Source organism: Culex pipiens, chromosome 1, assembly GCF_016801865.2.
Source record: "Culex pipiens pallens isolate TS chromosome 1, TS_CPP_V2, whole genome shotgun sequence".
Taxonomy (NCBI): Eukaryota; Metazoa; Arthropoda; class Insecta; order Diptera; family Culicidae; genus Culex; species Culex pipiens.
The window spans coordinates 28306397-28378485 of NC_068937.1; the positions used below are offsets into that span (position 1 = coordinate 28306397).

Consider the following 72089-nt stretch of genomic DNA (forward strand, 5'->3'; position numbering starts at 1 on the left):
AAAATCAAAATCAACAAATCAAAATCAAAATCAAAATCAAAATCAAAATCAAAATCAAAATCAAAATCAAAATCAAAATCAAAATCAAAATCAAAATCAAAATCAAAATCAAAATCAAAATCAAAATCAAAATCAAAATCAAAATCAAAATCAAAATCAAAATCAAAATCAAAATCAAAATCAAAATCAAAATCAAAATCAAAATCAAAATCCAAATCCAAATCCAAATCCAAATCCAAATCCAAATCCAAATCCAAATCCAAATCCAAATCCAAATCCAAATCCAAATCCAAATCCAAATCCAAATCCAAATCCAAATCCAAATCCAAATCCAAATCCAAATCCAAATCCAAATCCAAATCCAAATCCAAATCCAAATCCAAATCCAAATCCAAATCCAAATCCAAATCCAAATCCAAATCCAAATCCAAATCCAAATCCAAATCCAAATCCAAATCCAAATCCAAATCCAAATCCAAATCCAAATCCAAATCCAAATCCAAATCCAAATCCAAATCCAAATCCAAATCCAAATCCAAATCCAAATCCAAATCCAAATCCAAATCCAAATCCAAATTCAAACCCTTGGTTAGACCGGGCTCAACATTTACTTCCCCGTCCGACGGAAGGCGTGATCAGACAAGATTTCAATTTCGACAAAGATTTAATCTCGTCTCGAAAAATGCCACCATCTGAAATCGAACCCACTCCAACTGGCATGAGAGACAACCACGTTTACCGCTACACCACCGGTGTTATACCACCATTTTCCCGAAAAATCAGAGGGCCAAAAAATAAACAACGTTAAACATTTGAATTTTCATATTTTCTTGAAATTTTGATAGAATTCTATTTATAACGTTTATTTTAGAAGTTATATTTATTTAGGTGTTTTAAAGCAATTAACAAATTTTGAATTAGGAGACAAAAAATCAAAACAATTGCGTTTGTTTATTATTTAGGAAAATAATCATTTATATATATTCATAGAAAAGTTACAAATTTTAGCCAGAAATATATCAAGCATGTTTAAATTTCTATTAATCCAAAAATTTTAAAATTACGCCTCTTGCTGAAAACGTTTTGCAAATTGTTTCGTGAACAATTTGTTTACTCCTGACTTTATTAAATGGACTAAATGTTAAAAATATTATTTTAAAGAGTCAAATGATTTTTCGCTCAAGGAGTAAACAATCCTTACAACAACAAAAAAATAACGGTCACAGAAAAAATAGGTGTGTGGTCAATTTGACTAAAGGGTGAAACCATTAACAAAATCTTTCAAAATCTGAAGAAAAAATATTTGAGAAAAAAGCTATCCAACATTTCTTTTATAAGAGACTCAAAAGTTCAAGCTACAACAAAATTCCTGTATCAAACAGCCACCCTGCCCCAAAGAGTCAACGCCATCGAGCTCGATTCCGACCAGTCTGAGGCCGGAGCCGGGCCGCCCGGTATCCGCGTGGCTTTCCGTTATCAATTTTCCACTCACTCCGTCGGGTTGCATACACAACCATCGAGCGAGGCCTGCCCCTCATTATGCAAATTCAAATCGAGAACTCGACACAATAAAAGCGCCCCGCAGAGAAGATTCCCGGTTCCCTCGTCCCGCCACTCTTCTGGAGAGCCACTTCAGAGATGGATGCGAAAAAACACACCGGGACTTCGATTGCAGACCCAGGGAAAAGTGAGTTTGTTGTTTTTCCTTGCTCGATTCCTGCTGGTTTTGCATCCATTTCTCTAGTTCTCTTTCTCTCTGTTTCTCTCTGTTTCTTCCTCATCCTCCTTCGGCCAAGAGGAAACCCTTTTTGCATAAAATGACAATATAATTTGTGTTCGAAATTACGCTTTCAATTGAATGAGAGCCATGAATATTCCGCCCCGGCGTGTTCTTGCCTGGCCGCGCGGCGTTGCATTCAATGTAGTGAGTGCAGTTTGCCTCTCCGCAGCCACCACCGTCACCGTTGGAGGTTCCTTCGACCGGACCGGATCACGCCCCGATTGGTGTCCACAAGTGGCAGGGCCGTGGGATGGGGCAGAGGCACGGAGGGGTTGGGATTCCTAGGGAAGACGGGAAAGAATTTTTAAATTAATCCTTCATTTTTAACTCTGCGGTTCTTTATAAATTTCCAAATGCATGTCAAATAACTATGAATTATTCCCTAATAAAAGGATTTTTATTGATGAATCAATAAATCCACGAAAATAATTATACTTTGTCAAGTTTATTTTGGATCCTTCGTAAGTGTCTTCCTTGACCTGATCAAAAGTGTTAACTAACAAGTTATCGTACCCAATGCATCAACAAATTACAAATTGCAAATGACTGAAATGCAAACCATAAAAGTTTACTGATATTTTCAAATAGAACAATGCAAAATTAACATTTCAAACAGATTTCAAGGCAATTTGATAACTCATTCAAATATATTTAAATAACCAGTTCAAATAAAACTATACCTAACACAATAAAACTAAATTTAAAAAAAAAGTCAAAAGTTCAAACACTGAAGAAAATAAAATCATTACTTTTTAAATTTTAATCGTACCTTGTCACAATGCAAAAAAATAACACATTTAATTAGTGCGTCCATCCCGGGAATTCCCGGGACAAAATTCCCGGGATTTTTCCAAAACCGGGATTTCCCGAATCCCGGGATTTTTTGTATTTTGTCCCGCGAGTTCCAGAAATTGGAAAAAAATATAAAATTTTTGTCTGTAAATTTAGGTTATGTTGTTGAAATAGAAGAACAACGATAAAAAAATAAAAATAACATTTTAAGCATATATCCAGGGATTTTTTTTTTTTTTTTTTTTTTTTGAATTAAATATACTTTATTGAATCTTTCTTATAATAATTACATTTGGTTTACATAATAAGTGGTCAGCTGTGGCTCTTCAGCTTTAGTTTGCTTTTCGTGATTTAAACACTGTTCATATTCATAACTTTAAAAGTATATGATTTATCATTTTTGTAACACTAGGTACAATGAAGAAAAAAAAAATTAAGAAAACATAACCTAACCTAAAACTAACTTAATCTTACCATAAACTAAACCAATCCTTGAATCAAGGGGTATTCAGATATAGCACATTTTTCCCTGAATTTCAAACATTTTTCTTGAATCTTCTGATCCAACATTTTTACTTCTGCTAATTCATGAACCTCACTTGATCTAGTCCAGCCAGGAACATTCAAAACCATTTTGAGTACCTTGTTTTGGACACGCTGGAGCTTCAATTTATGAGTTCTAGCGCAACACTCCCAAACAGGTACTGCATACTCAATAACGGGGTAAATTATTTGTTTGTAAACTGCTAGCTTATTTTTCAAAGATAACTTTGATTTTCTGTTAATTAAAGGATACAAACACCTGATGAGAATGCTGCACTTGTTCAATATTTTATCTACATGCTGTCGAAACAATAGTTTCGAGTCAAGTATGAGACCTAAATATACAACTTCCTTTGACCAGGGTATTGAAACATCATTCATTTTAATCAAAACATCATCCTTTGGGACAAATCGGGCCGATTTGGAAAGTGGAAAAATGATGGTTTGAGTTTTGGCTGCATTTATGCGAATTTTCCAGTCGCCAAAGTATTCGGAAAGAACGTCAAGACCCTTCTGAAGACGGCCGACTAAATATCTGGTTATTTTACCCTTATAAATAACGGCAGTGTCATCAGCAAAAAGTGACAACATACCATTACCAGGAAGAGTAGGCAAATCAGATGTAAAAATATTGTACAGAAGTGGGCCAAGAATACTTCCTTGGGGAACCCCAGCATCAATGTTGAATAATCCAGAAGCAATCCCATTCAGAAAAACCTTGAACGATCTCTCCGAAAGATAGTGCTGGATAATTTTGATAAGATACATTGGAAAACCGTACAAATACAGTTTATGTATCAAACCATCATGCCAAACATTGTCAAAAGCCTTCTCAACATCCAACAAAGCCATAGCAGTTGATTTAGACTCAAGCTTATTCTGCTTGATGATTTTAGCTACTCTCGTAAGCTGATGAGCAGTATTATGTCCCTTTCGGAAGCCAAACTGCTCGTTCAAAATTATATTATTATCGTTGGTAAAATCCAAAAGCCTTGAATAGATGACCTTCTCAAAGAGTTTGGACAGACTACTCAAAAGACTAATGGGACGATAACTTGTTGGCGATGTTGGATCTTTTTGAGGCTTCAAAATTGGTATGACTTTGCCCAGCTTCCAATTGGCAGGGAAGTAACCAAGTTGCAAACATTTATTGAAAATATTGGCTAGATGTTGAAAGAACTGATCACTCTGTTTTTTCAACACTAGATTAAAAATGTTATCAAAGCCAGGAGCTTTCATATTTTTCATTTGTTTAACTGCAACTTTGACTTCCTCACCAGAAACATGGGAATCTGCAGGAAATTCAAAGGTAGAGTCATTGATTATTGTAATACTATTGGCAACTGATGTTTCTTTACGGCTGGTCATAGAAGCGCCAAGATTATGTGAACTAACAAAATGAAGCCCAAGTGCATTTGCCTTTTCCTCGGATGTAATCAAAGGAGAATCCTCAACAATAAGAGGAGGAATAGGCTTTGGTTTGTTTTTAAGAACTTTTGAAAGTTTCCAAAATGGTTTTGAATAATTCCCAAGCTGGCTTACATGTTTTGAAAATTCTTGATTTCTAATATTGTCAAGTCGGTCTTGTATGATTTTGTTCAAATTGTTAACTGAAATCTTTTTGTCATAGTCCCCAGTCCGTTGATATTGTCTCCTATAAACATTCCTAAGTCTAATCAAGTGTTTAGTATCTACGTCAATATCAGTTACCTTAAAATTAACAGGAACCTCCCGAACGTTGGCAGCCTCTGCTTGGTTGATAGCCTGCTGGATCACCTCCAGCGAACGATCAATATCGGCAGAAGTTTCCGGGTGTTGATCATAGTCGATGTTGCTGTCGACCACTTGCTGAAACTGCTGCCAGTCAACGTTGTGGTAATCTTTCCGGGTTGGTTGCCGCTGCGGAGTAACGGAAGATCCAACCTCCACAACCACCGGATAGTGATCAGAACTCAACTCTTCAAACACCTCAGGATGAGCCACGTTCTCAGCCATATTGGTAATGAAGAAGTCGATGATTGAGTGATTCCCAGACCGAGCCACCCTCGTTGGACGATCTGGACTCACAACGTTGTAGTATCCGTTTTGCAGATCGTTGTGCAGAATCACTCCGTTCCGATTCCTCCTGCTGTTGCCCCAAACTTCATGCTTCGCGTTGAGGTCACCAGCGATGATGTACTTTGCGACATATATCCAGGGTTTTTTTAAAAGGTCCTACAAGCTATTATGTTTTCATATGTTTATAGGACCTATTCAAACATGGTATCATTTTTTTGCATAATATTTTAATTATTTTGATTGATTTCGGTTAAAAAGGAACAGAGCAAAACAATTAGTGCACCGATCTCCAAATGAACAGCTCTAAAATCTCCTGTACCTAATTAGTCTGTAGTCCCGATTTTCCCTAGTTGGCGGTAATGACCTTAAGACAACTTGATTAATATTTTTAATAAATAAATTAATAAATACAACATAAAAGTCTTAACTTATCCAAAATTTAACTGGTACAATTTTATTTTTTGTCTTTTTATTTGTTATTTAAGACATTTAAAAATAGGCTTTTCTAGTCACGACAAATAAAAAATATGTATTTATAAGAGACTTTTTAAGTTTAAATCACATTGGATAAGATACAAGATAAGAAACCAAAGCTCAACAAAGAACATATAAAATCTTTCAAGCTATCTGAAAACTGCTATCCTTGTTTAGGTTGAAGTGTAGATCACCACCAATGAATAGTATTGAGCTAATTCTATGATTTAAGCTTAAAAAACATGGAAATATAATAAGATTTAGATTTAATACTGTTTTAAAAATTTCCCGTAATTACGGGAATTCCCGGGATTTCGAAAATATTTTTCCCGTTTCCCGGGAAATTGAAAACCCGGGAAAATTGGACGCCCTTCATTAAATTGCCAATATTCACTCAAATGTTGAAGTAAAATTACACAAAATAGCACAACATTAAAAAATCTGTAAAAAATATATGTGAAATGTGTCTTCCAGCTAAAGAAAGTTAAACATTCACCGATTTATAAATTTGAAGGAGTAAATTTACCTTTTTAATGTAATTAAACCCAATATAATGTGTATTCATAGAATCACATAGAAAAAGACGAAAACTTTGTCTTACTGATGACACATTTTTTTCATAGAAATTTAATCTATGTTATTTCATTTTTACACGTTTATTTGGGAAAAACTTGCAGTTTGAAACAATGTGTACAACGCTTTTTAAAAAGTATTTTTTCTTGGGTTGATTGTCAAGTCAATTATTTTGCATTAGAAACCCACATCAGACGGCTGAATTTCTTTTCAAATAGACTTAAAAACATTAATTTACTTTTATAGAAGTTTTGTCAAAATGTGCCAATTTTTTTTTAATTCAACCAACATTTAACTTAAACTACATTTTAAAAAAGGTTGCATACTCAACTAGTTTAAATTTTTCACTGTAGATAAATTGCAATGTGGGAAGTTTTAAAATTTTCCCAAAAATGATCAAAGAGAGACAGGTTTTTTGTTGTTTTCAAGCTGTCACTCGCAATTTAAATGTTTGAATTTTCAGTTTGGTGGAAAATGTAACTGGAAAATGCAAACAAACAACTTGTCTGAATTTCCGAATTCTGGACAGTAAAAATTAGTATAATTTTGAAAGGTGAAAAATTTGATGGTTGCTTATAAACTCTTTCCAATTTTAACTTAATTTGTGAAGAAACATTTAAACTACATATTAAAAAGCGCAAATTAAAAAAAAAATCTGGGTAATATTATACATTTTTCTCACAAAAAAATCTATATGCATACCCAAATATAATATTACCATGAGAAAAAGGTCATATAAACGATGGAAATCTGCACTGTAAAAACAAAAATATTTATTTACATTTTTTTATTATTTTCTTATGTCATAAATTCAGAATAACTGCAATGAAAGTTAAATTACACAGTAGTTTAATTAAACTTTTCATGTGATAAATGTAGAACTTTAAAAGAGTTCATCAGCCAGATGTGTTCTGAATGATCCCAACTTTAGCAGTATGCAGTTGAGCAAAGTCACCTCAAAAACATGTACTTCATTTCAAATGTAAATTGATCTAAAAGTTTACAACAAAAATATAATTAGTAGGGGCATCTAATTCCAGCGTGCCTTTAATGTTGCCATATCAGCACTTTGGCATTCGATTACAGCTGATTAAAAGCGTTTTCAACTGAAACTGAGTGATAAATAGCTCAATAAGAAGTGAGCAAGCAAGTTTCTATCAAAAATTGTACAAAATTAGTTGTTTAAATAGTGAAAATCAGCAAAATGGACGGAATTAGGAGCGAGTGCTTAACCTGCCAAACATACGAGAATTTCCCCTATCATTCCATTTTATGCTTGCAATTTTTGTATTTTTTAACAGTGCGCAGTTGGTTTGTTTTGATTCCGTAATAAACAGCTGTTCTTTTGTTCTGGCTTTGTTATGATGCCGTAAATGACAGCTCCCTTTTGTTCTGACTTTGTTTTGGTGCCGTAATTGACAGCTTGTGTTGTTGGCTGCGGTCGAGCTGCCTGTAGTGAGACATAGATGTCGCCCCCCCTATATTTTCCTGATGAAACAATGCTTACTTTTCATATTTCTTCAACTGTGACTTGAAATTAAATAAAAGTTTGAAAAAAGCTTTTTTGCAATTCCGTCTTGAAACTTCCTACTTTTCCTGCCATTCTCGCGTGACGAAACAGCCTACTTTTATCTACTTAAAACAGGCCTGCCCAACGTACGGCCCGCGGGCCGGATCCGGCCCGTGAAGCCGTTTCATCCGGCCCGCGACGGTTTTTCAAAATAGTTCTATGACTGGCCATTAGGGCTGTTCATGAAATATGAAATAAATAAATTGATATAAGCTTGAGATCATATTTTATCATGTTATAACAACATACTTCGTGTTTGAATTTAATTCTGATAAATTCTAAATCGATATTTTTAAACTGAAAATTCGTGCAAGAACACAATGTTATCAATTTCGTAAAATAGTTAAATTTATGAAAAAAAACCTGGATTGTTGTCTAAAAAGGTAAAAAAAGACACTATATTTAAATTTCTTTCAATTTTAACCATGTATATTAAAAATTGCAGTTTTTTTTTTATTTTCTATTTTTTGAAATAAATAAGTAATTAAAAACTAATTTATTTTTCCAGAACAACTTTTCAGTGATCAAGTTTTTTTAAAAGCTTAAAAAGCAAATTATTTATACTGAAAATAGATCGCTGCAAATATTTTTAACAATATTAAAAATTGCCTCGAAATGAGTCAAGAAATTAGGGAACAAAAAATATGTTTTTTCATAAAAAATGTGTTCACTTTTTCAACTTTTATCAAATATTAGTTACGGCCCGCGACTGCTTCAGAAAAATCAGATCTGGCCCGCAGGGCCAAAAAGTTGGGCACCCCTGACTTAAAATAACAGAATCGAATTGAGACACATTTCAAAACAAATGCTAAAAAGTTCAACTTTTCAGCACTGAAATGGATGCTGAAAAGTTGAACTTTTCAGCACTAGTTTTGAAAAGTAATACTTTTCAACATTTTTTTTTATTTAAACGATTTATTGACAAAATACATGAACATTCGACTTATAATTTCACTCAATAGGTGTTTTTCAGAAATGCAAAAAATGTTGTATGGAACTCGTTGCAAACCTCGATTTTTTCAGCACTTGTCGTATTTATCCAACTCGGTGAACCTCGTTGGATAAATGTACGACAGGTGCTGAAAAAATCTTCTTTTTGCAACTTGTTGCATAAACTACTATTTTATTTATTGAACAAGATTTAAAATCAAATTATTCGCTCTACAGCATTGCCTTGGCGTTTTCAATTGCGAGATTCCTACTCGAATCTGATGTTGAGACAATTATTACATGATTATTGCATCCATTAACCCCTCGGTCATTTCGATTTTTTTTAAAAATTGTAAAAATAAATCTGAAACCAAGGTTGTTATGAAAGAAGTCCAAGTTCCAAGTATCGAAAAAAAAAACTAAAAATAAATTACTGGTACTCTATCAGAAAACATTCTGTTTATAAAATAAATTAAGTAAGCAAAATAAATAATTGTCATACCATAAAATTAGTTTTAAAAAAACTTAAATTGATACGAACACAATTATAATAATGATAACGTAAAAAATCCTATCGGTTTGAATCGAATTTTCACCCAATCATTAATTTAATCAACTGATTCCAAATCTTTCCTGACTTTTCCCCGCATAAGGATTTCCACTTCCTCCTATTTGAAGATCCCAAAAACAAACAAACGCGCACACAATCACACACACACACAGTGCCACCACCCCTTCAATCCTCGCAGAAGAGGAGAAAACAAAACAAGAGGCAAAAAACCCTTTCGTCCGTTCGTCGCCGCATCAACAAAACCGACCGTGCAAAAGGGGACCGCACTCTACTTATGCCACATCAGCCATGGCAGAGGGAGGGGGGAGGAGGTGTGTGTTTGTCTACATTTATATTTGTTCGCAGAAAAAAAAGAAATCCCGGGGAGTTAAAACAATGAGAACAACAACAACCATATCAAACAGCGCCCTCCCGCGCCAAACCCTGGAATGAAATCGTTGTTAACCCCTTTTCCACCTTTCTACTTCCCTTTTTCCACCAAACCGAATGACTTCCTGGATTACGAGGGGTGGGAGTTAAGGTGGGGGCGTTCACCAGCTCCAATGCTCCTCATCAAGTGTGTCCGGAAGTGGCGCTGGAACCAGTCTACGAAATAATATTAGATAAAAGTTGATTGATCCACGTAAAATTTTCATTTTTGAGCGAACATTTCAAAGATTAAGTTTGTATGCTAGAAGCATAAACAAATGTTTGAAACAGGATATTGATAAGTATAACAAAAAGATAAAAATCAATATAACGTTATGATTCAAAATCCAAACACTTAGTAGCTAGCAAAAAATCATGTAACAAGTTGGAAAAGTAGAAATATCATCAGGATGTACTATAAACAGTCAGTTTTAAGAGAATGCATGCAAAATATGTCTATTCTAACATATTTGCTTAGGAACCGCCAAAAATTTGGACTGAAATGTTGGTTAATGACAATTTTTAGGTCTCAAATAAGCTGTTGACATCAAAACAGTCGATATTTTATAAACAAAATTTGCTAGAATTTAAGAAAATCAAACCCATACATTTCTGCTCTGCCTTCCCGGTGCATAATTGGTTTGGCATTAACTACAGCATTCAAACAAACTTTAAATGAAAGTTGATATTAGATTTCACCTAGTAACACAGTTTTGACATTCATAATGCAAACTTATATCAAAATAATTGATAATACAAGATGAGGTGTCCGGGTTTCGAAGCGTACGGGAATTCGAATCATGACGTTATTTGAAATGATAAAATGATTTTGCATTGCAAATGTGCAACCACGGCTAATAGTATACATGAACGAATATTTCACAGTTTAATAACTTCTTTCTACTACCATCAATTTTTTTTTATTTTTATTTTATCAATTTTCCTAGAAATCAACTTTTTTTTAATTTTACTTCTTGTTTGTTTTTCGGCTTAAACATTGAAAAGGCTTTCCCTAAAACCAAAGAAGCGATTTTGCGTCCATACAAGTTTCCATACAAATTTGACAGCTGTCTTTACTGGGTGGGTGAGATTGGGTCATAAAAAAATGAAGAAATTTGTATGAACCGATTTCACCCCCCAAACCCAATGGCATCCCTCTTGACAGTAACAATAACGGATAATTTTCAATATGGGTATCAAACTATGCACACTTTTATATTCATTTTAGCTTTATAAAGTTTTTATTATTATTCAAATTAAACAAAATACCATATTTTACTATAAGTATCGTATATTTATTATTATTATAGAGTTTTTGGAGTAAATTATTCAAATATAAGCATCGCTATATTGCGAATATTTGAGTATTTTGTTCCATAAACTCTGATCAAATTTAAACTCATACAAATTTTGCTCCATTTAATATTCATACCGAGAATTTAGAAAATTTGAGTGTTTTCATGAAAAACAATATTTTTATTATCTAAAACATATCTTGATTTTTTAAAAAAAAAAGGTTCATTAAGCTATTGTCTTTCATATATTTATAGGTCCAATTCAAAAAAAAAAACTCTAGGTATCAACTTAGTAAAAGCTTTAAAAGTTTAACAGGATTTGGTTTCAAGAAGATAATTTTAGTAAGATTTTGTAAACGAGTTAACATCGGTTACCGTTAGCGCAATATCCAATAGAAAAATCGTATTTCAATCACGAGAGCAATATGGATAATAATAGCAAATGGACAATAAATGTATCGTTCAACAACAAATTGTTGTTACAGGGATGCACTAACCTACACAAAGTAACCCATTGTTTATGAAAATTAAGATTGTTTATTAAAAAGTCACAGTTTTTGAAATAAATCCACCTGAGGTTGGAATTGTTAGTTTGTTCATTTAATTTTAATAAGAAAATCAGAAAAAAATCATGATTGTTTGAAATTTTAAAATTGTAAATCGGAACATTACACCCAGAACTGGGCATCGGCATACGAGAGGGTACTGTGTGCGGACTGAGAGGATAAATCCCGAAATTACCGAGAGTACTTTACTCATGGGTTCATCTTCAAAAAAAGTTCATCTGAGCAGTTCTCTAGGATTTCGGTCATTCGATTTTTTTTTGTATTTTTTAATCCGACTGAAACTTTTTTGGTGCCTTCGGTATGCCCAAAGAAGCCATTTTGCATCATTAGTTTGTCCATATAATTTTCCATACAAATTCGGCAGCTGTCCATACAAAAATGATGTATGAAAATTCAAAAATCTGTATCTTTTGAAGGAATTTTTTGATCGATTTGGTGTCTTCGGCAAAGTTGTAGGTATGGATACGGACTACACTGGAAAAAAATAATACACGGTAAAAAAAATTTGGTGATTTTTTTATTTAACTTTTTATCACTAAAACTTGATTTACAAAAAAACACTATTTTTAATTTTTTTTATTTTTTGATATGTTTTAGAAGGCATAAAATGCCAACTTTTCAGAAATTTCCAGGTTGTGCAAAAAATCACTGACCGAGTTATGAATTTTTTAATCAATACTGATTTTTTCAAAAAATCGAAATTTTGGTCGTAAAAATTTTTCAACTTCATTTTTCGATGTAAAATCAAATTTGCAATCAAAAAGTACTTTACTAAAATTTTGATAAAGTGCACCGTTTTCAAGTTATAGCCATATTTAAGTGACTTTTTTGAAAATAGTCGCAGTTTTTCATTTTTTTAAATTAGTGCACATGTTTGCCCAGTTTTGAAAAAAATATTTTTGAAAAGCTGAGAAAATTCTCTATATTTTGCTTATTCGGACTATGTTGATACGACCTTTAGTTGCTGAGATATTGCAATGCAAAGGTTTAAAAACAGGAAAATTGATGTTTTCTAAGTTTCACCCAAACAACCCACCATTTTCTATCGTCAATATCTCAGCAACTAATGGTCCGATTTTCAATGTTAATATATGAAACATTTGTGAAATTTTCCGATCTCTTCGAAAAAAATATTTTTGGAATTTTCAAATCAAGACTAACATTTCACAAAGGCCAAACATTCAATATTACGCCCTTTTAAAATACAAAAATTAAAATTGAAGAAAAAAGACCGATTTCGTAGAGAATTGCTCATCTATAAAAAAAGGTACCGGTACCGAGACTCCAACCTAAGACCTTCGGCATATTGAACCGTACCTTTGCTGTATGGGCCACCACGATTCGGTGACCAATTTTCGATCAAATTTTGTCATTTTTGAGTACAATTTTTATTTCCAATTTTTGATAAATTTTATTCAATTTTTGTTAAATTTTTGTCCAATTTCAATTTTTGTCCAACTTTTTCCAATTTTGTCGAACTTTTAAATTTTTTTTCCAACATTTTCTAATTTTTGTTTTATTTTTGACCCATTTTTGTCCAATTGGTATCCAATTTATGTCGAACTTTTTGTCAAATGTTTGTAAAACTTTTGTCAAATCGTTATAATTTTTTTAAATTTTTTCCATTTTTGTTATATTTTTGTTACATTTTTTTTTGTTGAGTGTTGTAAATTTTTTGTCAAATCGTTATTATTTTTTAATTTTTTTTTTCCAATTTTTGTTTTTTTTTTTTTGTTGTATTTTCGTCAATTTTTTGTCAAATTTTGTCGAATTTTTGTGATTTTTTTTCTATTTTTGTTCAATGTTTTACGATTTTTGTAATTATTTTTTCCAATTTTCGATCAAATTTTGTAATTTTTTCTTACAATTTTTTTCCAATTTTTATCGATTTTTTGTTAAATTTTTATCCAATTTTCGTTCAATTTTTGTTCAACTTTTTCCAATTTTGTCCAACTTTTTAAAAAAATTTCCAACATTTTCGAATTTTCGTTTTATTTTTGACCCATTTTTTATCAATTGTTGTCCAATTTTTGTCGAACTTTTTGTCAAATGTTTGTAATTTTTTTCTCAAATCGCTATCATTTTTTTACAATTTTTGTAATATCTTTGTTATGTGTCCATATAAGCCACTCAATAAGATGAACTTTTCCAATGAACGATTGAACAGGCGAGAGGACTATACTCTCGCAAAATAGCACTTTCCTCTCGTTTCTTTTCGTGAGTACTATCCCCTTGTTCTTTAACTTTGGGTGTAGTTGCTGAGATATCGACATTAGATTAGTTGTGGGTTTTTTGGGTGAGACTCAGAAAACTTCAATTTTCCTGTTTTTTAATCTTTGCATGGCAATATCTCAGCAACTTAGGGTCGTATCGACAATGTTCTAAAAAGCAAATTATAGAGAATTTTCTCAGCTTTTTAAAAATATTTTTTCAAAGGTGGGCAAACATGGGCACTTATCATAAAAAATGAAAAACTGCTTCTATTTTCAAAAAAGTTTCTTAAAAATGACTATAACTTGAAAACGGTGCACTTTATCAAAATTTCACTGAAGTACTTTTTGAATGCAAATTCAATTTTATATCAAAAAATGAAGTTGAACAATTTTTGCAACCAAAATTTCGATTTTTTAAAAAAATCTGTACTGATTAAAAATCACCAAATAATTTTGACCGTGTATCATTTTTTTAGAGTAGTCCACATCCATACCTACAACTTTGCTCAAGACACCAAATCGATCAAAACATTCCTTCAAAATATACAGATTTTTGAATTTTCACATGTCATTTTTGTATGGACAGCTGCCAAATTTGTATAGAAATTTTTATGGACAAACTAATGATGCAAAATGTTTTCTTTGGGCATACCGAAGGCACCAACAAAATTTCAACCGGATTTAAAATACAATAATTAAAATATAAAAAAAAACGATTTCGTAGAGAAATGCTCTAGTTGAAAATTGCAGACTATTTAGGTGGCACTTAGAAAAAATCAGGATTTTTTTTAAAAAGATCCAATAAAGCAAATTTTTTTTTGCTTTTTGGGTGTTTTTTAATACCCCCCTGGCTCAAGGCAGTTTCAAAAACACCCAGAAAGCAAAAACTGGAAATTTGGTTTATTGGACCTTTAAAAAAAACTCCAGAAATCATTTTCATCGATTTGAGTTCTTTGTAAGGCTGTATCTCAGAATTTTCTCAGCCCTTCAAACAATTTTTTTCAGGTGTGATTTTGATTTAAGAAGTTACGAAAAGAAATCAAAAATAAATTCCTGCAGGTAGCTACACCCAACTGGCAGTCGCATGATTGTGATGCATGGCGGCATGAAAGTATATCAGAATCTGCATGAAATCTGTCCTCATGCATTTTTTGCGATATAGGAGTATGACATTTTTGCCCGTTACCGACAATTATCGACATTACCGACGGCTTTTTGGTTGTATTTCACAAAAAAAACACTTAGTAGAACGAGGATTGATCCACCAACTTCTTGGTTATTGATCCGACACGCTACCACCGCGCCATGGACGCTTGATGAAAAGTGAGTGAAAGAGCACCAACATATGCTTCTCTTTGGAGTGTTGCTCGGAGACGGGCCAGCATTATATGTGTTGGTGAGAACTGCAGATCGCTGAAATGTTTACACGCGGGCAAAAATGATCTACGGACTTGCTGCAAAAAATGTTATAAAATATGACATTTTCTGCAGCAAATCCAATGTTGCAGATATTGAGATATATTTTTCCTTTGGGTATACAACTTGAAAACGATACATTTTATAAAACAAAATTAAAGTTCTTTTCGATCGAAAATTTGATTTTGCTTCAAAACTGATTTTCAATAAATTGTTTCCCGATTTTCGATATTTCTAAAAAAAACAAGATTTTTTTTTCAAATTTGCTCCATAAGATTTTACACCATCATGCACTATGGCTCAGATGTTGTATTTTTTAGTCCCCTGAAACATATGAAACAAAATTTAAAATTTAAAAAAATACTCGTTTTTGGAATTTAACTCGCTCCCAACTTTATCCAATTTGCTGTTTTTTTACCATTCAAACAACTTATTTTGTAAAACTGTTGCCAAAAACTTGCTTGCCCATTACCTAAACAGCTATTTTCACATGATTTTAGTTTAAAACGTTGAAAACAGTTGATTGTTTTCACGAGCCTATTTTTTTCTGAAAAGTCCTAATCATATCCTACAACATTGCCAAATACACCAAATCTATCAGAAATCCCTTCTCAAGATTCAGAATTTCATACATTTGCTAAGGTACCCAATTTTCATAAAATTTTTGAAAAAAGATTGTGTTATACTAAATGAGACAAATTCCTAAAAATTTCAGGCAAAAAATGTCACTTTTCCAACATTAACATGCTGCCATTGAAAAATTACGACTTCCTGGACCAATATGAATATCAGAACATTATTGGCAGGACTACTAACTATGATTTTAAGTGAACACGGAGCAATTTCAACGCGTTTTTCAAGGTTTTAGAACAAAATATATGTTTTTTAATGAAAAAAAACAAGACCATTTTTCAGTAAATCGCAAATCGCAGGTTCTACACGATTTTTGGGGATTTTTCGTTGTATGAAAACATTGTTCCTGAGATATTGATTTAGGTCAACAATTTTGATCATTTTGTAAAAAAAAGAAATTTCCAAATGTTACACACAAATTTTCTGTTGAAATTGGAGTAATGAATTATCACCTAGATCTTTCTAGAAATATATACAACCTAAATTATATCAAAAATATTGTCATGTTTCAAAAACTCGGCTCCCATTCTCAAGACAAAAAGTCAATGTTTTAAGCCATCTGGCGTCGGAATCAAATTGGCACAGGCAGCGCACAACAGCGCGAGGGAAGAACTCCCCCATGACAGGCAGCGCGGAAAACTCATGTTATTTCCATTTTCCTTGGCCCCCTCTCTTCACCCTTCCCCCAAAGATGGGGCGGGTTCTTGCAAAACAGTTTAAAAAAAAACGACATCAGCCAGAAGCCACGACAGGAACCGTAGATCGGAAAGACGAGGGTTTAGGTCAGCCTGTTTACACGTAGTTAAGAGCCATTAAAAAGTATCATATTACCAATGCATGGCTTCGCCGATAATAGAGCGTGCTTATTTGCATTTGTACATGTGTGGAACAATAAAATGAAGAGAGAGAAAAAAAACCTCGAGCGGAAAGAGGGGCATTTCCATTTGGAGGGGCAAATAATGGACGATTGCGAAGAAAGACAGGTAATTTTTGCACCAGGAGGGCGCCGGTTAAAAAAGGGGGAACCACTCACTTAAGGGAATTGAAAGGGGTAGGGAGATGTGGGGGGCAGGGTAAATTGAGCACTCTGTTTTTTTGTTAGCCTCGTCGGTTTCAAACAAAATGGACACCAGGTGAATCCATGGCAGTCTAAATGCAAATTTTGAAAAACTTGAAATGTGTGAGTGCGACGGATGCGCCCCCCTAACTTCCTTTTCCTGTGTCCGGGTGAGCTGTCAGGAAACAGCAAGAGTCACGGAAACATGTGACGGATGTTTTGGAAGGGGGAGGGGATGTGGGGTTAAACAATACATTTCTATGATTTTTCAAATCGTAATTTTTACATTTTAAAAATTCGTCTTGAAGGAAAGTTACTCTGAAAAAAATAAAAAATATTTTATTTTCTTTTTTTGGATTTTTTAATGACCTTTACTTTAATTTTTGGCCGTTTTTTACTGTTCTTTACTTTTTCTTTATTGATTCTTCACTGTTTCTTTATTGTTTCTTTATTGTTTCTTAACTGTTTCTTCACTGTTTATTTACTGTTACTTTACTATTTCTTTACTGTTGCTTTACTGTTTCTTAACTGTTTCTTTACTGTATATTTCAGGGCTGCGGAGTCGGGTCATATTTCAAACGACTCCGACTCCGACTCCGACTCCGGCTTTCTCAGATTAGCTGACTCCGACTCCGACTCCGGCTCCGGCTTTGAACAAATGGTTGGCTCCGACTCCGACTCCAACTCCGGCCTACCAACTCTAGCCGACTCCGACTCCAGCTTTCAACAAATGCTTGGCTCCGACTCCGACTCCGGCTCCACATGTTTTTAAATGTTTCAAAAGTTAGTTCTCTATTATTAATTAATTATGTTTAAAACATTGGTAAATAGGATTATTTAAATACTCTCTAACACTGTACCTGTTGTACTTCGACCGCGGCACCGTCAAGATTCAAGACCTGCGGCGGACTAAGGCGTTGGACGGTTTTTGGGTAAACTGGCGGTTTTACTCCAAAAACCCGACGGACGCAGCGCAATGTCACCGTTGCCAGAAATTCGGCCACGGCTCGCGGAACTGCAACCTCCAGCCCCGCTGCGTGAAGTGCGGTGAGTCACACCTCTCGGAGGTGTGCGCACTGCCACGAAAGGCGGACTTGGGGGAAAACGCAGAACAAACCAAGCCGCGCGTAAAGTGCGCGAACTGCGGCGGTAACCATACCGGTAATTACCGCGGATGCGTCGCGCGCAAGTCCTACCTCGAGGAGCAGGAAAAGAGGAAGAAGAAAGCAGCAGCGTCCCACCCTCCTCAACGAAGTACGAGTGCAGCCGTTCCTGCAGCTGGCCAGCGTACGGTTCCAGCGGACAACCCAGCGAACCCTCCTGGCTGGGGGCGATCGTTTGCCAGCGTGGTCGCGGCCGGTAGCGGCAATGCGGCCCAGCAAGAAGTCACCGGGGAAGATCTCTTTACCCTGCCGGAATTCTTTGCTCTCGCGGGGGAGATGATGACGCGGTTTCGGAGCTGCCGTAACAAGGCGGAGCAATTTCTAGCCCTCGGGGAATTAATGATTAAGCACATCTATAAAGGATAAAAAACTGTGATCTAATTTTAAGCTTTCTCTATTTCTATCCCCTTTTCCTAGCAAGTTTAGTAAGTTTTTTTTTTTAAATTTTTCTTACTCTTGGTAACACCTTTATTTACAAGCAATAACTGTTCCAAAATGGATTATGATGTAACACACAGCTGAAAGGAACTCCAAAACTCTGTTTTGTACCTCAAAAGAACTTATTGTATCTTGATTATTCACCAATAAAACCGAATTTGAATTTGAATAAATACTCTCTAAGCGTCATGTCAAGAAAAATAAGTTAAGTAAAAGTAAAGTAAAGTAAATAAACGGAAAAAAGTTTCTAGATTACAAGTTTTATACGTTATGGAAACAGAAATCAAAAAATATCTTCAGTTTTAGAGGCATTTTGAGAAGAACAGTTTTGTAAGTAAATTTGGATTTACTTGCTTAACCTCAAATTTGAACATATTTTTTTCAAAGCTAATAAATTTTAAAATTAAATTGTTATTTTTGAATGAATAACTAAAAGAAATCTGGCCTTAATGATCTATTGAACATTAAAATTCAATTTGCTAACTTAAAGGCTGACATTTGTAAGAAGCACAGTGACATGCACCTTGTTTTTTAAATGACAATTTTAAACGAAACTTTTTTTTGTTTTTTTTTTTTTTTTTTAAGACGTACATGGACATCACGCCATGGCTGAAGGAGATTATTATTGCAAATCAATAAAAAGTAAATCTTTCCCAGTTCCTGAGGGGAACACCCTTGAAGAGTATTGGGGCCGGCATTTACAAAGCGGATTCAGTGGCAGTTTCATTCTCAACTTAATGTTAACATGTTAGGGTTAATGATAACATTCCATAGGTCGCCTCCCTAAGGTGTCGTGATAAGGTCCAGTTTGTGACGATACACTACCTTCCCTTTACTAAGCAATCGATTCCAGAAGGGAAAAGATCACCAGTTGTGTTGGTCCGAGCCGGGATTTGAACCCCGATCTACCGCTTACGAGGCGGAAGCGTTACTACAGGGCTACGTGGCTCGGTCATTGCAAATCAATGTATCTAAACAATTTCTTCGTGGAAAGGATGCTTAAGATGTCCTTTTCAAATATCTGTGGCATGGAAAATATTTTAACCTGGAAATTTTTAATTGATTTTGATTTTAAAATTTTATATACTTTAAAAAGGAGGTGCACGATACTTCGTGAATCTTCACCTAAAACGAAGCTTTTTGGATGATCTTGCGCCTCCATCAAAATATATGAAAAAACTTAAAATATAATAAAAACAAATATCCACAAGTAAAATATTTTCTAGGTCACAAATATTTCATTTTTATAACGTTCATTGATTTACAATAATTATCACCTTCCGTCATATTGGCGTAAGACATACATTATGAGAAAATTCGTACCAGTTGATAATATTTTGATTCTGGGTTTTTTATTTATAATATTTGAAAAATAAATTAAAATCCTATATTTTGTTCTATAATTTTTATTATTAGTTCATTTTTGTACTGAATTCTTGAGATTTGTTCAACGATAATTTGCAACGCTATCAAAATAGTTTACCTAAAATCAACATCAACATCAACAATCAATGATTATTTCAAATTTGTTGCAACTTCTTTTAACATTTTTTGTTAGTTTAAATTATTTTGAATGCAACACTTTGATTTTCTTGTACTCAGTTAGAAACAAAATGCGCATTTTGAGTTCCAAGCAAGAGATTGTTATTATCGTTGATTATTTGTTACAAAAGTTAAACTTTCAGTGACTCTTTTTCGATCTGCAAAAACAGTGATTACTATTTATAATCTTTTTATGTACCTCGTATTTTTTTCCTAAAAAATGATATAACTTAAAACCTCTAAGACATTCGCTATAGGGGTAAAAGATGACTTTGTGTGTACTTTTTTCAGAAATAACTGAATGAAATTTGGTCAAATTTGAATTGAAAGGGAACATAAATGTAGTCTGACTACATAACCAATATTTTTTTTATTATTTTTTGAATGATGATACTACATACTTGGGTAAGAGGTTATCATTTAGTGATTATAGTGTAATAACACAATTAGAGCATTTCAATCACAATAAAAAGCTTCAAATACATAATGGCATCTGATAAATCAATTAAAAATATAAGTTGTTTTGTAAATTAGGCTGTTATATAGGAAATACTGAACAATAAAAAGAAAAAACATATTTTTTGTTGAATTTAAGATAACTCCGGCTCCGACTCCGACTCCGGGTTATCAGAAATCTTTGGCTCCGACTCCGACTCTGACTCCAGCTCATCAAATTTAGCCGACTCCGGCTCCGACTCCGACTCCAGCTGTTCGAGTTTTGACGACTCCGACTCCGACTCCGACTCCAGCTGTTCGAGTTTTGACGACTCCGACTCCAGGTCCCCAAAAAGACCCGACTCCACCGACTCCGGCTCCGACTCCGACTCCGACTCCACAGCCCTGGTATATTTACTGTTTCTTGACTGTTTCTTGACTGTTTCTTTACTGTTTCTTTACTGTTTCTTGACTGTTTCTTTACTGTTTCTTTACTGTTTCTTTACTGTTTCATTACTGTTTCTTTACTGTTTCTCTACTGTTTCATTACTGTTTCTTTACTGTTTCTTTACTGTTGCTCTTCTGTTGCTTTACTGTTTTTTACTGTATATTTACTGTTTCTTAACTGTTTCTTTACTGTTTCTTTACTGTTTGTTTACTGTTGCTTTAAAGTTTCTTAACTGTTTCTTTTCCTCAACAATACGCAATCCCTTCCCGATTTAACCCTAATTGTCCCTCAAAATGCAAACTTAAAAAGAGGGATCCCACCAAGAATGGTTGCGAAAAAAAAACAAAAAAAAAACTCAAGGGAACACAAAACTAGTGAAGCAATCGAGCGTCCCCCTTCTTCCCGATGTCGGCCTGATGGCGTCACCACATCACATCAGAGTGGAGTGGAACACTGTTGTATTTGCCCGACTGTCGAGACTGATGAGCAGCGAATTATTTTAAGGTACTTGGCTCCGCCTCTTTGGTATAAAACAACAGAAAAAAAAGGTTCGTCGTTTTTTTTGCTTGTTGTTTGTTTCGGCATGATGGTAGGCTGCGTAGTGCGAAAAACTCCATTACCCATTTGATGGGGGATAAAGTTTGCCGCTCTATTGATGAGAATTCGGTGTGCGCGAGTTCTTCTTTGCCGTCGACGTCGATCAAGTGGTTCGCTGAAAAACGGCAATTGAACAAATTGCGTACAGGGAAATTGGGCGGTTCTTAGAGGAACCATTGGCGCTGAACGTTGGACTGCTAATCTAGAACACTTGACCAAATTGTAAAAAGAAAAACACATATTTACACTTTCAAAAATTGAAGTTTATCCAGCTTCTTGGTCTCAAATAATTCCCGAAATCTAAAAGCGGGTGATTTGTTATAAAAACATTGATCTTTTATATTTAGAACATGGCAATAAATAAATCAATAGGTAGTTCTGGAAGTATTTTCATCGGGATAAAAAAAGGTCCATCTCTGAAAACGTTTTTTTTCAATAGTACTTTAAAAACTAATTGCGTTGAAAATTCTTACTTTAGTCCCGGGTTGACATTGATTGAGTCATAGTTTTTCTTGTTAAAATTAAGTTTAAGGTCTTCAAATTTTATTTCTACGTCAAATTTACCATCGCTAAGGTTGGTAATATAGTTTTTAAGAAAAAAAATATATTTAGTCAACTAAGTTTATAAGCTATTTAAAAAAACACACATAAATTTTAGGTAAAAATGTTAAAAAGTAACAAATTTTGGTGAAATTCGTTAAAACTAGTTGTGTTTATAAACTTATCGATTTATATTGCATTTTAAGCTAAATTCGAAGCACGAATCAAAAGTTTTCTCATTTTATGTAAAATTTGTTCTACTGAAAATGACTATAAATTCGAAGATTTTTTTAAATACTTTTCAAAAACACATCGATTTTATTATTTATAAGCTTATTTTACCTGCTCCTAATGGGGTCATTCTCCGCCAACTCACACAGCAGTTGCCCCGACCCTCTTCGATTTGCGTGAAACTTTGTCCCAAGGGGTAACTTTTGTCCCTGATCACAAATCCAAAACCCGTTTTTTGGTATCTCGTGACGGAGGGGCGGTACGGCGTACTCAGAATTCCGAAAAAACGTATTTTTCATCAAAAACACTAAACAAGTTTTAAAAATTCTCCCATTTTACGTTAATCGACTGTAAAAAAAATTTGGAACATGTCATTTTATGGGAAATTTAATGTACTTTTCAAATCTACATTGACCCAGAAGGGTCATTTTTTTCATTAAGAACAAAATTTTTCATTTTAAAATTTCGTGTTTTTTCTAACTTTGCAGGGTAATTTTGTAGAGTGTAACAATGTTCTACAAAGTTGTAGAGCAGACAATTACAAAAATTTTGATATACAGACATAAGGGGTTTGCTTATAAACATCACGAGTTATCGTGATTTTACGAAAAAAAAGTTTTCAAAAAGCTGGTCGTCATCGATCATGGCCGTTCATAGTCACCCGCGACAGACACGGACGACGAAACAAAGAGAAACGCAAAAAGTAACTTTTTGCAATTCCGTCGTGAAACTACTTACTTTTCCTGACATTCTTGAACGACGAAATAGCCTACTTTTCTGTACCAAAAATAACAGAATCGAATAGCAACACTTTTCAAAATAAATGCTGAAAAGTTCTACTTTTTAGCACTCAAATCAGTGCTGAAAAGTTGAACTTTTCAGCACTTGTTTTGAAAAGTAACACTTTTCAACATTTTTTGATTTGAACGATTTATAGACAAAATACATCAAAATTTGACTTAAAATTTCACTCAGTGTGTGTTTTTTGGAATTGCAAAAAATGTTGTATGGAACTCGTTGCAAAACTTGATTTTTTCAGCACTCTTCGTATTTATCCAACGAGGTGAACCTCGTTGGATAAATGTACGACTCGTGCTGAAAAAATCCTCTTTTTGCAACTTGTTGCATAAACTACTATTTTCAAAACTTTTTTTTCGTAAAATCACGATAACTCGTAATGTTTGTGAGTAAACCCCTTATGTCTGTACATCAAATTTTTTGTAATTGTCTGCTCTACAACTTTGTAGAACATTGTTACACTCTAAAAAATAACCCTGCAAAGCTAGAAAAAACACGAAATTTTAAAATGAAAAATTTTGTTCTAAATGAAAAAATGACCCTTCTGGGACAATGAAGATTTGAAAAGTACATTAAATTTCCCATAAAATGACATGTTCCAAAAATTTTTACAGTCGAGTAACGAAAAATGGGAAAGTTTAAAAAAAAAGTGTTTTTTGCGTTGAAAAATACGTTTTTTCGGAATTCTGAGTATGCCATCAAATCGGGCGTCTAATTTTACATAAAAGTCCCTTTGACACCAAATTTCTATCTCATCACCGTTTCAGGCTGCAAATTATTGAAAAACACCTCTTTTTTTGCATGTTCAAAAATGGAAGGGGTCGTACCGCCCCTCCGTCACGAGATATCAAAAAACGGACCTCGGATTTGTGATCAGGGACAAAAGTTACCCCTTAGGACGGGGTCGGGGCAACTTTTCCCGATTTCGTGTGAGTTGGTAGAGAATTACCCAATGGCAAATTGATCAAAGAATCCGAAAATGCATTCCGTGTTCTGATTCGAAATCATGTTCATTGAGAAAATCATGACACTTTGAGAATATTAGAAAACGCTATCCATCAACATTTTCTTAAATACAACTATTTGAAATTTTTAAAATATCATGAAAACTTCTTCTTGAATTACTTTGAACACTTCTTTACCATGGTCAGTATGATTCCATAGCATTCCATACGTGAGAAATCCTCTGAGATTTCGGTCATTCGTTTGTCCATATAATTTTCCATACAAATTTGGCAGCTGTCCATACAAAAATGACATGTGAAAATTCAAAAATCTGTATCTTTTGAAGGAATTTTTTGATCGATTTGGTGTCTTCGGCAAAGTTGTAGGTATGGATATGGACTATACACTGAAAAAAATGACACATGGTAAAATTTTTTTTGGTGATTTTTAATTTCACTTTTTGTCACTAAAACTTGATTTGCAAAAACACTATTTTTAATTTTTTTTTTATTATTTGTTATGTTTTAGAGGACATTAAATGCCATCTTTTCAGAAATTTATGATTTTTTGAATCAATACAACTTTTTTCAAAAAATCAAAATATCGGTCGCAAATTTATATCAATTTCATTTTTTGATGTAAAATTCAATTTGCATTCAAAATGTACTGTAGTGAAATTTTGATAAAGTGCACCGTTTTCAAGCTAAAGCCATTTTTAAGTAACTTTTTTCAAAATATTTTTTTTCGAAAAGATCGGAAAATTTCACGATTGTTTCATGTTTTGACATTGTAAATCGGACCATTAGTTGCCGAGATATCGACGTTAGAAAATGGTGGCCTATTTGGGTGAGACTTGGAAATCATCAATTTTCATGTTTTTAAACCTTTGCATGGCAATATATCAACAACTGAGGGTCGTATCGACAAAGTTCAAAAAAGCAAAATACAGAGAATTTTCTCAGCTTTTCTAAAATATTTTTTTCAAAAGTGGGCAAATATGTGCACTTATTTTAAAAAACAAAAAACTGCGACTATTTTGAAAAAAGTTACCTAAAAATGGATTTAACTTGAAAACGGTGAACTTTATCAAAATTTCACAGGAGTACTTTTTGATTGCAAATTTGATTTTACATCGAAAAATGAAGTTGAAAAATTTTTGTGACCAATTTTTCGATTTTTTGAAAAAATCAGTATTGATTACAAAATTCATAACTCGGTCAAAGATTTTTTGCACAACCTGGAAATTTCTGAAAAGTTGGCATTTGATGTCCACTAAAACATATCAAGAAATGAAAAAAAATAAAAAATTGTTTTTTTTTTGCAAATCAAGTTTTAGTGATAAAAAGTTAAATAAAAAATAACCAAAAAAAATTTTACCGTGTATAATTTTTTTTCAGTGTAGTCCATATCCACACCTACAACTTTACCGAAGATACCAAATCGATCAGAAAATTCCTTCAAAAGATACAGAATTTTAAATTTCATACATCATTTTTGTATGGACAGCTGCCAAATTTGTATGGAAAATTATATGGACAAACTAATGATGCAAAATGGCTTCTTTGGGCATACCGAAGGCACCAAACAAGTTTCAGTAGGATTAAAAAGTACAAAAATTAAAATTCTTGAAAAAATACCGATTTCGTAGAGAATTGCTCGTAAGCAACTGAAAATTATATTTTTGCTTTGAAATTTTTAGAAAAAAATCTTTTTTTTTATCTCAAAATATGTTACAATATGTATGAAGGAAACGCACCACTCAGTATTTTTTGATCAAAAGTATTTTTTTTTTAAATCTCCCTCAATGCCTTTTTGAATATTTTTCTCAAACGTCAGTTACTTTTGGTATAAACAAAATAAAACATCAATTTAATTCATCTCTATTTTTCTAATTAATTTGCTTCATGAACAAAAGCAGAACATCCCAGAATTACACATTTTTTTCTTAAATTTATTTTTATATTTGTTTGGCTGAATCATTGTTAGTTATTTCATAAACCCCGAAACGGAAAATTCTAGGTAGAAAATAGACTATTGTGATTCATTTGTTAATATGACCTTTTAAAAAAAAACTCCCGTAATGTTGGTTATAGACAGATCATTGATTAAAAAAATTATTTGATTTTTTTGATCAAAGTTAGGGCCAATACGCACCTCCTAAGAAAAAGGGTCAAGAAATGGCTTTCAAAACAGCAGAACAAAGGAGAGGAAACGATTTTTTGGGGATTTTCTTCACCCTTTCTGGCTTGTTTTCGCTCCCGCTGCTGCCCATTTGATTTTTTTTCTTGATCGCTTCCTTCCGAAGTGCGTATACCGCTTTAACAGACAAGTCGTCGCCTTTGTGCTATCTTGTCGTACGTGCATTTTGGACCAAATTGAGTTAAGAACGCCATTTTGTGCGGCTCACAATGCCTCACCTTTTGACCTTCACAGATCCCCAAAATTCGATTTCAATCCTGAGATATTCAACGAAATCCGAAAAAAAACTGCGTGCATTTTTGTCACTTTACATATTAAAGAAGTTTCAATCTTGTTGTGCTATCATGTCACTCTCTGAAAACTGATGTAAGTGCGACAACTAGCCAAAGGGATTTCAGGTCAGAACGCGTTTGACGCACGTACAAGTTAGACTACCGTAAACATTTGTAATTATAACTCGAAACTCCAGCAACCAACTTCAACCAAACTTCGGGACAATGCACATAATGGTCAGCCAAACAAAACGTGTTTGTTATTGTTTACATTATGAGCTTTCGTTTTTGTTTATTCAAGGTCAAACATTAAAACGCGTTTTTCTCGAAACGTCGAAAGGGCGGGTACGACAAGATAGCACGACGACGTCGAAGTGAAATTATTTAGGCGTTTTTTATACAGTCTCAATTATCCGAAATTTCGATTATCCGAAGGTTTGTATCGAACTTCGGATAATCGAATCACTAACCTTTTTTTTCTTTTGTTATTTTCTTGTTTTTAACATCAAATTCGAGTAGTGCGACCCCATTTCAGTAAAAGTAGAATAGTTGATTGTCTATTAAATTACAAAATGCATTTATTCAATATTTCATCGCCACCATTTTGGCCGCCATCTTGGGTTTACCAATTCTAAATCACTTTAGAGTAGTTAAGGGGTCATACTAAAGATCGACAACCAAAAATAATATAACGAAAAAAAGATAGTTTTTGTCGTGATTCGATTTTCCGAAGCGAAATTTTTCCAAGCCCTTTAGACTACACACTAAGAAAAAGCCGTGTAATATTCCGTCTAATTTGATGCACATAACTGGAGCGTCAAAAAAGACGTAATATTACATAAGAATGTAAAATTACACGATATTGAAAACTAACTATAATAGTATAATTTTACATTTATCGGTAGAAATGATGACGTATGGTGCAAAACATTTTCTAGATAGTCTCAGGAATAAATCAAAATTTGGTTGTTTTGAATGATTTTATTAAGTTTCCATTGTTATTTACACTTCCACATTTATCTAGTCACCAATTCAACGATTAGCACATAAACACTGAGCCTTCCTCTTCCTGCTTGTTCCATTCATCACCTTTAATCAGATTCCGCCACAAACATCACACTTCTTTAATTTTTGCTGCTTCTTCCTTCTAAACTTTCGGTATTCTGGGTCAGGCCACTTTCTTGAAGTAGCAGCCGTTTTAAGTTGGCTGCTTAGACCATCGAATGTTTGGTTTCCCCGGCAGCAGTTCCGTGGCTACTCTTCCGGATAAAAATGTAAAACTGTAACCTGAAACAAAAAGAAAACAAACAAGCTGCACTTTTCGTTGGGATCGAACCGCGCACATTAAAACTTACCTCTGTCAGCTTTTTAATCATGCAATCCAGGCCTTGTTGTGGTAGATTCAAAGCTTTTTGCGGTTCCCCAGCGGAAAAAAATATTCTCCATGCCAAACATGCACAACGATTTGACGTTTCAACTTCAGGCGCGTGAGAAATAAACACGTGCTATTACATTATATTTGATGTAACGTTACATCTTAAAACACGCTCCAGTTATGTGCATCAAATATAATGTAAAATCAGGTCAAAATAGATGTATTGTCACATCAGAAGTTGTGCTTCACTTTTCCAATAGAAATTTTGACATTTTGTGTCAAATCAAATGTAAATTCACATCATAATCTCGTTTACATGATTATTTTTTACGTCGAATAGTAAATTCCGTTAAGTGTAATATTCATTATTTTTTAGTGTGTAGAGCTGCGACATCGGATATCCGGATAATTTACATTTTTTCTATATCATCTTTTCAATCAAACCAAATCAAAAGAGATGTACGAATATCGTATCAGTGCTGAAAATTATTTGGATAACAATGTTTGATGAACCAAAAACAGATTTAAGAATAAAAATGTATCATGTGATACAGAATTTAAGGTCTTTTGAATACACCACAATCAAGAGTCAAAGCTGGCATGTATGAGTTCTAATAGAATTATCAATGCTGCAAGTTATCCGGATATCCGAAGTCCCAGCTCTACTTCGGATATTCAAGTCTGGACTGTACTTACCCTTCGTAAATGTTTTTTTTTCCGAAAATTCTTATAAATTTCGCTAAATGGATTTCTCAAGCGCAAATAAACAGTCAAACACGGGCGAATTATGTTTTGTTGATTCATTATTCCGATGATTTTATTTTACATTATTTTCAGTCTTTTTACACAATGTACACATGTAATGATTGGTTTTGTTTTGCCTATTTTACAATAATTCACTTTTTTTAATTTACGTCAGAATTTTTATTTCTTTTTTCCTAGTAACTTTGATAAAATTTCTCTCATTCCCTCTCTTTTTCTCTCTTTCGCTCTCTTAATTATCTCTTTAAGCCTTTCCTTCTTCCACCGCCTACTACTCTTCTTCGTATCGCTCCTTTTCTTCTCATTCTCTCACTCACACTCACCCTCATTCACATTCACAAGGACTAGTATCTTTTTAATTCTCTCTTTCTTCGTTACTTTCTCTTTCTCTCTCATTAACAATGTTATACCCTCGCTAGCCTGCTCTCGCTTCACTGCTCTGCCACACTCTTCTTTATAGTTTTATTCTTTTTTGTTTGCATCTCATGTATGGTTCACAATATCTTCGTCGTCGTCGTTGCCAAGAACGTTTGCAATAACTAACAAATTTTCGAGAAGCCTAACAAAGAGTGGTTTTGTGTTTGTGAGTGTTTGGATAATATCTAAATAATTTATACAGAGTTTTTATCTTTTTTGGGATTCACATGATTAAATTATGCGCTGGTTTCGCTAAGTAGGAAAAAGTAGGAAGCGGGTTCGTTGAGGAAATGAAAAAAAGGCAAGAGTATAGCTATTTACAGAAAACACCTCTCGTACTCGTCCGCATCGCTGCCGGCGTCCTATCAAACGTGCAGAATCTTGGGCAGCACTTCGCTCTCGATGAGCAGCTCGCGGTCCTCGATCGCGTCCTGCTTCCGCCGGACCAGAATCACCACGGTGAGCACGATCAGCACGAAGGCCAGGATCGCCACAAACACCCCCAGGATGACGATCTCCTTGGAGTTTTCCGGCAGCTCGGCGCTGCTGTAGATCGGCCACAGGTGGGGCCGCGCCGGCTGCTTCTGGTGCAGCGTTTGCAGCGGCGAGATCGGATCGCCGTCGGTGAACGAGCTCGCCTCCTGGATCACGTCGATCTCCTCGATGACGGAGTTGATCGCGAGGGGTCGCATCGTGGTGGTGGTGGTGGTGGTCGTCGTGCCCTGAAGGCTCACGATCACGGCTTCGCTGGTGTCGATCAGAAGCGGCGCTGACCGGATCAGCTGGTCGGTTTCCTGTGAGGGGGAAGAAGGGGAAATTGGGGGAAGGTTGAGGTTAGAATTGGTTGAAATACTTTCGGTAGCAATGAAATGTAGAGTTTTAACACCAAACCAACCGAGCTCGCGAAAAAGTCGTAAATTTCATTAGAAATTCCTCCTTTTTCGCATATTGGGAGTTTTGGTGTAAATTATAATTAGAGGAGTGACTTTGGATAATGAAAATTCAATATTAGACTTGTTAAGCTGTCCTTAAAGTATGATCCAGAAGTTTATCCGAAATACTATCCAAATAACTAAATCGTTATCCTGGCACTAACACCTAACTGGCTTGAAATCTTGTAACAAGGAATTTCTGAAATCCATTTTTTGATTTTCCGAAGACTTGCATAAATTTCACTTCAAAAAATTGAATCTTGGGATAATCGAGTCACATTTTTTGTCAAAGTTTGAGTCTTCTATCTAAAATATAGCTCCAAAAATACTTCGGATAATCGAATCACTGTCCAGCCTGTCAATCTGGATAACAACAAGAGATACTATCCAAGAAGACGCAACAGTTCAGATTAGATTATCCAAGGTTTCTTTTATCTGAAGTTCGATTATCCGAACTTTGATTTTCCGAAGCTACGATTATCCTACAGAAACGCTACAAACTTCAAATAGATAATCAAATCACAAGAAAAAAGTCTTTTTTTAATTTTCTCACTTTAAATATTAAATTCGATTCCTGCTACCCCATTTCAGTCAAATTTAAGTGGTTATCTCTATATTTTATCATTATTATGTCCACAAGCTTGAATTTTAAATTTCAAAAACATTTTTGGATTATTTTCAAGGGTCATGATTATCCGAAGATTTTTTTCCGATCTTGGGACAAGTCTGAACTGTGGTTCAATTATGCACTAGCCATGATCCATGCTTTGGAATGTTTTATGATATCTCAGTCCTTTCCAGATGAACTCTGTTTGCCACGTAACGTAACGATATCTTCATCCTCGATTATCCTTTCTATCCAAGCTTTTGATTATCCAAAGGTTTGATTATCCACTGTGATTCGGGTAATCGAATAATAATAATACAAAAATCTGTTCTAATTTTTTTTTACAGTCCAGACTCGATTATCCGAAGATTCTGAAAAAAATCCACTTAGGAAATTAAAATCTTCGGATAATCAAATCACGAATCATGTTTTTATCGCATTAATTTTTTTTTTTATTTTTGAGCCAAAGTATGACCCCCAAATTACTTAAAGTGATTTAGAATTTTTTTTATGGCGTCTAAATGAAATGTTGAAAAAATGCATTAAGTATTTAAATAGGCAATCAACTTAAAAAATAAATCTAAAATGGGGTCGCAGAACCCGATTTTTTTTTGTTAAAGAAAGAAAAATTTAAAAAAACACCCAAAATAACCACGGCTACGTCACGACTGTCATCCACATATAAAGTGAGTGAAGTCAAAATCGAACCAAGATCGAACCAAGTTTTTTTTCATAAATAACCTCGTAAATAACAAAAATAAAAACTTTTTTAACCTTTTTTTCTTTTTTAAATTTAATCTCAGGGGACAACTACGGGAACAGAATTTAATTCAGTCAAGCACCTAATTTTGGCATATCAGCACTGTGGTGTTCAGTGACAGCTAGTTTAAAGCTTTTTTTACTGAAATTTTATTAGTATTCAATTCATTTTAAATCAACGGTCAGGAATTTTATTTCAAGGTAATTTAAGCTATTAAGATTTTTATTTAAATTTAGTGAGTTTGGTTGTATTGTATCGTCAAGTAGAACTTTGTTTCATTGACCTAATTAAATATGGAAAAATTAGGTAATAAATGTCGCAAATATTTGCTTAAAGTAAAAAAACCAGTAAAAAAAATAATTGTGTGAACAAAATTTATGTATTTATTTCATACGACCATTTCAAAAATAATACGTAAACAATATTGACAGCGCCTCTGGCGGGGACTTCAGGAAACTGCATGAGTGTCAAATAGAGACCCTAAATAGGGAGACTGGTCTAAGCTGGCTTAATCGATCTGGCAACGTATGTTTTGAGCTTGGCAACACTGATAAGTTTTGCTAAGCGTAAAGGCAAATGCTCGTTTGGATACGTCAAACTCGTGTCTGTTTGGGTACGTCAAATTCACTTCGACCAGTCTCCTTATTTAGGATCTCTAGTGTCAAATCCCTGAAAATAACTTGTCAGTGATCCGATTTTCCAAAGTCCAAAATACTACCAGCGACGTTTTGGCCGCCATCTTGGATTACTCATTTCCAGACCATTTTGAATCATATGAGCTGTCATCATTAGGCTCTGAAAGCCCCAGTATGAATATTGTTGAAGATTCGATTATCCGAATAGATACGGATAATCGAACCTGGTATGATAAAAGCAACGGATAACTGAAACTACCATCGGTAAAGGATCCGGATTCTGAACTGAACCTGATCATTCTTTCTGATTAAATTATCCAAGTGTGATTCGGATTATCCAACTTCAGAAATTGAGGTATGGAGACTTGAAAATTATCCAACCTTTCAATCCAGGATTGCATTTGCAATTCTAGAAAGGAGACTAAATTAATTGAATGTTAAGACATTTATTCTGTCAATCTGATGTCAATCTGGCTAGCTTGAACACTCTTAGCCAAGCTTAATGTAGACAATTTAAATATAAATAAATATATGGATAATCACTCCGGATATTGCTTCTTGGATAAAAGCTTATCATGCTACCTTGATTCTGGATAGTCTTGATCCATGAGATTTAATGAAAATACGCAAAAACAATCTTTTAAAAATCAACCATCAACCAATAGTCTAACAGATAACTTTTAATTCATTATGACAATTTTACATGTTGTCAATCCGGATAATCCTTCAATTTTTATCCGGGTTACTAACGGAAATTTATCTTAAATAAATATTATCATTGAATTGACAGCGCATCCTGAAAATGTTATTCGGATAATCGCTATCAACCAAAAAAAATCAACCAACTCGTTGGAAAACCCAGATTGTTTTGCAGATAACGATTATCAATATCGAGAGTTTTTTTAGATAGATCCAACAAACCAAATTTTCAGTTTTTGCTTTTTGGGTGTTTTTTAATACCCCTGACTCAAGGCGGTTTCAAAAAGCAAGAACTGGAAATTTGGTTTATTGGATCTATCTAAAAAAAACTCCTGATATGATTTGTCTTTCAAATGTAAACAATGAGCGTATTCCGCTTTCTCCACTGGAAATTGACATACGGTGTGAGGGGGATACACATTGAATGTTTACATTTGTTTATCAAACCTTATTAAAATCTAGAATTATGTGGCTCATCCACAGAATAGCAGCTGCTTATTTCTTTTAAAAAACAGCAAACTTAACCACAAATCAATAACTAAACATAAATATCTTGCCAATTTCTAGAGTTATTTACGTGCGCATGTATTGCGTGTACGTACACGAAAAAGATTGAGGTTAAATTTTGTACCCTCCAGCAAAACAAATGGCGTGCTAGTGTGCGTGAGATCGGGCTTAGATAACTCTATACGGATAGAAACTCACCACAGCAAATTTTGAATTCACCACCAAGGCATACATATTAGATAAGGTAAAGCGGGATTTCCGGCTGTCAAATAATAGTTAGCATGAAAACCAGATTTTATACAGTCCTGACTCGATTATCCGAAGGCCTCGGAAAAATTTCAATTATTGAATCCAGGGCTGAGCTGTAGGTTAGTCGAGGTTAGTCGTCGACTAACAAGTTCTTTACAAAAAATGTCGCCCTCCTTAAACAATTTGGCGCCCTCAGCAGGGCCCAAGAGAAACATTGCATTTTGCAAATTTGCCAAGTTGCCGATTTGTGCTGCGCCTTCATGAAAAAGATAAAGCGCCCCCTCAGGCCATTTTTTGCAAATTTCAAAAAAATGCCTAAAGGAGATGAATCTTTGGATAATCGAAACTTCAGATCTGGGTGGTGAAAAGAGAGAACGCGTAACGCGATTTTCGAATGATCCTTCTTTGTTTACATAAAAAAGGAGGTGGTTCAAGCACAAGCGTGACTTTTTTTCTTGTAATAATTTGTTTTGTAACCTGTTGTGGGTATTTTTTAAAGTTTTTTGTTCAGTATGAAGCGTTTTGCACGAAGTTTTGCCCGTTTCTGCACATACACCAATTGCAATCGGATAAAAGAGGTTTCCTCCGGTTTTCGGAAGACAAAGAACTCAGAAGTTAGCCAATCAGGATAGTTCATGGATAACGTTAAGGATAATTAAATTCGAGAGTTCTTCTAATTTTGGATAACACAGAGAGCAATTTGAATTATCCAAAGCCACACGTTAAAAGAGATAAAAAATGGTACCAACCTTATTCCGACACGTCACGTGCACGTGATACTTGGTGTTTGGCCACAGCGACAGCTCAACCTTGGCCGTTTCGGTAAGCAGATTCCCGGTCAAACCTCCGCCGGAGATCTCCCACGACACCAGACACTGGTGGAAGCTTTGCTGCTGCTCCGAGCTTCCGCTCGTCGACTTCAGCTCCTGCAGCGACGCCGTCGATTGGCTCAACGCCTGGATTATCCGGGACACGGCACTCGAGTTGGCGGCGCCATCCCGCGCGATCCGTGACAACCGCTCGACGTTTTCACTCGCGGCGAGTGGCGACGGCACTACGGCCTGCGGATGCGGCTGGTGCTCCAGCAGCTCCTCCGGTGTGGTCCACTCGATGTCGGCCGTCACGACCGATTCGTTCCGGATCATGCGGCTCAGGCTGAGCAGCAGGCGGTGCGTCAGCTCGTTCTCCTTGCGGATCTGGTGGTTACGGTTGCACACGTCCCAGCACTCTAGAACGAAGGACCGGTTAGAGAACTTCTGACGAAAGAAGGGTCGCCCAAAATAAAAGGGACGAGGGAATTTCTCCGAAATGACCAACGACTAGACCCGGCTAGACTGCGCCTTCCCAAGAAGGCATTCCCTTATCTGGCGGGTATTTATTTTTTGTGTATTCCCGTCCCTTCGCTCTCGTTTTCAACCTCATTTATTTTTATGACATCGACCTGGTAGCGTCCCGCGCGCCCCTTTCAACCGCGCCCCGTTTGTTTTAAGAATCCTCCGAATGCGCCCTCCTCCTAATAAATTATCAAACCCTCCTTCACGCGCGGTCGTTCGCCGGCGTCCAAGATTTGTTTATTAGCTACCAACGAAAAAACCTAAAACGAAAATCCAGTTTCACCCCTCCCCGCGAGTCTGCGCTGGTCCACGGAAGATGAGTTTTGGCTCCTGCAGAGACCCCTTAAACCACTGGCGCGCCATAAATTAGAACGATGTTTTCGAGATAACCCAAGAAAGTGTGTGCACAGGTGCACAGGTTTGTACTCTGGTGGGACGGAGCGATAACTTCGACGTGGTCAACGTGCCCGGAATGTTACCCGGGCAAAAGGGTACAAATGTTTTGATAAGACGATTTTATTGGAAGTTTTACTCCAATAAATTAACAAGATACGACAAAAGGGGCGTAACGCCCCCAACTGTCAAACTGCTCTCCCAAGCGATCGCAGCGCCAATAGTGCGTAGACGCGCCGCATCATTGTTATTAATTTGATACCACGTCAATTCAATTACTCTTTCTTTTTCAATTTGAAGAACCAAGCCCCTAACACTTCGTCTCACTTGAGCGACTTCCCTCAAAAATAACACAACCACCAACATTACGTTCCGTTTTCCTTCCAGAAACTATTAATCGAATTTATTACAACCCAAAACTACACTCTCCCGATGTGCCCGGCCGTCACTCCGGCGCACAACGCCCCCTTTTACAATCCACTAAGATTGTAGAAAGCCCCTGTCAACCGAACAGGAGGGCCCCGAAAAACAAGCTCGTAATATAAAAGTTAAATGAACCGAAACGGGTCCCACGACGGCTCCGACTCCGTCGGTGCGTGTCACCATCGGAGCCAACGTACGAAGGGGCCCCGGGGCGCAGCCCCATCCCTGGTTCATCAACCAGACAAGAGGGGCGCGCGGCGACGAACGAGGAAAACATTGTCTAATTGTCATCTCGTCGCGCCGCGGCCCCGACCCCAAGTCTAGTGAACGGGTCGTCCGGAAGGAAAACTAACACATTTAATTGCTTCCCGCTTTTTGAACTCGGAACCTCGGCGTTTCCCCCAGAAGGAACATTGTAAAAACACACCAATTTCCGGTCTCGTTTTACACTTTCCCGACTTGGAGTCCGACCCCCGGAAAATGGTCACTTATCACTTTCAATGATCGCCACTAGGAGGCGGTAGTGTCGGATAGCCACCCACAACCCGACTCGACGGTCCTCGGGAATAGTTTCAATTAAAGTGGGACCACCAGACGATGCGTTGGACGGATGCTGTAAACGACAAATGTCGGTTCCCGCTCCCTCTTGGTCGGTTGGTCATTTCGGAGGTTTGCGGGTTAGAGTCACGGAGGTATGACTTACCATTGCGCATTCCCGCTGGTTCGTGCACAGGATGTCCTTGATGGAGCGCTGGAAGAGGAAAAAAGGAGAATTATTGGTTAGCTGTTGGCTTTAAAAGAGTTTGGTGGAAGACTCTATTCAAGTTTGTTGACGCTCGCCGATAAATAAAAGCGACCGTTTGACAGCTGTGGTGAGTAAGGAAATTCACCACCTTGCTGCAGCTGCATTGAGAGAGCTGTCAAAAATTGTTGCTTACATTTGAATTAAGTTCAGTTTTATTAAATTAGAAATTAAGAAATGCGACATTCCGGACACTTTGAAGCCGGATTCTTGCTATCTTAGTTGGAAACAAGACTGAACTTTTTGGCGAAATCTCAAAATCCGGAGTCAAATTGCTAACATTTTAAGAAGCCAAAGTCGAAGCCTTTTCTAAACTTGAACAAAAGTTTTACTTTAAAAGAGTTTGGTGAGAAACTCTACTTAAAGTTGGTATGACTTCCAACGATAAACAAAAACGACGTTGAGCCGTTTGACAGCTGTGTGCACGAAGTGATTTGTTTACCTTTTTTCCGGGAGGGATCCGGAAAAAGATCCGGCAGCAATTTGTATTGATTTGACGTTTGCTGAGGGTGTCGAAAAGTTTGTATATGTTCTGCTTGCAAAATACAAGCAGCTGCGTATTAAGCAGCTGTCAAAAGGTTTTGTTTGAATTTCAATTATTTTCAGTTAAAGAAATACGACTTTCTGGACATTTTGTAACCGAATTCTTGCTGTTTTCGGTATGAATAAAAACTTAAGAGTTGTTGTTGGAGTCGAAGTCGGTAGAGCTGGGTCTTGAAAATAATGAAGAAAAGCTGTTTGACAGCTGTGGTGAGTGCGACAATTCATCACCTTGCGGCAGCTGCGTCACTATCAAGCAGCTGTCAAATGTTGTTGTTTACTTTGGTTTGGTTGAAATCAGATCAGATTGTGGAGTTGGAGTTGGCTATTTTTTGACAACTAAGTTGTGTGAGTTGATTTTGGAGTCGAAATCGGTAGAGTTGCGTCAAAATCGCTAAATCTTCAGAAGCTTGAATCAAAATCGTTAAATCGTTATGAAAAACTTGCCCAATTCGGCATCTCTGGGTGGAATAGAACTGACTCGGTATCCCTGGGAGGAATATAATATAAACAGTAATTTTGAAGCTGCATTGTTGACCAAATCCTTATTAAACTCAACGTAAAAGTAGAATCGTCTGCAATGCAAAAGACGTTTGGCAGCTGTGGTGAGTAATTAAATTCACCACTTTGATGCAGCTGCGTTTCAAGTAGCTGTCAAAATTGTTGTTTACAATTACAACAAAACAAACCATCCACATTAACGACCCCCGGGTCTTTTGTGGTCTCCATTGCAAGTTTCTGCTCGAACCTAGGAGTCCGAAGGCTTGAATGGGGAGAGCACCCAAACCTCTTTCACTCCAAGGAACCTTCCACCCCAGTGTTTGAACTGACGACCTTTGGATTGTGAGTCCAACCGCCGCCAGCGATTCCACCGGAGTAGGCTTGGTTTGGTGTGTTGTTTGTACTTATGGCATGGAGACGACTCCTACACCTGGAATGACTTAACGGCCTAACAACCAAGGCCGGGACCGACATTTTACTTCCTCATCCGATGGAAGGTTGGAGCAGATGGGAATCGAACCCAGAATCATCCGCTTACAAAGTGGACAGCGTAACCATTCGGCCACGCACTTCCACAATTACATTCATTTAAATTAAAGAAACACAACTTTCCAGACATTTTGCAGACAGGTTTCGTTGGAATCAGGACTGTTTTCTTTTTGTTTTGAATCAGGACTGAAGAGTTGTTGCTGGAGTCAAAATCAGCTGAGTGGGGTTTTTTGTAGAGAGCTGGAGTCGGAATTGGAGTCACCAAATCTTCAGAAGCCAGAGTAAGAACCGCAAAAATTGTAAGAAGTGGAAGTCGGAGTCGTGAAAAAATCCCCTTTGAGGAATAGAACCCGAAAAGAAAGATTCATGCTGCATTTCTGACCATTTTCGTATTTAAAAAAAATCAACGTAAAAGTCGAATCACCCGCAATGAACGAAAGCCGTTTGACAGCTGTGGTGAGTATGGAAACTCACCACAGCTGCGTTGGTGCCAAGCAGCTGTCAAAAGTGGTTGTTTACAACTCAATTAAGTTGCACAAATCCGCTTTTCTGGACTTTTTCAGCCGAATTTCTGCTGTCATTGGAACAGAACCTTCAAAGAAAACTCCCAGTTGCGGGTTTGGCTGTCTCCGTAATCACGTTCGCAGCCAAATCCACGTGCATGCAAAGCCAACTTTTTTTGCGGATTTCCTCCGGATTGTCCATTCCATGCACGTACCGTGCATGTGGACCAGCCCACGCTCAAAAAGTCGTCAGCATCCGAAACGAATTAAAAAAGGGAAAGACCCCGCCAGGATTGATTGATTTTGGCCTGTCTGTCCTCCTGGTCACGAGATTTGACGGTCCGCGGGCCAAAATTCTAGCCCGCAGATGAATCATCATCATTGTGGAAGATGCTCCCGTTCTGGAAACTATCAATCCGACTCAGGTAGCAAACCCCGAAGTGAAAAAGGGGGAAACTTGGACGTGCCCAGAATGCCAAGTCGGCCACGCCCCGTGGCCGCATAAGTAGCCGAATTAAAGCGATGCGTCTTCTGGGTTCAAGCGGAGGCTGTCAATCATGCGAATCTATTAGAAATAGACCAGACTGGGTTGGGAACGTGGCTGGAATCGGTGATGAGTTGACGCAATCATGATTTCCCTTGAACGATGGTGGCGCCGCTTCGCGGCGGGAGTTCCAACCAAACTTGACGTTTGTCGTTAAAAGTTCGTAATTGGTCTTGTAACCACCGGAATGACCACCAGCCTGTCACTTTCAACACGTTTCCAATCACCGAGAAAGAGTCCACACCGCACAGCTTGTAATTATCCAAGTTCTACTGACTGCCGTGGTCGGCCCAACCATCAACCCTTCCGTGTCTCATCCAAGTCCAAGTACGAGATAGATTGAAACCGAACACACAATTTGTCAGACCCCGGTGAGGTGGAGGAGGACGTAAACCACAATTGCAACTATCAGATCAGATGCTGTGTGGCTTCTACTGCTCCATTTGTACCGATCGAAGCGGACAAATTCGAACAGCCATGTTGGCCACTAATTAATTGGAGTAATTGAAAGCGTACACGTATCGGCAGGCGACGACGATGTAGGTGGCAGCACCAGCTGATGCTGGAACAACCACAGAAGAAGCCATGAGTTATGGCAGAGTTTGGAGAAAGTTTTGAGACCCGACATAGGGTGGCTGGCTCTATTACGTTTAAGATATTGAAAGCTGTCAAGACGCTTGCACAAGAAGCTAACGCTTAAGGGCGGCTTAAGAGCCAGTGGTTGAGCGAAACGCTGCTCACTCAATCACCTACCGCGGATGCAAATGGCACACACACACGGGTCGCCTCGAGTCAAACTCAATCCGGAATGTTCTAGCCTTGTGCATTCACCGCGAACCACCATGCATGGTGGTATCGATCAGCTACGGTGGTGAGAAGACACGTGCCGAAGGCACGGTGAGAAAAGACGCAACGGGTTCGATATGTAAACAAAGAGCTGTCACTTTAGTCATTTTGACAGCTGATTGCAACCCTGAAGAGACTAAGAAGTGATCCGAAACGTCAAAATCTTTTTCCGACAAATCTGTTGGTGAAATTTTTCACAGTGCTTCCAAAATGGCGTCCGCACGTTGCACCGTCCAGCAATCGACCCCCAGTTCAACCTGGTTCCAAACGGAAAGGCGTTCCTGTGCGGTGATGGTAATACATATTCCAATTTCCCAACCAGACCAGCTGGCGTGCCGTACGTGATGCAAAACGTTTTGCGTTTTGTCACACACTCACACAACCACAACACACAATCGGAGGAAAATTAATTTTAGAAACACAAACACAGAAACTAATCGAAACTATCACGCTCGCTCAACCCCACATGACCCGTCCGTCCTCCCTTTTATCATCACACCACGTTGAATGCCCTGAACAGCGAGCAAATTTCGCTCAATCAGACGTATCATTGCACTAATAAGGATGCAAAATATTGAGATAAATTACAATCAGTTGCCGCGGCAGCGGCAGCGTCATTGTTGTCAGCAGGATCATCTCCGCCGAGCGTTTGCTTTCACGACGCAAACACTCGATGTTGGTCGGCGTCGGGCCGACAGGCGAAACGTCACCGATTTCTTATGGGGTCACGCTGCGCGTTGACAGTTCTTAAAACAGTATTGTTGGAAAAAAAATCCAAATTGACAATTGCGTCAACAGTGCATCTCGACTTCCAGAACGGTCGGTCAACGGTCCCCCGACGCGTCGTCGGTGACATTGCAGAACAAGAAAACTGCCCGGGAAGAAATTGAAATTATGCGAGTCACGCTGGTCTGAGGTTAATAAAAATGATTTATGTGTCAGTCCGTCAGGGCAGCATCCGGTGAGTGCTAATCCCGTCGGACGAGCAAAGAAGAGAGCGAAAATGTCAGAGCTGTCAAGACGTCGATGCACCCGCGCTTGCACGCTGACCGGTTGGGTCTGCATTTGGCGCACACGCGGTGACGCTCGGGTGGAACTAATTTGATCGGAACGGTTTCCCTGCGGGAAGGTCCCGCTTTTACCACTGTCATTCGGCGTGAAATTAGTGTATTGACGGGGGTTGGACACAGTGCAGAGTGTGCACCTGGTCAGCGCTGTTATTGACTGCGAATGATTGATTTTATTATTTAAATTTGCAAAGGTTTTACTGATTTCTTTTTTTCTTTGCTGGGATTGAGAGGAGGAATGGGCGGACAACATGAATTAATTTTCTGCCACTTTGACAGCGAATGGCTGCGGCGAATGGCTTAAATTGTCAGGTAAAATGGGATAATGCAAGGAAGGTCGCAGAAGGATTAGTCGGAAGAGCATTATCTCTTTGAAGAAGAAATTAGATTTTTCTAATCCGTTTCGGGGACATGACTGGTGAAAAGATATGACAAATTTCTAATATATTGTCAATTTTATGCATGATTCTTGCTGTAGGCTTTTTAGGTCAAAATATTTTAAATCATACATTTTGAACAACTCTACACGAAGAAAAATGCGTTCGCAAAATCGTCAAAATGGAATTGGAAACCAAAAACAATGTGTTCAAATTTCATGGAACGTTGCTCAAAAACGTACCTAAAATTTGAACACTTTGTTCGTTGTTTCCAATTTCATGAACGATTGTCACGATTTTAGGGAACTCGTTTTTCTCCGTGTACATTCGTTTTTTGGACTCTGACAAGATTACTGACTCTGAATAGATTGCTAACTCTGATTTCAAATAAGTTTTTATAAGAGAAAATGTTTAGCAAATTTAGCAAAGTGACTTCAGTCTTTTCAAAAATTGTATCAAATGGGACATTCTTGCGGCTTTTTTCGGTTCGCATGAGGCATCTCAAAATGTTCTACTTAAATTCACAGAACAAAAGGTCAATTCTGTTCGCTGAAAGTAGAGTTTCAGTTCGAACAACTCAAAAATGATGAAATTTCATGTTGGACAACTATGCGTTTATCAAAAAACAACTGTCAAAAATATATCAGAAATTTTAATTAATAAGAATATTTTTTTGTTCAATTTTTATCGAAAATTTGTATTTTTCCCGTGTTTAGGAAGTCATTTTGAGCAACTTTTTTGTCTATCTCGTGGTAATTTTCATTTACTTTTTGTATTTTTATATGCATTTAACTTGTTAAGATTTTGTTTTTTTTTATTTGTAGGTTTAGGCCGATTCTACAAACTACCATCATTATCTTTTGCTTATTTACTGTTTTTCATAATTTTACAGCCACTTTTTAGATTTTTTAAAAAGTTTTTTTTACTCTAAGTTAACATTTCAAAATTTTCTAAAAATTTAAGAAATCTACTGTGTAATGATTTTTTAAGATTCATCATTGTTTTTTTTTTGTTTTTTTTTTACTTCAAAGCAGTGATGCCAGATTGCCAGATAAATCTGGAAAAGCCAGATTTTTTAAATATCTGTAAAGTAAAACATTGTGTAAATTTGAAATGTTGAATATTACCTCTTTTTCGATGTAATTCTACCTCAATTTAGACAAAAAAAAGTGACATTACACCAGAAAAGTTGTAAAATTACACATTTTCAAATGTAACAAAATCTAAACATTAAACTTGTTTAGAATTTGTTTTTTTTTTTTTTTTTTGTAGGTTTAGGCCTATTCTACAAACTACCATTATTTTTTTTTGCTTATTTAGGCCGTTGCAAATATTTTTTAAAGTTTATGTCGCCCCCCTCCCTTCAAAATTGGTCTGAAAAATCAGGGGGCAAAAAAAATATTTTACCAAAAAACTTCAAAATTTCAATGATAATAGAAGTCTAATCAACTGAAAACAATCTAAAATGCATTATTCCGCATTAATAGTCATATTTAGCATGTTTGGGTTTGTTTAAAAATGTTTTGAATTTTGATGAAATTGTGCTGTAGAGCACCGCAAAAAATTTTTTTTTCGCAAAAAATAAAATTTTCGTCAATACTTAGATATTTTGGAAACTAATGATGACAAAACAACTGGACAGCTGTATAATGCATTTTAAAACACTTTTTTCATTAAAATTTTGAAACCATGGCTCGTAATTTCAATTTTTATACTTTTTTATATTTTTGGCCCCCCCCTCGACTTTGGTCAGAGTCGAGGGACATAAACTTCAAAAAATATTTGCAACGGCCTTACTGTTTTTCATGATTTTTTATTTTTTTTTTCTTCCAAGTAAATTTTCCAAAATTTTCTAACAAATTAAGAGATCTACTGTGTAATGATTTTTTAAGATTCATAATTTGTTTTTTTTTTGTTTTTTTACTTCTAAGCACAGATGCCAGGTTGCCAGATAAAGCTAGATTTTTTAAGTGTCTGCACAGTCAAAAATTGTGTAAATTTGGAAGGTATAATTTTGCAAGGTTGAATATTTCTTCTTTTGTGATGTAATTTTACCTCAATTTAGACTGAAAACGTGACATTACACCAGAAAAGTGGTAAAATTACACATTTTTAGATGTACAGTTACATATATTTACTGACATAAAAGATGTACTCCTTTCCATATGTAATTTTGACAGATTTCAACAGAATTTTTATTTTCTGCCAATTTCGAACATCTTTTTCAGTCAAATCAACAAGTTTAATTGAAAATCGAAAAATTAGGCACATTTTTGTTTTAATACTAAATGTACAAATCAATCTTTTTGATTCAGAAAACTAATTAAACCACCAAAATTCACAAGATTTTAAATTTGTTCATATCCTATTTGCCTGCCAGATTTCCCCAGATTTGTTTTCAGTTTGTGGCCAGATTTTTGCAATTTTGAACTGGCAACCCTACTTCTAAGTCAATTTCCCATAATTTTCAAAAAAAAAATTAAGACATCTACTTCAAAATGATTTTTTTTTAAATTCATAATTTTTTCAAAATAATTTTCAGGGACTTTCAAGATTGAAGGCCGGCTAGATGCGTGGTTGGATTCTAAATGGTTCAAAAAATTGAAATTGAATAACACAATTTAAAAAAAAAACAATATTTTTTGTAAGTCTCAGGTCGATTCCTAAAAATAGTAGATTTGTATTTTTTCTTGTAATGAAAGGGTAGGCCTTGAAACTTTTAAAGCTTTTTCTGAATTTTAGAAAAAAAAATACAATTTAAAAATTGACCTTTTTTTAATTGTAATTTTTTTGATGACAGTTTTGAAAATAAATTTTACACTTGATCAATAAAAAAGAACAATAAGGTTGGTACAAATTTTATTTAAAGTTTTTGTCTCCCCCCCTTCAAAGTTGGCCCGAAAAATCAGAGGACAAAAAAAAATTATTTTCAAAAAACCTATAAAAAAAATATTTCAGTAAAAAATTTAGTGCAATTAGTTGAAATCAATTTAAAATGCATTCCCCTGCGTTTAGAATCATTTTCAGCATGTTTGGGTTGATTTAAAAAATCTTTTAAATTATAGAAAATTTTCGATGTTTATTATCGCTAAACGTGTTTTTTTTTGCGCTAAAGTTTTTGTTTTCGTCAAATTTTACATTTTTTTAAAACTTATGATTGCAAAACAACTGAAATAGTACAAAATGCACTTTAAAACACTTTTTCTATGCAAATGTTGAAACTATGGCTTGTTATTTCAATATTTATGTTTTTTTTTTCGGTAACTTTATGTTTTCGAATTCGTAAATATTAAAATGTTTCCAAAATCGTCAACATTTTTTTCCGATTTTGAATAACAATGTTGTCAATTCGAATTCGAAAACATAGAGTTACCGGATATGCTTACAAGATTTCTATCCGTGTAGAAGAATTTTCGTAAATTTTGTCAAATTTTTGTACAGATGTGGATAGCTACAGAAATCTACTAAAAGGTCAATTTCAAAAGTAGCTTTTGTTCCCTCTTCTCTAAAAAAAATTCACACGAAATTTTCAACAGAATGCACCTTTAAAAATGCCTGCTGCTCACTTTTCAAACGCAGAACGACAACAAAAAGTGTCACATAACACAATCTCCAGCTTAACAATCTCCTAATCCTCCTTGCGTACGCACCAAGTTACGCAAATATCGCCGTTGATCTCCGTATTGCAACTCAACAACGCACCGAAAATGTCCCTTCTTTTTGCTCGTCCCAAAACCCCGTGCACAAAAGGTCCTCACTCCCCTTATCGTCTCATCTGAGAGAGTTTGTCCTCAAGAACAATCTTCTCCTTCAAACCCCGATCATCAGACTCTAGCCCGTCCATTGTTCCTGCCTAAGCCACCTCGCCGTCATTCTCGCTACTCTACTCGAAGCTGTTTATCTCCGATGGCCCTTCTTGTTTCTGATATCTCAAGCGGCAGCAGCCGCGCCACATCGAGAAATCGGGTTTCACGGATTACCATCACAAAATACACCGAGAGAGAGAGAAAAAAAATAGCAAAATCATGTTTTCGGTACCCCTCGAAACCCTCCGCCACTTGTTCCCTGTCTGGCTGTCTGAAAACCTTTCCCGCGGTTCAACCAAGAAGAAGAACTCTCACATTGGTATAAATCATCTGTCAAGCAGATTGCGTTTCACTAGGTTTTTTTTCGGGTTCCTCTCTACCTGACGCACCACAGCGAAGGTGGCTCTCATTTTTCATTCTGACCAAATCGCAGCAGGCTTGGAGTGCGTCCAGGATTTTTTTTTTTGCTGGTTGCTCTCCAAGAGCGTTTGGCGCGATACTGCCCAGCGAGGTCAGTATCTCACGGCTAATGACCGCTAACTACCGTTCAAGAGTTGGTTTTTCGTTGCTCACACGTGTGCGCTCACGATGATCGATGACCTTCCCCGGATCATCTCGCGTACTTTTTTGTAGATCTCTCTAGTTGATGAGATTATAATTACCTTTTCCAGGCAACCTTCGCGACACTGCCTAGTACTACTGGTTGAACGGTTCTTGTTGCCGTTGTTGTTGTCTCTGTTGTCAACGCGGTCCCGACTACCGGCCGCCATCATCTTCTCCACGACAGCCGGCGAAGACTTGAAGTCGACGGCCGTCGCGGACGCCGCGGCGGCATGGAAGATTGCGTGGAACCGGTGGGGCGGTCCCGGATCGGTTGTTGACATTCTATCGTTGCCGCCACTTGTTTCCAGCTCCGCGTTCAGCTGGGGACGGCGAGCTCCATGGGCTAGCGCTACGACCAGCAGCACCACTGCCGCTGACAGGAAGCTGCTCTTCGATGGTGACATGATGCAAGATGACGTCGCTCGTTACTCGAATGCTTGATGGTTAGGAACTTGTGCCGATATCACTGATGCATTAAATTTGTTTACACACTACACACTCGAACCACACTGCCTGGCTCTTCTCCTCTTCTATCTCATGTTACGCGCGCACTCGTGCTTCAATTCTTAATTCTTCGGCTTCACTCGATCATGCCCAGCAAACTCCAACCTTTTTTCTGTGTTCTCCAAACTCTCACTTGCACCGAACCCCGCAGCTTCTTTTCATCACAATACACCGCAACGCATGTCGCGACGTTCTTCGCTACTCCTCCTGATTATTATTCAGCTTCAACTCATAATTTCCTTGCCCCGTATATGTGTTCAAGCCCCGAACTCTTCTGCACACAAACGCTGCTGCCGCTTCTTCTTCAGCGCACATACACAACTCTCGCTCCCCTTTTACCGTCGACGAAGTCGGACCCGAACCTCGGAACAAAAATGCTGCGTGCCGCTCCCGAAGACCGTTCGAATAGAACTGAAGTCCTGCTGCGAGCGAACGCGACCAAGTGGGCCACCGAATGGTTTCGTCTCTTTCTCTTGGTTTTGCTTTGCTCCGCTTCACCGCTCATTACTTCTTTCATAAATTTCCTCTTTGATTCGTTTTCGCTCCCTCTCCCTTGCTTTCCTCCGTGTGTGTGTCTCTGTTGTCTTTGCCCATTCTTCGGGTGCGCGCCCAGCAAACAGACTTCAGCTGAATCGTTGCGGCGGCGGGAGAGTTGTTCTCAGGATCAGGCTCTCGCTTGCGAAGGGTACAGTTTGAAGAGCACGGTGTTGAGTTCTGCTTCACACTACGTTTACACGGAGGACGACTGCTCGAATTTTTCAAGCTTATAAACAACCGCTGAATGTGAATGTGGAATACCAAGAGCTAAAAACTGTTTGGGAGATTATGGCTCGCTAAACTGGCGGTGATTGGTTCGGATTGGCCTCACTCGTTGATGTTTCTTTGCCGTTTCCTTGCCATGGTGTACGGTAGCACGAATTTCCGAAAACTGGCTGCGTGCTTTACAGAAGAGTTCGCGTCATCTTGTTTAAACATTCCTTGCAAAGATTTGAGATAGGATTTGATCAAATTTGGTACATTTTTGTTTTTCAAAAACAGACAAGTTTATCACGACGTTCGTTTGCAAAATTTCAGATATTCTAAATTTTTATGGGATTAAAACATGCCGAATAGTAAATAATAAAAAACAAATAAAACTAAATTTTAATTTTCAAGCCCACACCCAACCAGCGGTCGCATGATTGTGATCCATGGCGGCATGAAAGTATATCAGAATCTGCATGAAAACTGTCCTCCTGCATTTTTTGCGATATAGGGGTATGACATTTTTGCCCGTTACCGACAATTATCGACATTACCGACAGCTTTTTGATTGTATTTCACAAAAAAAAACCTTAACAGAACCTCAGGGAAGGGCCAGCATTATATGTGTTGGTGAGAACTGCAGATCGCAGAAAAGTTTACACGCGGGCAAAAATGATCTACGGGCTTGCTGCAAAAAATGTTATAAAATGTGACATTTTTTGCAGCAAATCCACTGTTGCAGACTTTGAGATATATTTTTCCTTTGGGTGCAGCTTTCAAATTTTCTTAGCAAAAAGTATCTCAAACTGCCTTATACATTACTACAATTTTTGTATTACCAAAATTGCAAAATATCAATGGTGGGGGACAAAACTTGAACAAAATTTTCAATAGACTAAGGTTAATACCCCGTCAATGGAGCACCAGATTCGAGTGGAAGAAATGACAGTTCTCCCATAAGGAATACATTGTAGAATAAAGCAAAAACTGCACGAATGGAAGTGCTCCATTCACATGAAATCAGAAAAAGTTGCCACGACCCACTTCGATTTCCTTGAAACTTTGTTTTAAGAAATAATTTTGGTCCTTGAGTATGACTCCGAGGTCAATTTTTCGATATCTTGTGACGGTTGGGTTGGAATGACCCCTTCCATTTTCTAGATTCCGTTTCGTTTCAGTGATTTGTTGTTCGGAGCCGTGAAGACATAAAGATTTGGAGTCTGAGATACTTTTCTGTAAAATTGGACGCCCGATTCAATAATAATACAAATTCCAAAAAAAAAAAACAAATTGTTTTAAAATTGCTGCTAGGGGAACTATACCCTTTTTCAGCCTATTTCTTTAATCGGCCTATCAGCACTTTGAACATGAATTACAGCTTTCATAACGTGTTTTTGACTGTTCCAAAGTAATAAAAAGCTCAAACAAAAGTGAGCAAGCAACTCTTCATTGTTGACACATCTGAAAATGTTGATTTAATAGCGGAAAACGACAAAAGTGATGAGAATTGGTCGACCGGCTTAGAGCGATTAAAATTGGTATGTTTCCCAATTTTACGTCACTCAACTGTCAAAATTGTTATGCATGCTTGTTAATCCATAAAATTATCCTCGATAATATTATCGTCTAACGATAATGGTTATCGTTATTGGCACTGAAAATGGACGATAAAACATTAAGTTCTCAATGTCTTTATCAAACATATTTTTTTGAAAATGTAGTAAGTTTCAAAGTATAAGTCGTCGGTATAAATATTCAAAATTGTTCACAAAAAACCGCATTTTTTCGAAAATACTCAAATTTTCATAATCTTGTATGCTTTTTCACTTCAGCAGAGATTTTTTAAATACAAAAATAATAAAGTGAAAATTCATTCAAAGTTCCGCTTCCTGAATTTTGATAATTTGAGTATTTTAAAAAAAAATCAGTGATTTGTGAAAATTTTAGTGTTTTATAAAAAAAAACTTAATTCAACTTAAAATGCACATCAAATTTGTATTTTGTGAAAATTTCAGTGTTTTATAAAAAAATCTAATAAACTGAAAATGCACATCAAATTTCGCTTCGTTTGATACCCGTATTGCAAATCATGATTTTTTGAGTATTTTCGATAATAACGGAATTTTGTGAAGAAAAATCTATGAAGTGAAAAAGCATAAAAATTTTCGCTTTGCTTTAAACCCATATTGCAAATATAGAAAATTTTAGTATTTTCGAATAAAAAATAAGGTATTTTGTGAAAATTGTAATTTTTTCAAAAAAAACTCTGATAAACTGAAAATGCACATCAAATGTCACTTCGTTTGATACCCGTATTGCAAATCATGAAAATTTGAGTATTTTCGAAAAAAACGATATATTGTGAAAATTTTAATATTTTCAAAAAAAAACTCTAATGAAGTAAAAAAGCATAAATGATTTCGCTATGAGAAATTTCGAAAAAACACGGTTTTTTGTGAAAATTTTAGTATATTAAAAAAAACAAAATTTTGCTTTATTTTATACCCATATTGCAATATTTTTAAGTTTGAGTATTTTCGAAAAAGTACGGTTTTTGGTGAAAATTTTATATTTTCAAAACAAAAAACCATAATGAAGTAAAAAAGCATACAAAATTCGCTTCGTTATTGAAAATCTCGAAAATTTGAGTGTTTTCGAAAAAATACGGATTTTTGTGATTTTTTTTGTGTTTTCAAAAAAAACTCTAATGAAGTAAAAAATATATATTAAATTTCGTTTCGTTTGATACCCATATTGCAAATTTCGAAAATTTGAGTATTGTCGAAAAAAATACGGATTTTTGAGAATTTGTTTGTGTTTTCAAAAAAAACTCTAATAAAGTGAAAAGCATTCAAAATTTCGATTCTTTTGATACTCATATTGCAATTTTTTTAAAATTTTAGCATTTCAAAAAAAACTTTTTTTTAATTTTAGAATTAATAACAACTCTAACAAAGCGAAAAAGCGCACAAAATTTCGATTCGTTTGATACCCATATTGCAAATTTACTACATTTTCAAAAAATATATTCTTAGTGAAAGCATTGAAAATTCAACATGATTTGGTTGAATTAAGTCGATTTGAGAAAGATTTAAAAAATGAATCGTATCGTCCATTATCGGTGATAAGATTATCGCCGATAGAACTATTGAAATAATGTTTTATGTTTTTTCGCCGGGAACAAAAATTATCATTTTCAAATTACAAGTTTTTTGCTAGAGTGTAATAATAGGATGTAATATGGTTTTATAAAACAAAAAATTAAGCTGTTCATGGTTGAGTATGGTGCTAACTTGCTCCTAAAAAAGATACAGCGTCCTCAAAACTGGTCTTAAACGTGATTTTCGAGCCATAAAACACGTTTTAGACGCTGTTGGTCAAAATGAGCTCAAATTTTGAGTTTAGCCTAGTGATGGGTTGATCTTTGGACCACCTTAATGTTTATAACAATCAAACTCGTTATGAATATGCTCTTATCTACATATTTTTAAAGAAAAAAATTGAAAATTTTGATTAAGATTTATTGAAAATACCCATTTCAATTTGAATAAAACAAACAAAAAAATGCGCTGACCCCTCGCGGGGTAAATCGATTGAAAATACTCAACTATCAAGCCCGCGAAAGAAATCGAAATTTGTATCGGATTCTCGACTTTTTGCCAGCTTGGGAGTTCACACAAAAAGGCAAAAAGTTAATCTGAATTACAAAATTGGGTACTAAAGCCCTATGTAAATGTTTATGTACAACGGTAAAAAAACACGATTAAAAACCATTTCTGATCACTTTTTTTCATTTTAATGCAAAATTTTTTTTTGACAGGACAACATTTTTTCTATGGATCAACTATGGTCCCCTTGGAACGAGCTGTCAAATAGGAGCTTTTCCTCGAGCTTTTCTGTCAAGAAGGACCGCGAGGTTAATTTTTTCAAAATTGATTTAAAAATCCATTTTAAACTCTTTGTGGTCGTACAAAGGGTCATTGTACTCAGAAAAATAAGCTTTATCGCTGTAAACAATAATATCAGCAATCTAAGCTTCATTTTAGGACCCAATTGCTGTTGAGATTTACAAGCTCAGTTCTTAATTGCTATCAATTGTTGTAAAAAATACATGCAATTTTGCAATTTATGCTTTTTTTAACATACGTTCACATTACTATGGATAAACTAAAGAAGCCCAACACTTCCTAACATAATGCATGTGGTGGTTCGTTGCGAAACAGGATTATGTTCTTATAATCGCGCCCATTTCATCACTAAACAGAAACAGGTCTGTCAATGTTTTTACGATCATACTGAAGAGAAAATGTAATGTCTTTTGAAAAGAACACAACTCCAGCAAAAGGTCAGAAGATCGACAACGACACCAGCCCTGATGATTGATGGTGTAACGTGGAACATGAGGAACTGCCCAAAGAGCGAAAAACTTTCTCGCGGTCGTAAAGTCAAAATATGCTTACTTTTTCTTTTAATTCATCGACATGTGAAACCATCAACAAATCTCGCCAATCCCAACTAGCATGATGAACGCCATCACCAGAATCTAGCAATATGTTCTGGTGCGTTTTTATGAGGATCATTAAAAGGAAAACGGGCCTCGTCGGGTTTCCGAAGGGGTCTCCCCACTAAGATGACGGGAAATAGTTTTTACGAGCTTTTATGCGCGCTATCGTTATGGATTATGGGGACAGACAATCAAATCTTTTTATGCTTGTGGCAGATCAAATTTGACACTGTGAAAATATGTTTTATTTGAGTTAATCTGAATAACGTCAAGAAGAATTCCACAATTTTTTTCTCAGTGGAAGGCAATTAATATGGGCATGGGAAATGTATAAAGAAAGGATTTTGTTTCTTTCTTAAGAACTTTGTTGGAGAAATGATGGCTATTTGTATGTGACAAAGCGATGATTGAATCTATCGCGATTAGTGATCGAAGATATCTGATTCAGCTTATTACAGTGGTCATAAAAATTATATCTTGATATTTAGAATTGTTATGGCTTGAAGAAAAACATTGAATTTGTTATTGAAGTTGCGCTGATGCAAATATAGTTTAAAGTTTATGTCTCTTGCCTGTGGCCGAGGGCAAAGAGTGGGAAAACAATAAAAAAAATAGTAAAATTATATTTACAGGCCATAGATTAACATTACAATGAAAAGGATGTTCTAAAATGCATTTAACACCAGAATAATTGTCTCACAATCATCAGAGCTGGTACAAATTTTATTTCGAATGTATGTCCCTCGATTTTAATATAGTCGCGAGGAGGGAGGGGGGGAGGTAAAATTAACCTTATTTCAATTTCAAGCCTAATTTTTTTTAAAACTAAGGGTTCAACGAATAACAAGCATAAAATTGCTTAATTTGATTAAAAATACAAAAACAAAGTTATTTAAAGTTACCTAACTAGTTGACAATCAATTCCACAATTTTTTCGTGAACGTTTTGTATGCCTTATCAAGGAAAATTTTGAAAAAAACATGAAATTTTTTTTTAATTTTCACAAAAAAATAACTTTTACTCTACACCTAAATTTTTGAAAAATTCAAAATGATTTTTACAACTGCTTCAATCCTTTAAAAAAATATTACACGTTCATTGAATTTTAGAAGTTTTGATGCGAATAAAAAATCCTCTTCTTATTTTTGAAGCCAATATTATAAAAAGGGGAGGGAGGTTGACATAAAGTTTAAAAAGTATTTGCACCAGCTTTATTGGAGTTTATAAACGATAAATCACTAGAGAATATACAATACCATACCATTTCCATTAATTTGTTTTGAAAGCATAAAACGAATTAAAAAATATATAATTCATGTCAATCTTTCACATTCAAAACCTTCTTAAAATACGAGGAAATAGAATAAAAAATAAAAATGTGCAGTCGACATGAGAAAGAAATATAATCATGGAGTTTTTGACACTATACGTTTCACTCTGATACCAATATATAATGTTTCTAATACATTTTATTTTTGGCTTTAAAATTTGCATTCTTCAGATCAGGCCGATGCAAATATCTTTGAAAGTTTATGTCGTCAATATTGTCCCATAAAATCAGGGGGCAAAAATATTTCTTTCAAAAAAAAATCAAAATAACAATTAAAGTAGACAAAAAAAATTAAAGAAAAGCACTCGAGAAGCATCACATCATCACAAAGTGATTTTATGCAAATGAATTATTTTGTGTGTTCCCTGTTTTCAAAACCAAGCTTTACCACCAAAAAAATCGAAAGAATGTGAAAAGTTCTTATACATATATTTTACTAATGGGTACTGAGAGACCTTTGATAGAAAATAAAATAGGAAAAAAAGGTTTAAAGGGAAAAAAACGTCTAATAATCACTTGTGCATATCTCAGAAACTGTTTGACCGACATTTCAATGTCATAAAATGTAACATTTCTAGATTTTTTTTGATAAGGTCCTATAAACATATGAAAGACAATAGCTTATTAGACCTTTTCAAAAAAGCTCTATATTTGACAATTTTTTTTAATATTTTGAGTCAGGCCTTCTTCCCCAAAAGTCATTTTTTAAAGGTCCAATAAACCAAATTTCCAGATTTTGCTTTTTGGGTGTTTTTGGAACCGCCTTGAGTCAGGGGTGTTAAAAAACACCCAAAATGCAAAAACTAAAAATTTGGTTAATTGGACCTTTTCAAAAAAAAAACTCCAGAACTCAATTTTACTCAATCCGAATATTCATCATTTACCATGAATTCTACGTTAACTAAATATTCTTTTGAAATTATGTTCTAATTTGGACAAAACATGAAAAGAACGTTAATCTATTGACAGTTAATAGAAATCCAGAGTTTGACTTCAATTCGATTCGGTTGTTTGAACAACTATTTTTTAATCCATGCCTTGTCAACCATTAAGCAAAAAAATATTATTCACTTTCATTTTGTGAGAAGTTAGTCAAGGAATTTGGTAAAGAAACCATTTTTTTGCTTAAGAAAGGTAATGTTTTTTTTTTCTATTCAACCCTTGACAATTGCTTGGATTACGCTAAAACTCTTAGTGATTAAACCCCCCAGCCAACATTCCACGCCAGGGTGGGACAGCGTGGCGTGCCAACAAAGTATCCTCATTATGGAGCCAATGCGCACGCATTACGCATAACTATGCGTAACTCGATACGTTTGTTTTGTGCTGCTGCTGGCTTCAGGCCATCAAGCGGAACAAACCATCCCACAATGGCCGCGGAATGACCATTCTTCCAGAAAAACGAAACGAAAGACCCACCATCAACGCGTTATGTTGTTATGATTTGGGGTATAGTTCCGGGGGTCTACCTCAAGGGTGGGACCCGAAAAAAAAACTTCGAGGTTGGTGAGTTATGAGAAAGAGGGGAATGATAATTTTATTGGTTTTTATCATGAATTATGTCGAACGGTGCACATAAACCATTTTGGTTCCAGGCTTGCCGAGAAAGCAGAAAAATTGTGGTGGACAAATTTTACGGCCTTTTTATTTTCTCCGGGTTCCCGCGGGTCTGCCGGGGTTCGTCGTTCAAATAGTGGGTTCTCCCGGTGCAGTTCTCTAGAAAATCGCATAATTTTTTTTAAACGCTATCTGTGAATTTTTGAAGTTAACTCAATTGAAAATTTCAATACCATTTTTTGAAAAAACGTTATTTGATAACAAACCTCTAAAAAAATTGTGAAATTCCAGAGAATTTCCCAACTTTCTTCCTCAAGTCTGGTGCCAGACTTTGATGCGCGTGTCGTACTACCGTGGGGAAGGAGATTTATCATCTTTTTCTGGTTTGTGTTTTGTATACACATATTTTTTTCATTACTTAGTTTTTTTTTCTCCAAACCCAAAAACACACACACGCCCTACCAGAAGTGAGTCGTGACGTTCTTATAAAAGCTCATTTGACTTGACTCCGGCGAAGGTGTTTAAGCTGGGCCCAGTTTCTGTAGCGAGAGAGAGAGCACGTAACGTTAATTACAGTCCCATGCGGCGCGTGGTGCGCTTCGAGGAGTCCCATTTCTTACCAGACCAGCCAGCAGCGGAAGGTAAAACGATCCGTTTAGCTGTGCTGGCGAGTGGAGCGGATTTTTGGGACCCCCAACGCGTTCACGGACTGCGTGTCATGGCGGGGAGGTTTTCGTACGGGGTTTTTTTTAATGGGGAAATCTCTCGTGTGCGACTTTGAGATTGTGGGTGAGCTCTGAATGTGGACCAATGAATGTTTGAACAGTTTTATTGTTTTATATCTGTAGAAAATAACCTCAAATGCTTTGCAGTCTGCTGACAAATATCACAAATAGTATTTGCTTCGAGTAAGTCAAAAATATTTGAATACAAATATTTTTTTAGTTGTCCAAAATCTTACAAACTTATGTTGGGTTTAGACTCAAATATGACGCCAACAATGCTCCAAGTGTTTTAGAAATATGTAGCCTTTATAGGCAAGTGAATTTTCACGCCTAAATAATATTCTTTTACGCGGGCCACAACTTCAAAACTAAAAAAAAAAACAAAACAATCCACTTTAACGACCCCCGGGTCTTTTGTGGGCTCTGTTGCAAGTTTCTACTCATTTCTAGGCGTCCGAAGGTTATGTGTGGTGAGTCACTCAAAACCTCTTTTACGCTAATGGACCGACGTTTTACTTCCCCATCCGATAGAAGGCGTGATCAGGCAAATCTCGTCTCGAAAAATGCCACCGGGTCCGTCTGAGATTGAACCCAGGGTTCAAAACTAATGTATGACAAAAGGTCGAAAGACATAAGGTCGAATGGACAAATGGTTGAAGGTGGCCAAAATATCGATGGACAAATTTATAAATATTTGAAAAAAAATACAGCTGTTAAATAGTGTTTTAATGTTTTTAATTATAGTGCGTCTATCCCGGGAATTCCCGCGATAAAATTCCCGGGATTTTCCCAAAACCGGGAATTCCCGAATACCGTAATTTTTGTTATTTTGTCACGGGAATTTCCGAAATTGAAAAAAAACTAATTTTGGTCTGGAAATTCAGATTTGGTTGTGGAAATAGATAAACAATTTAATACTTAGTAATCGATAAGAAATTTGAAGTATTCACATTTGTATTCGGTATATATCAGCGCTTTAAATATTTTCTATTTTATTATATTTATTTTTAATTAATTTGGTATTATATTTACGTATGATTATGATTTAAAACTTGAATAAATATCAAATTTTATTATTTTTCATCAAACACCGGCATCTGTAGCAAATCAGGATAAATCACACGAATTAAAGTAGCTGTTTAAGCCATTTTTTGCATAATGTTTTGATTTTTTTGATTAATTTCGGTTTAAACAGGAACAGAACAAAACTATTAGTACATTGATTTCAAAAAATATTGTTTTAATTTAATTTTTTTTTAAGTACAGTTCATAGATTGACAAGCTTTTGAAGTCATGCCATGTAAAGAGATAAATAAAAGAAATATATTAATAAGAAAAAATGTGGTTCATTAAAATTCCAAAGCACAACAAGATATAAAAATAAAAAGTTAAAAATTGCAGGCCGTGATTTAAACATTTAAATGTGTTTTAAAATGCATTATACACCTGCCCAGTAGTATTGCAATCGCATGTTTCCAAAATTTCTAAGTATTGACGAATTTTTTATTTTTGCGAGAAAAAAAAGTGTTTGCGGTGCTGTTCATTGTAATTTCATAAAAGTCCAAAATATATTTTAAAAAACGAGCCCAAACATGCCTAATATGATGATCAATGCAGAAAAGGGCATTTTTGATTGTTTTCAGTCGATTAGATTTCTTTTTCCATTAAAATTTTAAGGATCTATGAGAAAAAAAATGTTTTTTGCTCCTGGCTTTTCGGAGCAATTTTAAAGGGGTACATAAACTTTGAAAAATATTTGTAACGGCCAAAAATAAACCCGGGCAGACGGTAATAACAAAATTCATGCCATTTCAATAACAAATACTGTTAAAATAACAAAAACTGCTATGGAATCTTCTTGAAAAATCTATTTTTGCATCAGAGTTTAATAACAGTTTATGTTATCATAACAAAATTTGTTATTGGTTTGATATTTGTTGGAAGAAAAAACAACTTGGGAATAACATTTTTTGTTATGAAAGAATACCTCCAACTGTTATTGGGATGATCGGATTAGTTGTTAAAATAACAAAAAATCATAACAAAGATTTGTTCGAAGAATAACTAAAATTGTTATCAGTCTGTTATTACAATAACAATCCAATAACAAAAAGATCATAACGACGAATAACAAATCTTGTTATAAATAACATAAAATGTTATTGGCCAAGTATTTTCAAATATCAAAAAATGTTATTCCCAAGTTATTTCCGTCTGCTCGGGAAAACCTACATAATAATACAGAAAATATATATTTTTTTAAGAACTGCTCATGTTTGAAAGAATGAATAAAACTTTCAAAAATAGGATAAGGAATAGGCAGTTTTTTAAATAAAAAATAATAATGGAAAAACTTACAAAAAAAAAGTTTTATTTGTATACAAATTTATACAAAAATATATTAAAAGATTATAATTCATATTATTTGTTTAATTTTTTCCACATTCGACCTATTGTCAATTCAACCTTATGTCCTTCGACCTTTGTCGCACATCCCTTTTAAACACCAAATTTTACGGATATTCCACGAAACTTGAAAAATGTTAAAATAACCTTAACAATCTTATGTTGAATTTTTAATTGTATTTTATATTATTCTTTATCAAACTATACATGTTATTAATCAACAATTTTAAACGTGACACATTCCTAAACCTTTTTTCAAAATTTCATTGTACTTGTAAGGCACGTAATATTGTTCTTGACATGACATTGTCTACCGAATATAACTAAAGCAAAGTATCAGAGCGAAATATGTAGAACTGGCATTGCAAAACAAGTTTCTTGTGTAAACAAGTAATCTATAATTATGTTTAAAAATTAATCATTGGGTGAGCTTTTGACATGTTCCCCAACTTCTTTTTTATGTATTTTACATTGTATTGAATTCCAAATCAAAACAAGTTGTAACATTTTTTCCTATACAAAATAATTTAAGTAACCAGAGTTTCCTTGACATTTTTGAAGACCTTTAAAAATATTCCTAAATGTTTTCACTTTCATTCCCCCTGCAAACTTATTACTAAAAACCAAGAAGCAAAAATATGAACTGTAAAATAAGCTTTAACATTTCAAAACAAAAATCAGATTTCGATGTGGACTATTTAACCTCGAAAAAATAGCTCAAAACAATTATAATGAATACTTTTTTTTACCTGAAAATTAAAATGGTGGTTAAGTTTTTATTACAGGAAATGAAAATATGCTTTAATTTAGTATGTTTCGATGTTTACGATGCAAAGCTTATAAAATACTATCGATGCTCCAAAAAGCGATTTCTAATTTCTCAATATTTTTGACTTCTACAAATAATTTGCAGTTCGTTCTAATAGTTTACATAAATTATTTAATTCAGTTTTCTGATATATATTTCTTTTAAAAGAATGTTTGCTATCAATCGATCTTTAAAAAAATCTGATTAATAGTTTAAATCTTATCAAAATATAATGTTAATTGAAAATCCATATTTTTTTTAAAATGAAAATAGAGGTTGATTGTGTCTATAAAACACAAACAAAAATTCATAAAAAAATATTATGATGTTATTGCTAGCAGAACAACTACAATAAATGTTCTGATTTATAAGCATTCATTAACAAAACAAAATTTTCTGGATTTCATGGAAATTTCCAAATTCCACCAAGTTTACGCTGCCCGCGAAATCTACTTACCATAGTAATATGTAAGCGCACAACCATTCGCGAGCGAACACGACTCGCTAGCTGCCAGCGTCTTGATTAATCGCTTCACACAGCGATACAAAAACTTAGTGATTTTTTTTTTGCGTACTCAGTCCATCGACCCGAGTCACAAAAGAGTATGCTCAGGAGGGAATCTAACAAAATACTGTCAAATGTGGCTTTGATGTTGTGAAATCAATAAAATTTCAAAATATTGTTGATAACATTGATTTTAAGCAATTTCTTAAATCATCAAGCAAAGCTGATCGCACCGATCGCAGACTATTTTGAGTCAGCTTTGAGCGACAGAGCGCAATCGGTCAAGCTGTACTACCCGATTGGAGTGAGCGAAAGAGAGAGTTTTCAGTAGTGATTGGTGTGGTAGTGACAAATGGTAGGAATGGATCAGAGCAGTTTTTGTGCTCACGAGTGAAATAGTCTGTTTTTAGCAATCAGGACCCTTGAATTCTGAAATTCCATTTTTGACTTTAAGAATGTCAAACTTAGGTTAATTGATATTTCTGATAATCAAAACTTCGGATAAACAAATCTGGACTGGACATTGAAAGCATTTCTTTGCAATTGTGTGCCTGAAATACATTTTAGTGACATTTATAGAGTTTCTTTGAATTGGTCCTATAAACATATCAAATATTTATTCATTTATTCATTTTTTAATGATTGTCAGATTTTTTTGCAAGCAGTATAATAAAAAAAGAAGAAGTAGATTTAAATTTTAATTTGACATTGTTTTTCATTTCACATTTCACCTAATCTCTCTCGTATATCAATGTGCCTAAAACTTGTTAACAACATAACATTTACGCAACAGTCAGCTACATAACTAATGTTGTCACCACCGCCATTCACCTAGCCTCTATTTGTCGCATCAGCTATTGTTCAAAACTTCAACGATGATAAATGGCACGCTCGCTACCTGACTATCAATCAGAGGGCCTTAAAAATCCACAACCGCAGAAAACAGATATGATTTATCCATTGTTTGACTTTCAAACTCATAAATATCGATATTTTCCCTCAATCTGCCAAATCTGACACGTGCTGACAGATACGATATGTTCATTACCCCGCATGCATGCAAGCAAGCAAGCAAGTATTACTTTGTTTCTCCAACACCTTCGGCCTGGCCTGGCCCATAAGCCACGGTCGTGGAGTTCGGCGGGCCGCCGCACCTATAAACCATCCGTCTATACCGTTTCCTCCCCACTTCAGTCATGCCTTCGTTCCACACGTCTGGAGGTTGAGGTTATGGTCGTTCCGGCCCAGGCGCCAAGCTCCTCCAACGCCAACTACGGTCGACGGTCGACGGCAAGAGGTGCGAAGTACCGGTCCAAAACAAAGTTGGCGATAATTTATGTACCGATTGTCAAAAGGTGTGCTGTGTGTGTGTGTGCTTTATGGGACTCAGTCAATTGTTCCGTTCACCTTTTGCGACGGGTGGCCACTGGTCAGTGGTGGAGTTGGCCAGGAACAGGGGGGGGGAACCTCGAGAACCGATCAAGTTTCCCCCTTGAAAAGTAACGAGCAGTTCTTGGGGATCGCTGACTTGGGGATCACGAAGGAAAAGAACTTGTCTTGAGGTGTTCATATGTCAAAACATTGGACCGTAAAAGGGCTTAGGTTATTGATGTTTAGGTTCTACCAAAGAAGGCCGTGGGTCACGTGGTGGAAAATTGGCAATTTTTTCTGCATGTAGACAACTGTTCTACAAAAACTTTTTTTTTGTATGGGTCGTGGAACATCGCAATTAGGTTTTAGATTTTTTTTTTAATCAAGACTAACATTTCAAAATGGACAAATGAATAACTGCGACTACAGTGATGCCCCGGTTTTGCACGCCTCGGTTTTGCACTGCCCCGGTTTTGATTCGTACAGCTGCCTCGGTTAAGTAGGGGAAATATACCCATTTTAATCACACTAAGCCGTTCGACCAATTCTCATCACTTTTGCCGTTTTCCACTATTAAATCAACATTTTCAGATGTATCAACAATGAAGAGTTGCTTGCTCACTTTTATTTGAGCTATTTATTACTTTGGAACAGTCAAAAACACTTTATGAAAGCTGTAATTCGTGATCAAAGTGCTGATAGGCTGATAATAGAAATAGGCTGAAAAAGGGTATAGTTCCCCTACGACCCGTTGGCTCTGTGGTTAAGTACGACCCGTTGCATAACTGAAGCACAGAGCTTATGGGATTTTGGCTATATGGGAGACATTGGCTATAATCCTATGAAAAATCATCCAAACTTCAAAAATTATAGTGTTTTGGAATCGGGATGAAGTCATACATGAAGATTTTTTCAAAATACGTATTTTTCCAGTTTCTCAAAAAACTACTCAAAATTATTGTTTTTGAAATATATGGGTATCAAATGATCGGGATTTTTCCATACATTTCGAAAATATTTTTTTTTAAATAACTCAAAATTTTCACAAAACTCTGTATTTTTGAAAAAGTACTCCAAATTTCGGTATTTTCGAAAATATACTCCAAATTTCATTTTTAGCTCCACGGGTATCAAATGTTCGGGATTTTTCATACTTTTAAAAACAATACAAGAAATTTTTGAAAATACTAGAAAAATTTATAAAATCACGTATTTTTGAAAAAAAATATTAAAATTAAGTTTTTTACAATATTTGCGTCAAATGATCGCAATTTTTCGGATATTTCGAAAGTGGTTAAACAAATTTATGAAATGAAATTTCAGTTTTGAAATGAACTGACTGAAATTTTGAATATTTTTTCAAAAATCGTAGTTTTGTGAAAATTTTTAGTGTTTTCAAAAAAATATGTTACTACTTTCGAAATGTATGAAAAAATCCCGATCATTTGAAACCCAAACTGTAAAATACTGATTTTTTTTAAATGTTATTTTCGAAAATACGTAGTTTTATGAAAATTTTGAGTATTTAAAAAAATGTGTTATTATTTTCGAAATGTATGAAAAAATCCCGATCATTTGATACCCATATTGTAAAATACTGAAATTTCAAGTATTTTTTGGAAAATACGTAGTTTTGTGAATTTTTTATTTTCAAAAATTGGTGTACATTAGGGTGCCCAGAATATGGGACTTTTTCTCAAAACCTCGCTCCACAAGCTGAATATTGTTCCTTAACCTATTTTAGGACTTTGGGCCAAATATGAGCAAAATCGGTCATCATTTACCCATTGATACTCGGAGGTGAAGTTTGTATGGGAAAAATCGAAAAAATGTATGGAAAACCCAAGTTTCTTACGGTTTGGCCTGCACGGTGCGCTACTTCCATCCAAATATTCCCAAAAGTGAGATTGTTATTGGAAATTTAATGCTCTACAACTTTGTAGAACATACCAAAGCTGTAAAACTCGATCCTGAAAAGTTATTAGCGATTTAAAAAAGTAATTTTTGCATGAAAAACATTTTTTTCGCCAACTTTAGGCTCGGGTATCAATGGGTTAATCTCATCCAATTTCGCTCAGAATTAACACAGATGCTTAAAATTACTCAAAAAACCGTTTTCCGCTTGTGGAGCAAGGGGTCATTTTTTCTGGGCACCCTAGTGTACATGGTTGGAAATGTATGAAAAAATCCCGATCATTTGATACCCATATTGAAAAAAACAATGATCTTGAGATTTTTTTTTCATGAAAAAATTGCATTTAAAAATACAGAAAAGATACGTATTTTTGTGAAAATTTTCATGTTATTATAGTTCCAATGGATAGCTAACATAATCCCGATGCTAAAACACTATAATTTTTTATTGGTTGATTTATCATAGGATTATAGCCAATGTCTCCCATATAGCCAAAATCCCATAAGCTCTGTGCTTCAGTTATGCACGCCTCGGTTTTGCATCCCCCATATGCAGTGCTAAACCGAGGCATGACTGTATTTTCAAGAATGTTACCTAAAAGATGGCTATAACTTGAAAGCGGTGCACTTTATGAAAATTTCACTAACGTACTTTTTGATTGCAAATTCGATTTTACATCGAAAAATGAGATTGAAAATATTTAAATTTTTTGAAAAAAAAACAGTATTAATTCAAGAATGTATAACTCGATCAGAAAATTAAAAAAAGAAAAATAGCGATTTTGCGAACAAGTTTTAGTGATAAAAAGTGAAATTAAAAATCACCATTTATTTTTCAGTGTAGTCCTTATCCATACCTTTGCCGAAGACACCAAATCAATCAAAAAATTCCATCAATAGATACAGATTTTTGAATTTTCATATGAGCAATTCTCTACAAAACCGGCCGATTTCGACCATTTTTATTTTTTGTATTTTTTGATTTGGCTCAAACTTTGTGGGGGCCTTCCCTATGACCAAAAAAGCCATTTTGCATCATTAGTTTGTCCATATAAATTTCCATACAAATTTGGCAGCTGTTCATACAAAAATGGTACGTAAATATTCGAAAATCTGTAACTTTTGAAGAAATTTTTTGATCAATTTGGTGTCTTCGGCAAAGTTGTAGGTATTGTTAAGGACTATTTAGAAAAAAATAGGTACACGGAAAAAAAAATTTCCCGATTTTTTTATTAACTTTTTTTTCACAAAAACTCAAATTCCCAAAATACGTATTTTTTGATTTTCGAGATTTTTTTATATGTTTTAGGGGACAAAAATCCGCAACTTTTGAGCTATAGAGAAACATGGTCAAAAAATCTGCCGCCGAGTTATGATTTTTTGAAAAACTGGTGATTTTTGGAAAAAATCGAAATTTCATACATAAAATTTTTTTGACCTCATTTTTTTATGCAAAATTAAATTTGCAATCGAAAATTACTTTACAGATTTTTTGATAAAGGGCCCCGTTTTCAAGATATAGCCACCAAAAGTTTGATTTCAGCGAAATATTTGCAGTTTTTCGATTTTTAAAAATAGTGACCATGAGTGACCATTTCTAAAAATATTTTTTTTGAAAAGTTCAGAAAATTTGCTATAAAATTGTCTAAGAGACATTGAAGATTGGACCTCTGGTTGTTGAGATACAGCGGCTTAAAGAAAAAGAAACACGAAAATTGAAGTTTTCTAAGTCTCATCCAAACAGCCCACGATTTTCTAATGACGATATCTCAGCAACTAATGGTCCGATTTTCAATAATAATACATGAAACATTCTTGAAATTTTCCGATCTTTTCGAAAAAAATATTTTCGAAATTTTTAAAACAAGACAAACATTTAAAAAGGGCGTAATATTGAATGTTTGGCCCTTTTGAAATGTTAGTCTTGATTTAAAAAAAAATGAAATTATTGTTTTCGAAAAGATCGGAAAATTTCACGAATGTTTCATGTATTATTATTGAAAATCGGACCATTAGTTGCTGAGATATCGTCATTAGAAAATCGTGGGCTGTTTGGATGAGATTTAGAAAACTTCAATTTTCGTGTTTCTTTTTCTTTAAGCCGCTGTATCTCAACAACCAGAGGTCCAATCTTCAATGTCTCTTAGACAATTTTAAAGCAAATTTTTTGAACTTTTCAAAAAAAATATTTTTAGAAATGGTCACTCATGGTCACTATTTTTAAAAATCGAAAAACTGCAAATATTTCGCTGAAATCAAACTTTTGGTGGCTATATCTTGAAAACGGGGCCCTTTATCAAAAAAATCTGTAAAGTAATTTTCGATTGCAAATTTAATTTTGCATAAAAAAATGAGGTCAAAAAAATTTTATGTATGAAATTTCGATTTTTTCCAAAAATCACCAGTTTTTCAAAAAATCATAACTCGGCGGCAGATTTTTTGACCATGTTTCTCTATAGCTCAAAAGTTGCGGATTTTTGTCTTCTAAAACATATCAAAAAATCTCGAAAATCAAAAAATACGTATTTTGGGAATTTGAGTTTTTGTAAAAAAAAAGTTAATAAAAAAATCGGGAAATTTTTTTTTCCGTGTACCTATTTTTTTCTAAATAGTCCTTAACAATACCTACAACTTTGCCGAAGACACCAAATTGATCAAAAAATTCCTTCAAAAGTTACAGATTTTCGAATATTTACGTACGATTTTTGTATGAACCGCTGCCAAATTTGTATGGAAATTTATATGGACAAACTAATGATGCAAAATGGCTTCTTTGGTCATAGGGAAGGCCCCCACAAAGTTTGAGCCAAATAAAAAAATACAAATAAAATCCATTTCCGGTTTTGGTAGAGAATTGCTCATATATCGTTTTTGTATGGACAGCTGAATTTGTATGGAAAATTATATGGACAAACTAATGACGCAAAATGGCTTCTTTGGGCATGCCGAAGGCAACAAAAAAGTTTCAGACGGATTAAAAAATACAAAAATTAAAATTAAAGAAAAAAGACCGATTTCGTAGAGAATTGCTCAAAAACAAATGAGTAATTTTTTGGGGTGTGGCCATTCTTTCCTGAGTAGTCTTGATCGATTTTCAAGAGAGAGATGGTACTGAATTGAACATTTCAGCACTTGTTTAAAAAAAGTTATACTCCTAAAAAAAAACTCGTTTCAGAACTCGATTTTTCACCACTCGTCGGATGCATTCAACTCTGGTAGGTCAGTACAACCGAACCAATTTGTACCGATACGCCAATTGTCTAGCTGCCCAAAGTTCGCGTCCCTCTTCGACTTCCCCACAGTCCAGAACTTCCAGGTTCACTCTCGTTCGTGCCGCTAGATCAGCCTTCGGATAAGACAGCTTTACATTCCTGGTTCATCCCGGGCATGCACGGAATCCTGCGCGCAATCGAAGACCCTTTTCTCCGTGATCATTCCTCACCCTAACTGGGTGTCTCGCCCACTCATTACCAAGGGGGTAGAAGAGGGGGGGGGGCACAAGTAACAAATTTCAATTTAATTCTTTTCGCCACCTCCATCCATCGCAATCATATCCCAGAGGTGCGTGGACCCAATTTCGACCTATTTCAGCTTAGGACCAAATTAGGGTACACTAGACCCAAAACGGGCACATTTGCTCGTGTTTCGTGTTGGGAAAATTCCTCGCTTCTTGAGAAGCATTTTCTGCACGCTCAAAAAGGAGATTCGCGCCGGACTTCACAGGAGATCCCCGATGGACAAAAGGAGGCATGCTTTTGTGTGCCTTATTCGCGCCACGGGAAGCGACGGTGTTTGCTGTTGTGGAATGGCACAGTGGCCATTTCATTGGGTCGTTTTCATTAGTTAATGGCCAGGAAGGGAGGGGAGGCAGCTTCTTGAAATTCAACCAAGTTCTAGTTCCAGCACACAAGGTCGCATGTGCCACACCAATTTGCATTGATATCTACTTTAATCCTTCCATTCCGGTAGCGGCAGTGTTGCCAGGCCAAGCGTTCTTACAAGCGTTTTGTCGCCATTCAGCGGACGACGACGGGTACAAATTGTGTGTGCTGCTGCCGGTTTGCTAGTTCGTTTGGTATTATATTACACGTGGCCATCAGGGCACTTAAGAAATGAGAGGCTCCAAATTGGCAATATATCACTATCAAGGGCAGCACTCCCGGCCCGGAATGCTCTTGAACTCTCTACTGGTATTACGATTTCGCACGCTTCATTATGGTCAACATTATTAGGGTGATTTACTTGGTTTATTCGTGTAATTTATTTTGTTTAGATTTTTTTGTGTTTTGTGCCAGCTTATAGTTAAAAGCATCCTTTTCGAGTAAAGTTTTGAAACTTCATTGGAAATTTTGAAAGAATAACTCTTAAATTTGGCGTAATTTTCATGACCTTTTACCAATTAACCCTTTCAAACTCCTTTCACTCCAAATCCGATCAACAGTAAGTCAAACCCAGCAGTGCCACTTAACTTTTTCCAGCAGCATCCACGGAAAAGCCAGCCAGTTTCGCGAGACTTTAATCAATCAGCGTCAGTCGCGGAAATCCCCGCGGAGAGTGCTGGCTGGATTCCACTCTATCTTTCTCTCAAAAAGAAACGACCAACAATGTTCAATTAAAAGTTGGTGCACTCAAGAAATCTCACGAACTTCAATTAAAATTTTCGTCATAGTTTTGCGTTTTTCCTTTTTCCCCCTCCCCCCAATAAAAGTTGCTTGATATCACAACCTTCATACCTTTGCTGCTGCTCTCAACTCCCCCGCACTTGAATGAGATGCGCATCCGGAGAGTTGGAGTTGAAGCTGCACGACGACGAAGACTCCGACCTGGACGGAATATCTCCAAGATTTATGGCATTATGATGGAAGCTGAGCGGGCGGTGTTGTGGGCAAGAAAAACAAAACGAGAAAAAGGTTGAAAAGTTGACCACGACTATCTGTGCGCTCTTTCTCCACCTACTAACTAATTGAGCTAAATGTAGGTAATTTCAATTATAACGAGCTCTCTGCGTCCCGCCGCGGTTTTGATCCGGCGTTGTTCCGCCGCGCCGCGGATGGGAAGTTCTCGAGGAAAGTTTTAGTTTTTTTATTAATTTGATGTGTTTTCCGATATTTTTTTGTTCTGTTCAATACAATCTATTAATAGATTGTATAACGAAAAACAACTTAATTCGATGAAACATAAAAAATAACATTCTCAAAAAAAATCTGAAGTGCAACTTTACAAAAAAAATGTCAAAAACAAAAAAACTTATTTATTTGATTTTAAGATGCATTGAAATGTTTTACATTTTTCAAAATGTCATTAAACATTGTTTTATATCAATATTTTCTAATTGATTCCTTTCTTATAAAATGTCCTGAGCAAAACATAAATTTTCATTTCAAATCAAATTCGATACCGTCATCTGGGGCGAATCGGGACTACAGTCTGAACAGAGACAGCAGTGTTTAGAGCATTTAATGGTTTTAAATTTGGAAATAGATAGCATAGCATAGCATAACGGGTCTGCACCACGCTGTAGGGGGTGCCACAATGGTCAATTCAATATTCTTAGACAATTTGATTGCTGCCCGGTACAACCAAGAATATCTAAGAACGTAAATTTCCACACTGTGCTCCAAGGCTACGCCCATACAGTCCCGTGGGGATTTGGGAGGGGATGTTTTTGTTGTTCACTAGTGGCAAAAGTGCAGGGAACCCATGCGACTTTTAAAAGTGTACGGAATATTTTTGGGAGGTTTGGAATGGGGGTTAGAGGAATTTCATCGGGCCGATGAAAATGGTAGAATGCGTAATGTATTAAATGATTTGGATGTTTGTAAGTGTAAATGTGAGTCTGTAGTGTATTATCTAATAAGCATATAGTTTTGTTATAATAATAAATAATAAATTTAGTAAAACGAATAAATATAATAAATATGATAAATATAATCAAAATAATTCCAGGAAGCTGTTAAAAAAATAGCAGTTATTAAAAATATAAATGCTCCGGATGGCTCCCATGAGCGTCATGGTTTTAAATTTGGAAATAGATGTACACATTTTGTTGGTCTGTTCTAACAGAAATCAACCAGAAAAATTAAAATATGTTGCTTGTCCCAGTTGACGGTACCTTTTTGCCTTTCAATTTACAATTTAGCAAATTTTAAGATTTTGCAAATAAATGTTTTTTTGTTTTAAAAATTTCTTTACGAAATCAACCAATTTCGACCATTTTTGTATTTTTTTTTAATTTGGCACAAAGTTTGAGCCATTCATTGGTTCCCCCATACAAGGCTCCATACAATTTTGGCGTGAATATTCGAAAATCTGTAACTTTTGAAGGAATTTTCTAATCTATTTGGAGACTTGGGCAAAGTTGTTGGTTCTCATCAATAACTATTCAAAAAAAAGTTACAGTCATCCCTCATATTCGGAACAGTTTACAGATCGGCCAATGTTCAAAAAATCATAGCAAATCGGTAATTGAACTTAATGATTCGCTTTTACCTTCATTTGAAAGCTTTTCATGCGATCTTTCGAATGCTGTATCGAACAACTGCAAATTTTAACTTTTATATCAAGTTTTTGAAGAAAAACTTTGACCCTTGAAATCCACAAATTCGGAACACTTTTTTCTTACGGATGTAAACAAACTTTGGATCTCTCCAGGAGTACATATTTGTAACAAAATAATGACTTCACACACTGCAACCAGTGAAACTCAAGCTTAGTGATGTGTTATCCATGGTCTGATAACTTTTTTTGGTGAAAATATTAGTTAAATTCAGGTGTTCCACAATTGTGGGAGGCACAATAACATCCCACAATCATGGAACAGGCAATTTGGAGGCAGTGTTTTGCTGCTCTGGATAAAATAGTCTTGAAGTGAAGTTTTTTGTTCAAAAAGTACTACTTTTACTAGTGAAATAGCAAGAAAATGTCCAAATAAAGGTCCTAAAAATAGTAAGGTCGAGAGAAAAGCTGCATTTGGCATGCTAGTGACAAATTATCACAAAAGTGTTCCGAATGTGTGGGTGTTCCGAATATATGAGATGACTGTACGCGGAACAAAATTGCCGTTTTTTCAATTAACTTTTTTCAACAAAAAATTAATTTTCAAAAATGCAAAATTTCAATTTTTGAATTTTTTTTTATATTTTTCTGGTGCAAAAAGAGCAACTTTTGAGCCATAGAGAAGCAGACAGAAAAATATTGCCGCCGAGTCATACTTTTTTTTAAAAAACTTTTAGCAAAAAAAAATAAATTTTAGTTTTTTTTTTAATTCGGTTTAGGCCGATGCAAATAGTTTGTCCCTCGGCTCTGGCCGGGGTCGCGGGAGGTGCAAAAAAATAAAAAAATATAAATATTAATATATTAAGCCATAGTTTCTACATTTGCATAGAAAAAATGTTTTAAAATGCATTTAAGACTAGTTCAAATGTTTTGCAATCATTAGTTTTCAAAAAAAATGTTAGATTTGACGAAAACAAAAATTTTAGCGAAAAAAAAACATTTTGTGATAATAAACATCGCAAATTTTCAAAAACTCAATAGATTTTTAAATCAACCAAAACATGCTAAAAATGATACTAAACGCAGGAGAATGCATTTTTAAATTGATTTCAGCTGATTGCACTTCAAATTCCATTGAATTTTTTTGAGAAAAATATTTTTTCCGCCCCTTGATTTTTCAGGCCAACTTTGAAAGGGTAGAGACAAAAACTTTATTTAAAATTTTTACCAGTCTTAAAGAAATTTAAAGAAATTTAAAAAAAATTAAAGAAATTTAAAGAAATTTAAAGAAATTTAAAGAAATTTAAAGAAATTTAAAGAAATTTAAAGAAATTTAAAGAAATTTAAAGAAATTTAAAGAAATTGGAGGAAATTTAAAGAAATTTCAAGAAATTTCAAGAAAATTAAAGAAATTTAAACAAACTTAAAGAAAATTTAATGGAATTAAATAATATTTTATGAAATTAAATAAAATTTAATGAAATTATATAAAATTTAAATTAAAGAAATGAAAAGAAATGAAAAGAAATGAAAAGAAATGAAAAGAAATGAAAAGAAATGAAAAGAAATGAAAAGAAATGAAAAGAAAGGAAAAGAAATGAAAAGAAATGAAAAGAAATGAAAAGAAATGAAAAGAAATGAAAAGAAATGAAAAGAAATGAAAAGAAATGAAAAGAAATGAAAAGAAATGAAAAGAAATGAAAAGAAATGAAAAGAAATGAAAAAAATGAAAAGAAATGAAAAGAAATGAAAAGAAATGAAAAGAAATGAAAAGAAATGAAAAGAAATGAAAAGAAATGAAAAGAAATGAAAAGAAATGAAAAGAAATGAAAAGAAATGAAAAGAAATGAAAAGAAATGAAAAGAAATGAAAAGAAATGAAAAGAAATTAAAAGAAATGAAAAGAAATGAAAAGAAATGAAAAGAAATGAAAAGAAATGAAAAAAAATAAAAGAAATGAAAAGAAATGAAAAGAAATGAAAAGAAATGAAAAGAAATGAAAAGAAATGAAAAGAAATGAAAAGAAATGAAAAGAAATGAAAAGAAATGAAAAGAAATGAAAAGAAATGAAAAGAAATTAAAAGAAATTAAAAGAAATGAAAAGAAATTAAAAGAAATGAAAAGAAATGAAAAGAAAAGAAAAGAACTAAAAATAAATAGAAGCAAATTAAAGCTAATGAAAGCAAATGAAAACAAATGAAAGCAAATGAAAACAAATGAAAACAAATGAAAACAAATGAAAACAAATGAAAACAAATGAAAACAAATGAAAACAAATGAAAACAAATGAAAAAAATAAATGAAAAAAAATCCAAAAAACATTAAAAAAAATAAAATTGCTCGCATTTTTGTAACACTTCATTAATTCCAACCATTGGTCCTGATTGCTCAAAAAAAACTCAGTCACTCGCGAGCACAAATCTAAAGCAATGAAAAAACTGCTCTGATGAATTCCTACCGTTTGTCACTTCCACATCGATCGCTACTGATCACTCTCTCTTTGCTCTCCCTCCAATCGGGTAGTACAGCGAATGGTTCAGAGGGACTGATTTTGTGAAGTCGCTCAAAGCTGACTGAAAATAGTTTGCGATCGGCTTTGGTTTGATTATGCATGAAATTGCTTAAATCAATGTTATCAATAATATTTTGCAATTTTGTTGTTTCCACTACATCAAAGGCACATTTGGCAGCAATTTCCACCATAGATCAATTCCAGCTCAAATCAGGAATTTTTCTGGTACTTTTGTACTCGACCCTCTCCGATTTCAACGAAACTTTTTAGACATGTTATCCTAGGCCTATATAAGCCATTTTTGTGTATATGGAGCCAATTGTACTCGAAAATGACATTTGCTAAGCTATATAAAAATTTACTAAACGTCAAAATTTTCAAAAACCAACAGTGGGAATCACTTCCCCAGACAATTTTACATAAAAGTTTCCATATTGACCATTGTCCTATGTCCAATCCTTGTAAAGATACAGCGGTTTTAAAAATAAAAATGTTGAAAAAATAGGTTTTTTTGGTGATTTTTGGCAATTTCTTTATGACAGACTTGATTTTTTAGTCTCGAAAATATTTTTACCGGAAAGCAAAAGAAAAAAAATAAAACAAATAGTTTTAAACTGTTTTCACAGAGACTTCCCAAGAATTGTTTCAACCCCCAAATACGGGGAATCACTGAGAAAAGTGCACAAATCTCTTCGGGGCCGGCCTGAAACTGGAGTGGGTACTCACGGCGAACTGCCAACGTGAAGTAATAAAAACCTTTAAAAATATAAATGATCTGTTGAAATAAATAGTAGGAAATAATTAATAGCAAAAATATGAAAACGAGCCAACGCAGAGAGATGGGTCGAGACATGAAATTGCAGCATTTATCTTTCAATTAGAGCCATAAGACCAATGGGTTCGCCCCGGCTGGGAGGTTTGTGAGCGATGAGGTCTCTCGACGACCGGAGAACTGGTGGTCACGTTTCTGCAGTTCCCGCGGGCCGCCCATCAACTCTCGAGTTTCAACCTCTTTTTTTGCGAATCATTTGACGATTAGCAGGGGCAGGGTACTCCA

At 35.2% G+C, this 72089-nt stretch overlaps 1 protein-coding gene across 1 annotated transcript; it reads right to left on the reverse strand.

Annotated features, from left to right (window-relative positions):
• Window positions 1-28647: 28647 nt before the first annotated feature.
• On the reverse strand, window positions 28648-46564 carry LOC120413737 (uncharacterized). The gene is made up of 4 exons (XM_039574662.2): window positions 45718-46564; window positions 36284-36331; window positions 34180-34656; window positions 28648-29835 (listed from the first exon to the last, which is right to left on the reverse strand). The coding sequence occupies exons 1-4, from the start codon at window positions 46060-46062 to the stop codon at window positions 29407-29409; spliced, it is 1299 nt and encodes a 432-aa protein (XP_039430596.1). The 5' UTR covers window positions 46063-46564; the 3' UTR covers window positions 28648-29406.
• Window positions 46565-72089: the final 25525 nt, after the last annotated feature.

What these genes read in the sequence shown, in the direction of transcription:
- LOC120413737 (XM_039574662.2), bottom strand. Translation starts at nt 46,062, where the DNA reads ATGTCACCATCGAAGAGCAGCTTCCTGTCAGCGGCAGTGGTGCTGCTG. An exon ending in ACCAGCGGGAATGCGCAATG is followed by an intron (nt 34,657 to 36,283) that starts GTAAGTCATACC and finishes TTCGTTCTAGAG; the next exon opens with TGCTGGGACGTGTGCAACCG. An exon ending in ACGTGACGTGTCGGAATAAG is followed by an intron (nt 29,836 to 34,179) that starts GTTGGTACCATT and finishes TCCCCCTCACAG; the next exon opens with GAAACCGACCAGCTGATCCG.